At 36.3% G+C, this 72,089-nt stretch overlaps 3 protein-coding genes and 1 pseudogene across 4 annotated transcripts; 3 read left to right on the forward strand and 1 right to left on the reverse strand.

The window, feature by feature from the left end:
* Positions 1–9,145: 9,145 nt before the first annotated feature.
* LOC127086778 (cysteine-rich repeat secretory protein 38-like) lies at positions 9,146–10,051 on the forward strand (annotated as a pseudogene).
* Positions 10,052–36,343: 26,292 nt separating this feature from the next.
* LOC127086779 (uclacyanin 1) lies at positions 36,344–37,738 on the forward strand. Its single transcript, XM_051027588.1, has 2 exons — positions 36,344–36,859; positions 37,078–37,738. Exons 1-2 carry the CDS (start codon positions 36,694–36,696, stop codon positions 37,602–37,604), a joined length of 693 nt encoding a protein of 230 aa, XP_050883545.1. The 5' UTR covers positions 36,344–36,693; the 3' UTR covers positions 37,605–37,738.
* An 8,400-nt stretch (positions 37,739–46,138) lies between these two features.
* Positions 46,139–46,980, forward strand: LOC127086782 (uncharacterized). 2 transcript variants are annotated; one of them, XM_051027590.1, is made up of 2 exons: positions 46,139–46,438; positions 46,557–46,980. In XM_051027590.1, exons 1-2 carry the CDS (start codon positions 46,291–46,293, stop codon positions 46,802–46,804), a joined length of 396 nt encoding a protein of 131 aa, XP_050883547.1. In that variant the 5' UTR covers positions 46,139–46,290; the 3' UTR covers positions 46,805–46,980. The 2 variants fall into 2 exon arrangements, with proteins under 2 accessions (XP_050883547.1, XP_050883548.1); XM_051027591.1 differs by having other exon boundaries at positions 46,222–46,438; positions 46,560–46,980.
* A 22-nt stretch (positions 46,981–47,002) lies between these two features.
* Positions 47,003–48,914, reverse strand: LOC127086780 (transcription factor bHLH115). Its single transcript, XM_051027589.1, has 6 exons — positions 48,370–48,914; positions 48,185–48,250; positions 48,059–48,115; positions 47,899–47,973; positions 47,648–47,810; positions 47,003–47,542 (listed from the first exon to the last, which is right to left on the reverse strand). The coding sequence occupies exons 1-6, from the start codon at positions 48,597–48,599 to the stop codon at positions 47,294–47,296; spliced, it is 840 nt and encodes a 279-aa protein (XP_050883546.1). The 5' UTR covers positions 48,600–48,914; the 3' UTR covers positions 47,003–47,293.
* Between the last annotated feature and the right edge of the window lie 23,175 nt (positions 48,915–72,089).

A 72,089-nucleotide genomic window follows, 5' to 3' on the forward strand; every position in this document is an offset into this window, starting at 1 on the left:
TCTCAAATTTGTACCAATGTGCAGGGGCTAAAAAGGAGTAGAGATTTGGCAAAAGGTGAAGTTGACCTACGAGTTGGCAATGGAGCAAAGGTTGTTGCTTTAGCCGTAGGAACTTATGTATTGACTTTACCTAGTGGTTTAATAGTTCAGTTAGAGAACTATTATTATGTACCTGCAATTAGCAGGAATATTATTTTCGTTTCTTGTTTGGACAAGTTTGGTTTTTCATTTATAATAAAGAACAATTGTTGCTCAATTTATTTGAATGATATATTCTATGCTACTGCACAAATGAACAATGGACTATATTTCCTTGATCTTGAAATGCCTATTTATAACATTAATACTAAAAGGATGAAACCGAATGAGTTAAAGCCAACTTACCTTTGGCATTGTCGATTAGGCCACATAAATGAGAAACGCATTTCCAAACTCCATAAAGATGGACTCTTGGACTCTTTTGATTATGAATCATATGAGACATGCAGATCTTGTTTAATTGAAAAGATGACAAAGTCTCCATTCACAGGAAAAGGTGAAAGAGCTAATCATCTTTTGGCCCTCATACATACTGATGTATGTGGACCACTGAACATACCGGTCAGAGGAGGTTTTCAGTACTTCATCACATTTACTGATGATTTCAGTAGATATGGTTATATGTATTTAATGAAACACAAATTGGAGTCTTTTGAAAAATTCAAGGAATTCAAGAATGAAGTATAAAACCAACTAGGTAAGAATATTAAAACTATTCGATCAGATCGAGGTGGTGAGTATTTAAGCCTAGAGCTTGATGACCATCTGAAAGAGTGTAGGATCCTATCCTAACTTACTCCTCCTGGAACACCTCAATGGAATGGTGTATCTGAGAGAAGAAATTGAACTTTGTTAGACATGGTCCGATCCATGATGAGTCACACCGATCTTCCAAACTCCTTTTGGGGACATGCACTAGTGACAACAACTTACACACTTAACCGTGTTCCATCCAAAAAGGTTGAGAAGACACCATATGAGATATGGAGAGGTAAGAAACCACATATGTCTTACATGAAGATTTGGGGTTGCGAAGCTTATGTGAAACGACAAATTTCAACTAAGCTTTAGCCCAAATCTGACAAATGCTTATTTGTGGGGTATCCTAAAGAAACAATAGGGTATTACTTCTACAATCCTTCTGAGGGCAAAGTGTTTGTCGCTCGAACTTGAGTTTTCCTAGAAAAGGATTTTATTTCCAAAGGAATTAGTGGGAGGAAAGTAGAGCTTGAAGAAATTAAAGAATCACAAAGCATTGATACACCTATGAAGGAATTAGAGCAGGAAACACAAGTAGTTGTGGAACAACAACCTGCTCAAGTAGAACAAGACCAGCGTAGGTCAAGCTGGATACATCACTTACTTGAGAGATATGGATATCCCATAACTGACCAAGGTGATGTATTACTCATGGATCAAGATGAGCCTGTGACCTACCACGAGGCCATAACAGGTCCCGAGTATGAGAAGTAGATAAAAGCCATAAAATATGAAATGGATTCCATGTACACAAACCAAGTTTGGACCTTGGTAGAGCCTCTTGTAGGAGTTAACCCTATAGGATGCAAGTGGGTCTTCAAAAAGAATACTGACATGGATGGTAAGGTACATACCTATAAGGCAAGACTGGTTGCAAAAGAATATAAACAAATTCATGGGGTTGACTATGATGAAACCTTTTCACCAGTTGCAATGCTTAAATCTGTTCGGATTTTACTTGCTATCGCTGCATATCATGATTATGAAATATGGCAGATGGATGTCAAAACTACTTTCCTTAATGGGAATCTTCTTGAGGATGTGTACATGACACAGCCTAAAGAATTTGACATACCAGAAGAAGCCCAAAAGATATGTAAGTTACAAAGATCAATCTATGGATTGAAGCAAGCTTCTAGAAGTTGGAATCTTCATTTTGATGAAACAGTAAAACAATTTGGATTCATCAAGAACGAAGATGAGCCTTGTGTCTACAAGAAGCTTAGTGGGAGCATGATCATTTTCCTGGTATTATATGTAGATGACATATTACTCATTGGAAACGATGTCCCTACCCTACAACAAGTAAAACCTTGGTTGGGGAAATGCTTTTCTATGAAGGACCTAGGTGAAGCAGCCTATATATTAGGAATCAGAATCTATAGAGATAGATCACAAAAACTGCTTGGCCTAAGTCAGAGTACATACATAGACAAAGTGCTGAGACGCTTTAATATGCATGATTCCAAGAAAGGATTCATACCTATGCAACATGGCATGTGTCTATCAAAGACACAATTCCCTTCAAATAAGGAAAAAAGGGATCGCATGAATAAGATTCCATATGCATCTGCAATAGGATCTATCGTGTATGCCATATTATGTACTCGACCAGATATCTTGTATGCTTTAAGTGCAACGAGTAGGTCCCAATCTGATCCCGGTGATGCTCTTTGGGTAGCTGTCAAGAATTTCCTTAAGTATTTGAGAAGGACTAAGGACTCATTCTTGATATATGGAGGTCAGGAAGAGCTTGCTGTAATTGGATACATCGATGCTAGCTTCCAGACAAATTAGGATGACTTTAAATCGCAATCCGGTTATGTGTTTTGCTTAAACGGTGGTGCTGTGAGCTGGAAAAGTTCAAAGCAAGATACAGTTGTTGATTCTACAATCGAGGTTGAGTATATTGCTGCCTCAAGTGCAGCAAAGGAAACTGTTTGGATCAAAAAGTTCATTAGTGAACTTGGCATAATTCCTAGCATTGTGGATCCCATTGGTCTCCATTATGATAACAATGGTGCTATCGCACAAGCAAAGGAGCCTAGATCTCACCAACGATCCAAACACATACTTAGGCGCTATCACCTCTTTCGAGAGATAATAGATAGAGGAGATGTGAAAATATGCAGAGTACCTACACTTGACAATATTGCTGACCCACTGACAAATCCTCTTGCGCAGCAGAAGCATGATGGCCATACTAGATCTATGGGCATTAGGGGTATGCCTGATTGGCTCTAGTGCTAGTGGGAGATTGTTGGTGTAAGCCCTAGAGGCCAATACTTTTGGTACTTGTATTGAATTATTTATTAATAATAAAAGGCTTTTTCTTTATTATGGTTGTCTAATAAAGTCCCTAGAATAGCAAGTCTGTTTAATGTATCAAGTGAGACTTAATCATGAGATCACATTAAACATAATGACACTATTCTTAAAGTATCCTTAGTCGAGCCTTATTGTGAAGTGGGATGACATTAAAGCATTAAGACTATTATGTATATAGACTGATGATCACATCTCATGGATCATGGATAAGGAGTTATCAAGTCTTAAACATATGTATGAATATTAAGAGTAATATTTATACTGGATTGACCCGCTATGAGAATACTATATAGAATGTTATGCAAAGTGTCATAAGTTATTCTCATGGTGATAATGGTGTATACCACCCTTCGACTTGAAACCACTATGGACCCTAGATGTAGAGTCAAGTGCCTTATTGCTGATCAAACGTTGTCCATAACTGGATGACCATAAAGACATTTGATGGGTACTCCATGAAGCATGCTAAGGGACATGAGTAACCTAGATGGAATTTGCCCATCCTGCGTAACAGGATAAATTTCTATGAGTCCAATATTGAACTGGACAAGGATGACACGCTCTACGCCTTGTGTTCAATATAGACACAAGGGCAAAAGGGTAATTATACATATAAGTATTATCACAAAAGGATTTGTCAGATCACATGACATTTTCGTGTCTTGGATAGCAGTGATGTGTTTATAGATATCGCTCATTGTTTTTTATGTTAAATACAGGGTCACACACAAAAGGACAGATTGATGAGAGATAAAGTAACTAAGGAACACCGTAATCTCTTTTAATCTCTTAAGTGCACCATACCTTACGGTGTTCCTTAGTTACTCTATCTCTCATCAATCCGTTCTTTTGTGTGTGACCCTGTAGGTTTTTGCGGCATTGACAATTATATTAAATCACGTATTTGATATAACAAACAGTGAGCGGTATCTAACAACACATCACTGCTACCCAAGACACGAAAATGTCATGTGATCTGATAAATCCTTTTGTGATAATACTTATGTGTACAATTACCCTTTTGCCCTTATGTTTATATTGAACACAAGGCATATACCATGTCATCCTTGTCCAGTTCAATATTGGGCCCATAGACATTTATCCTGTTATGCAGGATGGGCAAATTCCATCTAGGTCACTCATGTCCCTTAGCATGCTTCGTGGAGTACCCATCAACTGTCTTTATGGTCATCCAGTTACGGACAATGTTTGATCAGCAATAAGGCACTCGACTCTACATCTAGGGTCCATAGTGGTTTGAGGTCGAATGGTGGTATACACCATTATCACCATGAGAATAACTTATGACACTTTGCATAACATTCTATATAATATTCTCATAGCGGGTCAATCCAGTATAAATATTACTCTTAATATTCATACATATGTTTAAGACTTGATAACTCCTTATCCATGATCCATGAGATGTGATCATCAGTCTATATACATAATAGTCTTAATGCTTTAATGTTATTCCACTTCACAATAAAGCTCGACTACGGATACTTTAAGAATAATGTCCTTATGTTTAATGTGATCTCATGATTAAGTTAGACTTGATACATTAAACGGACTAGCTATTCTAGGGACTTTATTATACAAACATAATAAAGAAAAGCCTTTTATTATTAATAAATAATTCGATACAAGTACCAAAAGTATTGGCCTCTAGGGCTTACACCAATAATCTCCCACTAGCACTAGAGCCAATCAGGCATACCCCTAATGCCCATAGATCTAGTATGGCCATCATGCTTCTGCTGCGCAAGAGGCTTTGTCAGTCGGTCAACAATATTGTCAAGTGTAGGTACTCTTCATATTTTCACATCTCCTTTATCTATTATCTCTCGAATGAGGTGATAACGCCTAAGTATGTGTTTGGATCATTGGTGAGATCTAGGCTCCTTAGCTTGTGCGATAGCACCATTGTTATCACAATAGAGACCAATGGGATCCACAATGCTAGGAACTATGCCAAGTTCACTAATGAACTTTTTGATCCAAACAACTTTCTTTGCTGCACTTGAGGCAACAATATACTCGGCCTCGGTTGTAGAATCAACAATTGTATCTTGCTTTGAACTTTTCCAGCTCACAACGCCACCATTTAAGCAAAACACATAACCAGATTGTGATCTAAAGTCATCCTTATCTGTCTGGAAGCTAGCATCGGTGTATCCAATTATAGCCATCTCTTCCTGGCCTCCATATATCAAGAATGAGTCCTTAGTCCGTCTCAAATACTTAAGGATATTCTTGACAGCTACCCAATGAGCATCATCAGGATCAGATTGGTACCTACTCGTTGCACTTAAAGCATACGAGACATCTGGTCGAATACATAACATGGCATACATGATAGGTCCTATTGTAGATGCATATGGAATCTTATTCATGTGATCCCTTTCTTCCTTAGTTGAAGGGGATTGTGTTTTTGATAGACACAGACCATGTTGCATAGGTATGAATCTTTTCTTGGAATCATGCATATTAAAGCGTCTCAGCACTTTGTCTATGTACGTACTCTGACTTAGGCCAAGCAGTTTTTGTGATCTATCTCTATAGATTCTGATTCCTAATATATAGGCTGCTTCACCTAGGTCCTTCATAGAAAAGCATTTCTCCAACCAAGACCTTACTTGTTGCAGGGTAGGGACATCGTTTCCAATGAGTAATATGTCATCTACATATAATACTAGGAAAACGATCATGCTCCCACTAACCTTCTTGTAGACACAAGGCTCATCTTCGTTCTTGATGAATCCATATTGTTTTACTGTTTCATCAAAACGAAGATTCCAACTTCTGGAAGCTTACTTTAATCCATAGATTTATCTTTGTAACTTACATATCTTTTGGGCTTCTTCTGGTATGTCAAATCCTTCAGGCTGTGTCAAGTACACATCATCAAGAAGATTCCCATTAAGGAAAGCAGTTTTGACATCCATCTGCCATATTTCATAATCATGATATGCAGCGATAGCAAGTAAAATCCGAACAGATTTAAGCATTGCAACTGGTGAAAAGGTTTCATCATAGTCAAACCCATGAATTTGTTTATATCCTTTTGCAACCAGTCTTGCCTTATAGGTATGTACCTTACCATCCATGTCAGTCTTCTTTTTGAAGACCCACTTGCATCCTATAGGGTTAACTCCTACAGGAGGCTCTACCAAGGTCCAAACTTGGTTTGTGTATATAGAATCCGTTTCAGATTTCATGACTTCTAGCCACTTCTCAGACTCGGGACCAGTTATGGCCTCTTGGTAGGTCACAGGCTCATCTTGATCCATGAGTAATACATCACTTTGATCAGTTATGAGATATCCATATCTCTCAGGTAGGTGACGTATCCTGCTTGACCTACGTTGGTCTTGTTCTACTTGAGCAGGTTGCTCTTCCACAATTACTTGTGTTTCCTGCTTTAATTCCTCCATAGGTGTATCAATGCTTTGTGATTCTTGAATTTCTTCAAGCTCTATTTTCCTCCCACTGATTCCTTTGGAAATAAAATCCTTTTCTAGGAAAACTCCAGTTCGAGCGACAAACACTTTGTCCTCAGAAGGATTGTAGAAGTAATACCCTCTTGTTTCTTTAGGATACCCCACAAATAAGCATTTGTCAGATTTGGGCTCAAGCTTAGTTGAAATTTGTCGTTTCACATAAACTTCGCAACCCCAAATCTTCATGTAAGAGATATGTGGTTTCTTACCACTCCATATCTCATATGGTGTCTTCTCAACCTTTTTGGATGGAACACCGTTAAGTGTGTAAGCTGTTGTCAATAGTGCATGTCCCCAAAAGGAGTTTGGAAGATCGGCGTGACTCATCATGGATCGGACCATGTCTAACAGGGTTCGATTTCTTCTCTTAGATACACCATTCCATTGGGGTGTTCCAGGAGGAGTAAGTTGGGATAGGATCCCACACTCTTTAAGATGGTCATCAAACTCTAGGCTTAAATACTCACCACCTCGATCTGATCGAAGAGTTTTAATATTCTTACCTAGTTGGTTTTGTACTTCATTCTCGAATTCCTTGAACTTTTCAAAGGACTATGATTTGTGTTTCATTAAATACACATAACCATATCTACTGAAATCATCAGTAAATATGATGAAGTACTGAAAACCTCCTCTGACCGGTATGTTCAGTGGTCCACATACATCAGTATGTATGAGGGCCAAAAGATCATTAGCTCTTTCACCTTTTCCTGTGAATGGAGACTTTGTCATCTTTCCAATTAAACAAGATCTGCATGTCTCATATGATTCATAATCAAAAGAGTCCAAGAGTCCATCTTTATGGAGTTTGGAAATGTGTTTCTCATTTATGTGGTCTAATCAACAATGCCAAAGGTAAGTTGGATTTAACTCATTAGGTTTCATCCTTTTAGTATTAATGTTATAAATAGGCATTTCAAGATCAAGGACATATAGTCCATTGTTCATTTGTGCAGTAGCATAGAATATATCATTCAAATAAATTGAGCAACAATTGTTCTTTATTATAAATGAAAAACCAAACTTGTCCAAACAAGAAACAGAAATAATATTCCTGCTAATTGCAGGTACATAATAACAGTTCTCTAACTGAATTATTAAACCACTAGGTAAAGTCAATACATAAGTTCATACGGCTAAAGCAGCAACCTTTGCTCCATTGCTAACTCGTAGGTCAACTTCACCTTTTGCCAAATCTCTACTCCTTTTTAGCCCCTGCACATTGGTACAAATGTGAGAACCGCATCCAGTATCTAATACCCATGATGCAGAAGTAGATAAATTAATTCCAAGGAAATTGGTAGATCTATTATTCCTTATGGACGAGTTGAGGAGTCGTTGAATGCTATGAGGGTATTTCCTTCACACGACTCCCTAACTTTAAAATGATTCTGAGATATATTAGGTCACATAAACTTCCATCATCAATGAAGATCCTTGACACCAAATGAATGACTATGGTAGCAGTTACGATCAGTGGAACTGTTGCATTAGGAGTTTCTTCCACCTTCTTGTGGTTGAAGCCCTCACATCGACCTATCCTTATGTCATTTCACGATCTGCATATTGCTTTATGATGAAGGTTCTTTCTCACTTGGCAGCTTATTTCAAACTGAATCGACAATGAAAATCGAAGAAGATCCGAAGTTGGAAACATCTAAAGTGTTATGAGAAGCGGGATTGAGAGTTGCTTTCTTCATCTTAACGTGATCGTTACAAAATTTGTGACTTGAATAAAATGGATCTGATAGTAGAAATTTGCATGAATCAGAAGTTGATTCCCACAGACGGTGCAACTATTCAATTTAGAACTAGAAATGATCGATGAATTGACGAGATTATGCTTTGTTGCATTGAGTATATGCTTCTGGTGCGGTGGAGATAGTACTGACCTATAAGATTAACACTGCAATATCCAAATCAATGAGAAAATGAGAAATAATATAAAAATAATAGTGAATTTGAATCATACTTTTTACTTTGCATGAGATCCCTTATATATATATATATATATATATATATATATATATATATATATATATTATATATATATATATATATATATATATATATATATATATATATATATATATATATATATATATATATATATATATATATATATATATATATATATATATATATATATATATATATATATATATATATGGATTAATTGAGATGTTCGAAATCTAAATAAAATGCCTGCTTTCTCTTATTCGGCTTTGGTCAATAAAAAAAAAATCTATAATACAAAAGTCTATACAATTATTATTTCGGTTAAATTCACATCATTGTGAATTTATTACTCGGCTAAACTTAAAGCCAAATCTAGAAGCAGGCGACATTATATAATGTTTTGAATCCGAATATGTCAAGCCGTAAGCCAAAGTTGACATGATTATGTCCAACTTGCAAATAATAGTCATAGAAATGTAAGCTTCACAAACTTCCCCTGAAAAGACAAGAAATGGCGCATTTTCTCTATAAATACTTTAACTCTCACTCTCCACACACCAAACCAAAAAAACCATATCTTCTGGTTTATCATCATGACTTCCCCAAACCCCTTTATAGTTAGTCTCTTCTCATTTATATTAGCATCTCTTATCCAAACATCATTTGAAGCCGATCCACTTTTTCATTTTTGTTCAAACTCGGGTAACTTCACGGTCAATAGTCCGTATGAATCAAATTTAAAAACACTCATCAACTCTCTTATCTACAAAACTCCTTCAACCGGTTTTGGTATTGGATCAGCAGGACTCGTCCAATACCAAAACCAACAAGTACATGGACTCGCTCTTTGTCGTGGCGATGTCTCGGCCTCTGAGTGTAAAACTTGTGTCATTGAGGCACCCAAAGAAATTCAAAATGTTGTCCATACAACAAAGGCGCCATCATATGGTACGACTATTGTTTCTTTAAATACTTGGACACGGATTTCATCGGTCAGATCGATAACACCAACGAATTCTACATGTGGAATGTGAATATCGTTGATGACCCTACCACGTTTAATAACAAGACTAAAGAGTTATTGAGCCAGCTTGCAGATAAAGCTTCTATCAATCCTAAACTGTATGCAACTGGAGAGGTAAAGCTTGAGAATTCAAAGAAACTTTATGGGTTAACTCAGTGCACTAGAGACCTTTCTAGTGTTGATTGCAAAAAGTGTCTTGATGATGCAATTAATCAACTTCCAAATTGTTGCGATGGAAAAGAAGGAGGTAGAGTTGTTGGTGGAAGCTGTAACTTTCGATATGAGATATATCCATTTGTCAAAGAGTAATTAATACTATAATCTTAGTGGTTGAACTTGGTAATAAAGTTGAATAAACCTTAAAGCACTACTATAATGCATGAATAAATAATCTGTGTTATTTACTTCCACAATGAAATATTAAAATTTTGATTGGTTACTCGTATTGAATGTTCACAATACAGGACCACTCAGGAACCCATGGGGTTGATTTTTTTGCCTCTTCTCTTATTATTGGGACTTGGTAACACTTATAATTATGAGTAATCAAAAAGACATGATCAAAGTAAATAACGTGGACAAAGAAAACGTCTATAATGAAAAGTAGATAAAGGAAAACAAGTAAATGAAATGTGAATAAAAGAAATGATTGAATCAATCTAACTGGCTGTATTGAAATGTTGCAGAAAATTTATAATAACAAAAATAAAGCTTAAACTAGAAACTAAACTAAACATGTAAGATTAAATGATTAATCATTCTTCTTTATTTCTTTATAAATAATTATTCCACTTCTAATTTAATTGCAAGTTGGTTGCATTTCAATTTCTTATGTATTTATTTCATTGTGCTATTTCTTTACTTGTCTTTTTGATAATTCTAAAAAGGGAGGAGTATACACTTAGAAGAATAGGGTATAGTTTTTTATGTGTTAAGAGGAGTTTAACAACTCAAAATATTTATCTATCTTTTTATATTTTAGCTCCTCTTTGAGAAATACATTGTCATGTTAAAAAAGAGGAGAATTTGGATCTATATGTTGTGAGAGTATAGTCGTCAGTTGATTTTGACGTTGAAAAATGATTGTAACTTCTAAAAAGCTTTTAGAGATGACAATTACATAAGTGGAATGGTTTTTTTTTGTTGATAGCTTTTTTCAAGAATTCTTTGTGGCAAGTGTCAAAAAAGGAGTTGATAGCAATTGTATAATAATTCTTGATGATGACATCAGATAGGAAGAAAATATCTCAAGTATCATCGGTCTTTTTTTTTGTTGATAGCTTTTTTCAAGAATTCTTTGTGGCAAGTGTCAAAAAAGGAGTTGATAGCAATTGTATAATAATTCTTGATGATGACATCAGATCAGGAAGAAAATATCTCAAGTATCATCGGTCTAATGATTCAAGTTAAATCTTAAAAGCTAATTAATTGTAGAATCAAGTAAAGGAATTTGAAGTCTGAAAGTGAGCGTGTGAAAGCTTGTCTGATCTTACGCTTAACGTCTTAGATTGATCAATTTCAATTGTAAAAGGAAAAGAGTGAGTCTTGAATTACTATGCTAATCACACACACACACATTAAAACGCTAACTGATTTTATTCAATTTCTTAAAACCTATCCAGACATGTATGAAATTGATTTGTAAGTGTTTCCAATGAATTAGAAAAGCTAACTCATTATCTAAATCGATTAAGGACTTTGCCCATTTGATTAAAGTAATGGGAAATACATTCTAATTGATTAGAAACGCCATTAATCTATTAAAACATTTAGTCGTTTTACGGTTTTCTTTTCTGAATTGAGATTGTCACTTTTTGAAGTGTTTTAATTGATTAAAAGATTATTCAATCGATTGAATAATTTATTTATCCCATGGATCATTTCCTTTATTGAGATAAAAAAATTATATAAATGAGGTTTATCCTCATTTTATTTTACACCAGACTTTTGAATAAAAATCTCTCTATTATTTTTCTACTCTTTGTTTTTGAAATTTCCTTTTCATTAGAATTTTTGTAGTGCTGGAAGAATGAAAATTCATTCCGAGAGAGTTATATTGTATTAATGTTGTTCTTAATTTGTTTTACTCAAGAGGGTGATTTGGTTGTATAATATCCTTTATAAGGGATTTCAAAGTTGCAAGTTACACTTTGAAATTCTTAAAGCTGAGTATGCTTCTCGGATTTTGATATGTCCTGTGTTGTAATGTTATTGGAACAATCATGAGTTGAAGCCGTTACAAAATGTTTAATAATTAGTTATATAGGACTAATGTCTAATAAACTCATTAAAACCACGTTCCTTCAATATCCAAGAGGGGGAATAGTTTGCAGATAAATAGGTCTTGAGACTAAAAAAAAATCATATGATCCATGAATAAAGAATGAGGTGAAAACCTTTGACCACCAATAATAATGATCATGAGTCATTTCTGATATATCTTCTGGACGGTACGATTGTGACCTCACTTGACTAATTTCAAAAAAATTCTCTAAATAATGTTTAATCTAGTGTCCAACATAGTGCTCCGATACAACTCTCCCGGACCACACAATCAAACATAAACAATCACCATTCCTAGTAGATTAATTCAAAATTTCACAATAACACCCGGGGTATAACCTTTCCTACCCCTACCCCGGGGCCGCAAAGTCTGCCACCAGCGAAAAAGACGATGATGATAGGAGCAATTGTTAATGACGAACGAAAGTCATCGCTGAATGGATCATCATTCACATTTGGAGAAGGACGACACCTTCCAAATGAGTCAATGACAAAAATATTGGGATCAAAGGTTATCGGGAGGAATACGACGCCAACATCCTTGAGTTTAAAACTCGGATGTTCTGAAACCGGCGCGCCTCCACACCTTTGGATCCGAAACGGCGTCGTTATAAAAACATCAAAGTCATGCGCTTTGGTGATCCTGATTCATCATCAGAAGAAAACATTGTGGATTTCTCTAATGCTGATGAAAACGAAGCAACACCAACACAGATGTTCTTGGTATCCTCAACACAGTCAAATCCTCCGTCAACAGGATCTCATCGCATCTGGAAATCGTAGTGGGAGTCTCAAAACAGATATCGGCTTTCTGAAAGTATCGTCGACCAAAATCTCCAACGGATCTCAAACCGGCTAGAGTAACACCACTGTCACCGCCGACAAAAGTGCGTCTGTATGGGGAAGCAAATGCAATAGCATCATGGAAATGACGGTACGCGTAAATTGAAGAAGAACAACACAGCTTAGGATTATAATGACAATCCAGAGAAGGGCCAGTCCCAATGGCTCTCTTCGCATTATTGACGGATTTGGCATACACAAGCAAAAACAATTGAGTTAAAGTACTAGCGGACATGACAAAGCTCAAAGCATGGACCTATCAAGCAAGATTTTCGTCAAGCAAGAGATAAGTGATTCGTATCCATTATGATTTTTTAAAATTAAAATGTCTATGATATTTGTCTGTGCGTGTTTGTAATCAATATCAATGCGAACAAGGCGAGTTGTTATGAATTCAACTCCTTTGGATATAGCAAGGTATGATCATGTGATGCTAAAACTGTACATTTCTTGTCCAGCTTATTGCATGGAGCCATATGGATGACTAATACTAACACAGTACGAAGTCATCATTTTGCTCTGATCGTCGATGATCCTGCACCCGAGTTTCCGGAGAGACCCCAATGATGTCGACCTAGAGATGATGAATTATGGTCCATGCATGCAGAGCGTATCAGGTTCTATTTGGCAAAGTTGATAAGACTTTCGACTAGGATGTCGGGGTAAGCACATCCAAATAGTAGTGTATCGGCAAGGTCCCTAGAGGTTGAATCGCGAGAAGTACGTGTGAACTTTTGTTTGTTATTATGACACGAAGCCTAAAGTCTATTTGACTTTACAGAGGTTTCGGAAAAGCCTAAAGGTTGGAAGATGACAAATCGCCCACAAAAACTTCACCGGAAGCCATTGTTGTAGAGCGAGAGGTCTACATTGATCTTTGTCGCTGCACTACAATCATAAGGCCGCTAATGATAAAGGTCATGTCCAGAAAGAGTGATCGCTCCGCCATTAAAAGATAAGTGGTCTTACACATTTTGCTAACTAGCTGTACTTAACTTCCATCTGATAATTGACATGGATGAATCCTTTTATATTGGTACTGTGGTGTTATTATCAGTGTGTCTCTAGTTTGAGGTTCTAACATTTTGCAAGTTATTGAATTATCATGAAATTATATATTAGATGTGTGTGATTCAAGTGAGTAGTTATTGGATAGTATGTAGTGTATGATATCTTTTTATTGTTGTCAATGTTGGTTACTTAGTGTGTTTACACTGTTACATGTGATGCATTAGATGATTTGGTTCAAAGTGGCAGTTCTTAAGCTAAATACTTATGATTCTGGTATAGTGATAGCTAAATACATAATAGATCTTGCTGACCCTTTGAATACGCTTCAGAATTGGAAGTTGGATTCACCTTATTCTAATTGGACTGGAATCAAATGCAACTCGGTCGGAACCGTGGAGAATCTCAATCATTCTCGCAAGAAGATCAGGGGATTAATTCCTTTGAACCTTGTTTCGCAAGAATCTCAGGGGATTAATTCCTTTGAACCTTGTTTCATTGGCTATAAAAGCCTTGTATCTTTCATTTGTAATCATCAGAACATAATTTCAATAAATTCTTTTAGTGTAATTGAGTTGTGAAATTTTCATGTGAGGAGAGGTTAATGAATTTATATATTTTATTTTCATTAAGTTTGTATGCTTCCGCGTAAATTTGTTCTTCCACAAATATGATAATATGGGGAAATTTTGTGTAGTTTCCTAACAACTGGTATCAGAGCCAGTTGGTTGATTTTTCTAATTTTTTCTAGTAAAGAAATTTTTAGAGACGATCCTGAGAAAATCAGATTTAAGTGGGAGTGATGGCTGCAGACGAAGGAAAAATGAAAATTGAAAAGTTCGATGGTGTGGACTTTAGCTTTTGGAAGATGCAGATTGAAGATTATCTATATCAGGAAAAGCTACATCAACATCTCATGGAAACGAAGCCAGATTCGATGAAGGAAGATGAGTGGAACCTTCTCGATAGGCAATCACTTGGCGTTATCCAATTGTCGTTATCTCGAAATGTTGCTTTTAACATTGCGAAGGAGAAGACAACCGCTAGTCTTTTGAAGGCTCTTTCAAGCATGTATGAAAAGCCTTCAGCATCAAATAAAGTTCATTTGATGAGACGGTTATTTATACTTCGGATGACAGAAGACACATCAATTGCACAACATATCAATGAACTCAATATTGTAACAACCCAATTGAGTTCAGTTGGAATTGAGTTTGACGATGAAGTACGAGCATTGATACTTTTGTCTTCCTTACCAGATAGTTGGAGTGCTACTGTCACGGCAGTGAGTAGCTCGTCAGGAAGTACAAAGATGAAATTTGATGATGTTCGTGATCTGGTTCTCAGTGAAGAGATCAGGCGAAGAGAGTTGGGTGAATCATCATCCTCTTCAGTATTACATACAGAGGAAAGAGGAAGAAATTCAACCAGGGGATATGGACGTGGTAAATCAAAGGACCGACGATCCAAATCCAGAAATCATCGTAGTTTCAATAATTCAAAGACTATCGAATGTTGGAATTGTGGAAAGAAAGGGCATTACAAAAATCAATGTAGACTCCCACCAAAGAATCAAGAGGTAAAGGATGAAGCAAATGTTGCTTCCACTTCAAGAGGAGAAGACGCGTTGATATGCTCTTTGGAGAATAAGGAAGAGTCTTGGGTGTTAGACTCTGGAGCATCCTTCCATGCCACTTCCCAGAAAGAATTCTTTAATAATTATGTCTCTGGAAACCTCGGTAAAGTTTACCTCGGTAATGAGCAATCATGTGAGATTGCAGGTAAAGGTGTAGTGAAGATTAAGTTAGGTGGGTCTGAATGGGAATTGAAAAATGTAAGACATATTCCCGATCTGACAAAGAACTTAATCTCAGTAGGCCAGTTGGCTAGTGAAGGCTACACAACAGTCTTTCATGGTGATCAATGGAAGATTTCAAAGGGTGCAATGACAGTTGCTCGCGGTAAAAAGAGTGGTACTCTTTACAAGACAACGAGAACTTATCACTTGATTGCGTTGCGAAAAATGAAAGTCCCAATCTATGACATCAAAGATTAGGCCATATGAGTGAGAAAGGGATGAAGATCATGCACTCAAACGAAAAACTACAAGGTCTTAGGTCAATAGAAATTGACATGTGTGAAGACTGTATACTTGGAAAACAAAAGCGAGTCAGCTTTTAGACAAATGGGAGAACCCCAAAGAAGGAAAGGCTTGAGCTTATTCACTCTTATGTTTGGGGTCCAACTACCGTCTCATCTATTGGCGGGAAGAAATACTTCGTGACTTTTATTGATGACCATTCCAGAAAGGTATGGATATACTTTCTGAAATATAAGTCTGACGTATTTGAGGTTCTCAAGGTGTGGAAAGCGATGGTAGAAAACGAGACCAGATTGAAGATAAAAAAGCTCCGAACTGACAATGGTGGTGAATATATAGACACAAAGTTCAAGAATCTATGTTATGAGCACGGAATAAGAATGGAGAGGACTGTGCCAGGAACGCCTTAACAGAATGGTGTAGCTGAGCGTATGAATCGAACTTTGACTGAAAGAGCCAAAAGCTTACGTGTGCAGTCAGGCTTACCGAAGCAGTTCTAGGCAGAGGAAGTCAACACATCAGCTTATTTAATCAACTGAGGTCCATCGGTACCATTGGAGCATAGAATACCAGAAGAGGTATGGAGAGAAAAAGAGGTAAAACTCTCACATCTTAGAGTTTTCGTATGTGTAGCATATGTGCACATTAATGATCATGGCAGGAATAAGCTTGATCCCAAATCAAAGAAATGCACTTTCCTCGGTTATGGTGAGGATGAGTTTGGCTATCGACTATGGGATGATGAAAACAAGAAAATGATTCGCAGTAGAGATGTGGTCTTTAATGAAAGAGTTATGTACAAAGATAGGCATAACACAAGCACCAATGAATCAAAATTAAATGACCCAGTTTATCCAGAGGTTGATGATATCCCAGAAAGTCCTATAATTGAAAATTCTCAATTAGAGGAATCAACTGAACAAAGCAGTGAGCAACAGTATGATGCATCAGAGACTTGTACTCCAACTTCTATATTGAGAAGGTCTTCTCGACCTCATGTTCCCAATAGGAGATACATGGACTACATGTTGCTAACTGATGGAGGTGAGCCTGAAGACTACACAGAAGCATGTCAGACCACAGATGCTAGTAAGTGGGAGCTTGCAATGAAAGATGAGATGAAGTCTTTAATCTCCAACCAGACATGGGAACTAGTTAAGTTACCTAGTGGAAAGAAGGAACTTCACAACAAATGGGTGTATCGAGTAAAAGAGGATCATGATGGTTCTAAGCGATACAAAGCTCGACTAGTTGTCAAAGGATTTCAGCAAAAAGAAGGAGTTGATTACACTGAAATATTTGCTCCAGTTGTGAAACTCAATACTATCAGGTCAGTTTTAAGTATTGTGGCCAGCAAAGAGCTCTACCTTGAGCAATTGGACGTGAAGACTTCATTTCTTCACGGAGACTAAGATGAGGAGAACTACATGCACCAACCTGAAGGTTTCTTAGAGGAAGGGAAACAGAATATGGTGTACAGATTAAAGAAGAGCTTGTATGGCCTGAAACAAGCTCCAAGACAGTGGTATATGAAGTTTGAAAGCTTTATGCACAAGGAAGGTTTCCAGAAGTGCAATATCGATCACTGTTGTTTCTTCAAGAGATATAAGTCCAATTACATCATTTTGCTACTCTATGTCGATGATATGTTAGTAGCAGGTCGAGATATGGATGAAATCAGAAACTTGAAGTTGCAGTTATCAAAGGAGTTTGACATGAAGGATTTGGGTCCAACAAAGAAGATTCTTGGAATGCAAATCATGAGAGATAAGCAAAGAGGAATTTTGCAGTTATCTCAAGCATAGTACAACAATCGTATTTTGCAAAGGTTCAACATGGGCAATGCCAAACCGGTTAGCACACCTTTGGCAAGTCATTTTCGCCTATCCAAGGACCAGTCTCCTCAGACGGAGGAAGAAATAGAATTCATGGATAAGATTCCATATGCTTCAGCCATAGGAAGTTTGATGTACGCAATGGTATGTACTAGGCCAGACATTGGCCATGCAGTGGGAGTTGTAAGCAGGTTTATGGCAAATCCAGGAAAAGCTCATTGGGAAGCAGTCAAGTGGATTTTGCGGTATCTACGAGGCACTAAAAAGAAATGTCTATACTTTGGCAAAGGAGAAATAAAAGTACAAGGATACGTTGATGCAGACTTTGTCGGTGATGTTGATCACCGAAGAAGTACGACTGGCTATATATTTACTGTTGGTACCGGAGCAGTTAGTTGGATATCGCGAATACAAAAGATTGTTGCTTTATCCACTACTGAGGCTGAGTATGTAGCAGTCACAGAAGCTAGTAAGGAATTAATATGGCTTCAAGGATTGTTAACAGAGTTGGGTTTCATGCAGGAGAAGAGTGTTTTGTATAGTGACAGTCAAAGTGCAATACATCTAGCAAAGAATTCTGCATTTCATTCAAGAACAAAACACATTGGTCTTCGTTATCACTTCATTAGATCTCTTCTTGAGGATGAGGTACTAACATTGAGCAAGATACAAGGAAGTGAGAATCCAACTGACATGTTAACAAAGGTGGTGACAATTGATAAACTGAAGTTGTGCTCTTCTTCAGTTGGCCTGCTAGAATAATAAATTGATAAACGTTGTTGTTTGACCAAGGTGTGAAGACTGATTAAAATCACTCTTCAAGTGGGAGATTGTTGGTCAAAATAAAAGAGAGATAAAGAGAGTATGAAGGAGAAACAAGAAAAATAATAGTAAAAAAGAAACAATAATGGTTATGAGAACTTTGGGGAGATGTTAAATAATAACCATTCATCTTTCTTATTTTATTGGCTATAAAAGCCTTGTATCTTTCATTTGTAATCATCAGAACATAATTTCAATAAATTCTTTTAGTGTAATTGAGTTGTAAACTTTCATGTGAGGAGAGGTTAATGATTTTATATTTTTTATTTTCATTAAGTTTGTGTGCTTCCGCGTTAATTTGTTCTTCCACAAATATGATAATATGGGGAAATTTTGTGTAGTTTCCTAACAACTGGTATCAGAGTTGTAACACCCCTTTTTCTACCCCAAAATATTTAACATATAATCAGAGTAAATAAGCACGCATATAAACAAAAGGGCGTCACATCGACGTTTTCAAAAAAACTAAAAGCTTTCAAAAACCAACATCATTCATCATCAATATACAATACACCTGGTCATTCCAAAATAACACCTTTCACTTATCATGAATATTCAAGAATATGCGTTCGCAGCGGAAAAGAATGAATATTCATGCATTTCATAAAATGATTCATGTCCCATACCATGATCATCTCTCAATAACTCAAGATAAAGTAAAATCATATCCAAATAAGACATGAGTTCAATACTACTAATCTACCCAGTGTTACATGACCAGAGCATTGACTCACTACCTAGTCTCTAAATCAAACCACGAAAGCTCTCCGGCTAAATCTCGAATGAGCTACCTTCCACTTACTTCAGCAATACTACTCTTGAGTATCTGCACGATGCCCATGTAAAGGCAACATTCAAACAGAAGGGTGAAAATTCAAATCATTATGAAGAAGTATAATAAGGCACAATGATTAAATCAACAATTAACGGAATTCATCACACCTTGTATAACCATGTCAATAATATTAACTAACATTTATTTCACATGTTTCAAACATCCATCAAAACCCAAGGAGTACAATATTAAAATCCAATACTATATTCTCAAATATACACATAACTACAATTATCACATAATCACATATTTTGCCAAGTTATGTACCCAAACCTCACCAAATTTAATTACCATATCTCATACACACCTCACAATCACACCAATGCATACATTCAATTATCACATAACTCTAATGTGACTCAATGCAAGACATGTGACTCTATGCATGTGGTACCGCAATGTGAACCCAACGTTTCACCGCTTTCCGATTCAATATCTAAAATCCAAGCCACGCTTCCGATCCGGACAAGATCAAAGCCACTACGCCTATTTCCAATTAAGGATCAACGTCTGTTACCATGTGAACTCACAGTTTCACCGCTTCCACTATGAAGCCGACCATGCCATGAATGAATGTACAAATACCAACACATATGCAATTAAGATCCTCTCTACCATCTTAACATTCCACATATCACCATAATTCAACTCTATGAATTATCCACCAATGGTACATATACACATTCATAACAATACATCATTCATAAATATAGGCTAATTATCAAATACACACACTTAGATTTCATTTCAAACTGAATACAGCCTTTAAAGTCTCAAATTTTCATTTTTCAACAGTGTTAACCGGTTAACGCTTTCAGGTAACCGGTTAACGCGAAACAGAATGCACTTCCTGGCAGATTTTCAACAGTGTTAACCGGTTAACGCTTTTGGTTAATCGGTTAACGCAAAACAGAACACAATTTCTAACAGATTTTCAACAGTGTTAATCGGTTAACGCTTTCGGTTAATCGGTTAACGCAAAACAGAATCAACTTCTGGGCAGGTTTTTAGCAAGTAACCGGTTAACGCTCTTAGGGTAACCGGTTAACACAAAAACAGAATGCAGAATTTTCTGCATTTTTCATCGTTGGAGGACTTTCGTACCTCCGATTTCGATTCCGTAAAAAGCCAAACGCTCAGAAAGTTATAACTCACACAATACTCTAAGTATATACAGTTAATTTATAGTTTTAACACAATTAAATCACCACAAATCAAGAATACTCATCAAAACCTAACAATTCCAAAAACCATGAAATTAGGGATTTCAACCTAAACATATTTCTACCCATTGACCCAATCATACTAACCCATAATAATAAGGATTCTCCCCTTACCTCTTCAATTTTCTGGAAACCTTAGCTTCTCTCTTGTTCTTCCCCTTTTCTCCTTACTTTTCCTCTTTTCTTTCTCTGTTGCCGTCAATGAGCAAATGAATCCTACTTCTCACTCTCCTCACCTCTTACTATTTATATTATTACATTTGGGCTTAAAGAATGATACCTCTAATTTAATTATTAGGCCCAATAAGACATAGTATTATAATATCTCTATTTAGTTCAAATAAATTAAACCAACACAACCTACACACTAAGTTAATTAATATAATTATTTAATTATATCTCATATCAACTAAATAATTGATTAACACACCAAATTAATTAATATAATCAATTATTATACTACCTAACAACCAATTAATTAATTAACACTCCAATTAAATAAAATAAAATATAATAATAATAATATAAGAAATAAATACTAAAATTGGGTTGTTACAACTCTCCCCCACTTAAAAGATTTTCGGCCTCGAAAATTTACCTCAAACGAACAACTTCGGATACGATTCCTCCATCTTATCCTCGAGTTCCCAAGTGATATTGGCATTGGCGACTCCGCCCCATATCACTTTCACCAAAGCAATCTCCTTACCACGAAGCTTCTTCACTTTTCGATCTTCAATTCGCATAGGTGATGTATCAACCGTCAAATTATCCCTCACTTGAACATCATCTAATGGAACAACATGCGATGGATCCGCAATGTACCTCCTCAATTGAGACACATGGAACACATCATGAAGATTAGAAAGTGACGGTGGCAATGCAATCCGATATGCCACTTCACCTACCCTCTCGGAAATCTGATAAGGACCAATGAAACGCAGTGTCAACTTACGCGACTTCAAAGCTCTACCAACACCCGTTATTGGCGTAACTCGAAGAAACACATGCTCATCTTTCTCAAACTCAAGAGCTTTCCTCCTCTTACCATGATAACTCTTTTGACGACTCTGAGAAGTCTTCATCTTCTCTTGAATCATCTTGATCTTATCCGTAGTCTCTTGAATCAACTCGGGTCCAACCACAACACTCTCTCCCGATTCGTACCAACACAAAGGAGTTCTACACCTTCTACCATAAAGAGCCTCAAAAGGTGCCATTCCAATACTCGAATGGAAATTGTTGTTATACGTAAACTCGATCAAAGGCAAGAAACTATCCTAATTTCCTCCTTGTTCCAAAACGCAAGACCTCAAAAGATCTTCAAGTGACTGAATAGTCCTCTCCGTTTGACCATCAGTTTGAGGATGATATGCCGAACTCAAACGCAACTTCGTGCCCAAACCACTTTGCAAACCTTCCCAAAATCTCGAATTGAACCTCGGATCTCTATCCGAAACAATGATCGACGGAATACCATGCAAACACACAATCCTTTCGATGTACAACTTAGCAAGTCTCTCCATCGAATAATCCATCCTCATCGGAATAAAATGAGCACATTTCGTCAACCTGTCCACAACTACCCAAATCGCCTCACAATTACTCAATGTCCTCGGCAAACCCGAAACAAAATCCATAGAGATACTATCCCACTTCCACTCGGGAATAGATAACGGTTGCATCAAACCAGACGGCTCTTGATGTTCAATCTTTGACTTTTGACAAGTCAAACATGAATACACAAATTCCGCTACATCCTTCTTCATACCTTGCCACCAAAACATCTTCCTCAAGTCTTGATACATTTTAGTAGCACCAGGATGAATACTCAGACCACTTCTATGCCCTTCCTCAAGAATCCTCTTTCTCAAATCCGCAACATCCGGAACACAAACTCGATCACGACACCTCATGATACCGTTCTCATCAATCCGAAAGTCACCACCTTTGTCTTGATTAATCAATGTCATAACATCGACTAATTTCAAATCTGACTTCTGACCTTCTCTAATCTCGTCAAGAATGCCACATGTAAGCTTCAACATACCAAGCTTAACACACGAAGACGTCGCTTCACAAACCAAACTCAAATCTCTAAATTGCTCCAACAATTCAAACTCTCGACTCATCAACATAGACATGTGCAATGACTTCCTACTCAATGCATCGGCTACAACATTCGCCTTTCCAGGATGATAATTCAAACCAAAATCATAATCTTTCAAGAATTCCAACCATCTCCTTTGCCTCATATTCAATTCTTTCTGATCGAACAAGTACTTCAAAGTCTTGTGATCACTAAACACATCAAATCGCGATCCAAACAAATAATGTCTCCAAAGTTTCAACACAAACACAACGGCGGCCAACTCTAAATCATGCGTCGGATAATTCCTCTCATGAACTTTAAGTTGCCTTGAAGCATAAGTTACCACTTCCCTTTTTTGCATCAAAACACCTCCTAAACCCAACAAAGAAGCATCACAATACACAACGAAAGGTTCTAACGGATCCGGTAAAATCAAAATAGGAGCCGTAGTCAATCTTCTCTTAAGCTCTTGAAAATTCGCTTCACACTGCGAAGTCCAAATGAAAGCTTGACCTTTCCTAGTCAACTGCGTCAATGGTAACGACAACTTAGAAAATCCTTCAATGAACTTCCTATAATAACCAGCCAAACCAAGGAAACTTCGAATCTCAGCAACAGACTTAGGAGCTTCCCATTGAGATACAACTTCAATCTTCGTAGGATCCACAGAAATACCACCACTCGAAATCACATGTCCAAGAAAACTTACTTCACTCAACCAAAATTCACATTTAGAGAGTTTAGCAAACAACTTTCTCTCTTTCAACACCGATAACACAACCTTCAAATGCTCGGCATGATCCTCTTCGCTCTTAGAATAAATCAATATATCATCGATGAACACAACAACAAACTTATCCAGGTAATCATGAAAAATTCTATTCATATACTCCATAAATACACCAGGTGCATTAGTCACACCAAAAGGCGTCACGGAGTACTCGTAGTGACCGTACCTTGTCCGAAAAGCAGTCTTTTGAATATCCTCAGCCTTTACACGAATCTGATGATACCCAGACCTTAAATCAATCTTGCTAAACACACAAGCTCCAACCAGCTGATCCATCAGATCGTCAATCCTCGGAAGTGGATACTTGTTCTTAATCGTCACTTTATTCAGTTGTCTATAATCAACACATAATCTCATAGAACCTTCTTTCTTCTTGACCACTAGGACGAATAAACCTCTTCTCAAGCAAGTCTTCAAGTTGACTCTTCAACTCTTTCAACTCAGAAGCAGACATTCTATAGGGAGCCATCGATACAGGACTAGTTCCATGAACTAAATCAATATCCAAAGTTGCCAACAACATAAACAACTCGGCACCACTTTGCACCGATTCATCAACTTGCTTAGCAGACACAAACCAATCTTCCTTAGCACCAACCTCAGGAAAAATAACCGTCTTCTCGAAACAGTCGATATACACCCAATTAAATTCTAACCAACACCATCCTCGAATCCGACCTCTCTTCGGGTTCAGGAAAAGCACAACATTCTCAAAACATGTTAACTAGCCACCAATGCACTCCTGCATGCTACAACATAATGTCCAAGCTCGATACAATTGGAACATCCAAGAGAAGCAGACGTTTCTCCCCCACTTATTTCATTCCTAACCTGCAAATGGAAAATAAAACAAGCATCGACAGTGTTCTCACACACATGTCGTATACTAGGGAATAAACATAATTAAACAACCTGGCCGGACGGGCCGACCTGCTCTGATACCACTAATGTAACACCCTTTTTTCTACCCCAAAATACTTAACATATAATCAGAGTAAATAAGCACGCATATAAACAAAAGGGCGTCACATCGACGTTTTCAAAAAAAACTAAAAGCTTTCAAAAACCAACATCATTCATCATCAATATACAATACACCTGGTCATTCTAAAATAACACCTTTCATTTATCATGAATATTCAAGAATATGCGTTCGCAGCGGAAAAGAATGAATATTCATGTATTTCATAAAATGATTCATGTCCCATACCATGATCATCTCTCAATAACTCAAGATAAAGTAAAATCATATCCAAATAAGACATGAGTTCAATACTACTAATCTACCCAGTGTTACATGACCAGAGTATTGACTCACTACCTAGTCTTTAAATCAAACCACGAAAGCTCTCCGGTTAAATCTCGAATGAGCTACCTTCCACTTACTTCAGCAATACTACTCTTGAGTATCTGCACGATGCCCATGTAAAGGCAACATTCACACAGAAGGGTGAGAATTCAAATCATTATGAAGAAGTATAATAAGGCACAATGATTAAATCAACAATTAACGGAATTCATCACACCTTTTATAACCATGTCAATAATATTAACTAACATTTATTTCACATGTTTCAAACATCCATCAAAACTCAAGGAGTACAATATTAAAATCCAATACTATATTCTCAAATATACACATAACTACAATTATCACATAATCACATATTTTGCCAAGTTATGTACCCAAACCTCACCAAATTCAATTACCATATCTCATACACACCTCACAATCACATCAATGCATACATTCAATTATCACATAACTCTAATGTGACTCAATGCAAGACATGTGACTCTATGCATGTGGTACTGCAATGTGAACCTAACGTTTCACCGCTTTCCGATTCAATATCTAGAATCCAAGCCATGCTTCCGATCCGGACAAGATCAAATCCACTACGCCTATTTCCAATTAAGGATCAACGTCTGTTACCATGTGAACCCACAGTTTCACCGCTTCCACTATGAAGCCGACCATGCCATGAATGAATGTACAAATACCAACACATATGCAATTAAGATCCTCTCTACCATCTTAACATTCCACATATCACCATAATTCAACTCTATGAATTATCCACCAATGATACATATACACATTCATAACAATATATCATTCACAAATATAGGCTAATTATCAAATACACACACTTAGATTTCATTTCAAACTGAATACAGCCTTTAAAGTCTCAATTTTTCATTTTTCAACAGTGTTAACCGGTTAACGCTTTCAGGTAACCGGTTAACGCGAAACAGAATGCACTTCCTGGCAGATTTTCAACAGTGTTAACCGGTTAACGCTTTTGGTTAATCGGTTAACGCAAAACAAAATGCAGAATTTTCTGCGTTTTTCATCATTGGAGGACTTTCGGACCTCCGATTTCGATTCCGTAAAAAGTCAAACGCTCAGAAAATTATAACTCACACAATACTCTACAGTTAATTTACAGTTTTAACACAATTAAATCACCACAAATCAAGAATACTCATCAAAACCTAACAATTCCAAAAACCATGAAATTAGGGATTTCAACCTAAACATATTTCTACCCATTGACCCAATCATACTAACCCATAATAATAAGGATTCTCCCCTTACCTCTTCAATTTTCTGGAAACCTTAGCTTCTCTCTTGTTCTTCCCCTCTTCTCCTTACTTTTCCTCTTTTCTTTCTCTGTTGCCGTCAATGAGCAAATGAATCCTACTTCTCACTCTCCTCACCTCTTACTATTTATATTATTATATTTGGGCTTAAAGAATGATACCTCTAATTTAATTATTAGGCCCAATAAGACATAGTATTATAATATCTCTATTTAGTTCAAATAAATTAAACCAACACAACTTACACACTAAGTTAATTAATATAATTATTTAATTATATCTCATATCAACTAAATAATTGATTAACACACTAAATTAATTAATATAATCAATTATTATACTACCTAACAACCAATTAATTAATTAACACTCCAATAAAATAAAATATAATATAATAATAATAATAATATAAGAAATAAATACTAAAATTGGGTTGTTACAAGAGTCAGTTGGTTGATTTTTCTAATTTTTTCTAGTAAATAAATTTTTAGAGACGATCCTGAGAAAATCCGATTTAAGTGGGAGTGATGGCTGCAGACGAAGGAAAAATGAAAATTGAAAAGTTCGATGGTGTGGGCTTTAGCTTTTGGAAGATGCAGATTGAAGATTATCTATATCAGAAAAAGCTACATCAACCTCTCATGGAAACGAAGCCAGATTCGATGAAGGAAGGTGAGTGGAACCTTCTCGATAGGCAAGCACTTGGCGTTATCCGATTGTCGTTATCTCGAAATGTTGTTTTTAACATTGCGAAGGAGAAGACAACCGCTGGTCTTTTGAAGGCTCTTTCAAGCATGTATGAAAAGCCTTCAGCATCAAATAAAGTTCATTTGATGAGACGGTTATTTACACTTCGGATGACAGAAGCCACATCAATTGCACAACATATCAATGAACTCAATATTGTAACAATCCAATTGAGTTCAGTTGGAATTGAGTTTGACGATGAAGTACGAGCATTGATACTTTTGTCTTCCTTACCAGATAGTTGGAGTGCTACTGTCACGGCAGTGAGTAGCTCGTCAGGAAGTACAAAGATGAAATTTGATGATGTTCGTGATCTGGTTCTCAGTGAAGAGATCAGGCAAAGAGAGTTGGGTGAATCATCATCCTCTTCAGTATTACGTACAGAGGAAAGAGGAAGAAATTCAACCAGGGGATATGGACGTGGTAAATCAAAGGACCGACGATCCAAATCCAGAAATCATCGTAGTTTCAATAATTCAAAGACTATCGAATGTTGGAATTGTGGAAAGAAATGGCATTACAAAAATCAATGTAGACTCCCACCAAAGAATCAAGAGGTAAAGGATGAAGCAAATGTTGCTTCCACTTCAAGAGGAGAAGACGCGTTGATATGCTCTTTGGAGAATAAGGAAGAGTCTTGGGTGTTAGACTCTAGAGCATCCTTCCATGCCACTTCCCAGAAAGAATTCTTTAATAATTATGTCTCTGGAAACCTCGGTAAAGTTTACCTCGGTAATGAGCAATCATGTGAGATTGCAGGTAAAGGTGTAGTGAAGATTAAGTTAGGTGGGTCTGAATGGGAATTGAAAAATGTAAGACATATTCCCGACCTGACAAAGAACTTAATCTCAGTAGGCCAGTTGGCTAGTGAAGGCTACACAACAGTCTTTCATGGTGATCAATGGAAGATTTTAAAGGGTGCAATGGCAGTTGCTCGCGGTAAAAAGAGTGGTACTCTTTACAAGACAACGGGAACTTGTCACTTGATTGCCGTTGCGAAAAATGAAAGTACCAATCTATGGCACCAAAGATTAGGCCATATGAGTGAGAAAGGGATGAAGATCATGCACTCAAACGGAAAACTACAAGGTCTTAGGTCAATAGAAATTGACATGTGTGAAGACTGTATACTTGGAAAACAAAAGCGAGTAAGCTTTCAGACAAATGGGAGAACCCCAAAGAAGGAAAGTCTTGAGCTTATTCACTCTGATGTTTGGGGTCCAACTACCGTCTCATCTATTGGCGGGAAGAAATACTTCGTGACTTTTATTGATGACCATTCCAGAAAGGTATGGGTATACTTTCTAAAATATAAGTTTGACGTATTTGACGCTTTCAAGGTGTGGAAAGTGATGGTAGAAAATGAGACCGGATTGAAGATCAAAAAGCTCCGAACTGACAATGGTGGTGAATATATAGACACCAAGTTCAAGAATCTATGTTATGAGCACGGAATCAGAATGGAAAGGACTGTGCCAGGAACGCCTCAACAAAATGGTGTAACTGAGCGTATGAATCGAACTTTGACTGAAAGAGCCAAAAGCTTACGTGTGCAGTCAGGCTTACCGAAGCAGTTCTGGGCAGAGGCAGTCAACACATCATCTTATTTAATCAACCGAGGTCCATCGGAACCATTGGAGCATAGAATAGCAGAAGAGGTATGGAGAGAAAAAGAGGTAAAACTCTCACATCTTAGAGTTTTCGGATGTGTAGCATATATGCACATTAGTGATCATGGCAGGAATAAGCTTGATCCCAAATCAAAGAAATTCATTTTCCTCGGTTATGGTGAGGATGAGTTTGGCTATCGACTATGGGATGATGAAAACAAGAAAATGATCCGCAGTAGAGATGTGGTCTTTAATGAAAGAGTTATGTACAAAGATAGGCATAACACAAGCACCAATGAATCAAAATTAAATGACCCAGTTTATGCATAGGTTGATGATATCTCAGAAAGTCCTATAATTGAAAATCTTCAATTAGAGGAATCAACTGAACAAAGCAGTGAGCAACAGTATGACGCATCAGAGACTTGTACTCCAACTTCTATATTGAGAAGGTCTTCTCGACCTCATGTTCCCAATAGGAGATACATGGACTACATGTTGCTAACTAGTTGAAAGATGAAAGTAAGTGGGAGCTTGCAATGAAAGATGAGATGAAGTCTTTAATCTCCAACCAGACATGGGAACTAGTTGAGTTACCTAGTGGAAAGAAGGCACTTCACAACAAATGGGTGTATCGAGTAAAAGAGGATCATGATGGTTCTAAGCGATACAAAGCTCGACTAGTTGTCAAAGGATTTCAGCAAAAAGAAGGAGTTGATTACACTGAAATCTTTGCTCCAGTTGTGAAACTCAATACTAACATGTCAGTTTTAAGTATTGTGGCCAGCAAAGAGCTCTACCTTGAGCAATTGGACGTGAAGACTATATTTCTTCACGGAGACTTAAATGAGGAGAACTACATGCACCAACGTGAAGGTTTCTTATAGGAAGGGAAACAGAATATGGTGTGCAGATTAAAGAAGAGCTTGTATGGCCTGAAACAAGCTCCAAGACATTGGTATATGAAGTTTGAAAACTTTATGCACAAGGAAGGTTTCCAGAAGTGCAATATTGATCACTGTTGTTTCTTCAAGAGATATAAGTCCAATTACATCATTTTGCTACTCTATGTCGATGATATGTTAGTAGCATGTCCAGATATGAATGAATTAGAAACTTGAAGTTGCAATTATCAAAGGAGTTTGACATGAAGGATTTGGGTCCAACAAAGAAGATTCTTGGAATGCAAATCATGAGAGATAAGCAAAGAGGAATTTTGCAGTTCTCTCAAGCAGAGTACAACAATCGTATTTTGCAAAGGTTCAACATGGGCAATGCCAAACCGGTTAGCACACCTTTGGCATGTCATTTTCGCCTTTCCAAGGACCAGTCTCCTCAGACGGAGGAAGAAATAGAATTCATGGATAAGATTCCATATGCTTCAGCCATAGGAAGTTTGATGTACGCAATGGTATGTACTAGGCCAGACATTGGCCATGCAGTGGGAGTTGTAAGCAGGTTTATGGCAAATCCAGGAAAAGCTCATTGGGAAGCAGTCAAGTGGATTTTGCGGTATCTACGAGGCACTAAAAAGAAATGTCTATACTTTGGCAAAGGAGAAATAAAAGTACAAGGATACGTTGATGCAGACTTTGCCGGTGAAGTTGATCACCGAAGAAGTACGATTGGCTATATATTTACTATTGGTACTGGAGCAGTTAGTTGGATATCGCGAATACAAAAGATTGTTACTTTATCCACTACTGAGGCTGAGTATGTAGCAGTCACAGAAGCTAGTAAGGAATTAATATGGCTTCAAGGATTGTTAACAGAGTTGGGTTTCATGCAGAAGAAGAGTGTTTTGTATAGTGACAGTCAAAGTGCAATACATCTAGCAAAGAATTATGCATTTCATTCAAGAACAAAACACATTGGTCTTTGTTATCACTTCATTAGATCTCTTCTTGAGGATGAGGTACTAACATTGAGGAAGATACAAGGAAGTGAGAATCCAACTGACATGTTAACAAAGGTGGTGACAATTGATAAACTGAAGTTGTGCTCTTCTTCAGTTGGCCTGCTAGAATAATAAATTGATAAACGTTGTTGTTTGACCAAGGTGTGAAGACTGATTAAAATCAATCTTCAAGTGGGAGATTGTTGGTCAAAATAAAAGAGAGATAAAGAGAGTATGAAGGAGAAATAAGAAAAATAATAGTAAAAAGAAACAATAATGGTTATGAGAACTTTGGGGAGATGTTAAATAATAATCATTCATCTTTCTTGTTTTATTGGCTATAAAAGCCTTGTATCTTTCATTTGTAATCATCAGAACATAATTTCAATAAATTCTTTTAGTGTAATTGAGTTGTGAAATTTTCATGTGAGGAGAGGTTAATGAATTTATATATTTTATTTTCATTAAGTTTGTGTGCTTTCGCGTTAATTTGTTCTTCCACAAATCTGATAATATGAGGAAATTTTGCGTAGTTTCCTAACATTTGGAAATGCTATCTTGTTAGAAATACTTGATCTTCCATGCAGTTTCTTAGCTTTGTCTCTTTTCCTTAATTCTCAAACTTTTAACTATTAGACAAAAAGGTTCTTCTCACATTTTCTATATATTTAATCTAATTTTTAAATTTAGTAATTACACCTTAATCCCAATTCCTTTCTAATTATCACCACTTTACTCCATCTTTCCATTAATTATAATTTCCATCCACATAATTTTTTTTTATCATTTTTAATTATTATTCTATTATTTTTATGACTTAAAGTTAACTAATAATTATAGTAAATTCCTACCACTCTCAAAAATTCTCCCAAAAATATTCATAATTATCAAATAGCCATATAACATACATTATCACCAAAATAAATAACTCAAAAGATTCTAAATCACTTAAAATAATTAAATAAAAGCAACGAAAATTCAATTAAATAAATTAATTGAATTTGGGGTGTTACACCTTAGACAAACCACATGTTAGCCCTCAATGGCATCCTTTGTTATCTTCAGGACACCCTACATTATAGTTTGCATCTTCATCCACCCCTTATTTTGAGAAACTTGTTTCTTACATTGATGTTGATCAGAGTGGATGTTTGAACACTCTTCATTCTACATCTGACTATTGGCTATTTCTTGGCGATAACCTATCTCCTGGTCTTTCAAGAGACAACCCACGTTGTCTCGTTCCCGTGGAGAGTCTAAATACAAAGATGTTGCTAATGTGATTTCTGAGTCTTGTTAGCATAATTATATTTGTAATTATTTACATTTATGTTTGTCATTATTCATAAGTTTTACTATCCTGTTATATATATATATATATATATATATATATATATATATATATATATATATATATATATATATATATATATATATATATATATATATATATATATATATATATATATATATATATATATATATACTCTTTGTTATATGAATAAAGGATAACACATTACAATTCACTACTATGGAAAATACCCATCACAATATTTGGAAAGGGATACCACCATGCTGGACCAACCGTTGTGAAGTAAGGTGTGATTGTATCTATGATGCTTTCCACCACGGTCATGCGACCGTGATTATAAGCTATATAGCGTGCGACATACCACAACGGTCAATTTAAACAACCATTGTGATATTCTTCAGAGCAAAACATTTTAACAACGGTTGGTATACACAACCGTTGTGATATATACAACTGAGTTTGTTATAAATTATGTGGAATGCTTAGTTTGCTGATGCTCACTAAACATATAACCTTTCAATCTGATCTAGAATATTACAATATAACAAATTAAGTTATATTACAAGAACAAGTTCACGTTCAATGCTTGACCAGAGTTCTTCAATTCCTTATCCGCATTTTACTCTTTAACCGTTAGAACTTTGTTTAATGATCTTAGTTCTTGAACCGCCCATTTATTTATCTTAGTTCATTTTGCAAAATGTTATTTACTTTGCAAACAAAATTAGAGGTGGATAAATGGGCGGTTGAAGATCTACAATCACTAAATAAAGTTCTAATAGTCAAAGAACAATATGCAGATAACAAACTAAAGATTTCTTGTCAAGAATTGAATGTGTACTTATTTTCTAATATAAATTTATCATATTATAATTTTCTAATGCAATCTGAAAAGTTATATATTCGGTAAGGGATTGGAAAAATACTCCGACCACATAATATATAATAAAATCATATTTTAAACAAGCATTAACAACAACCTTCATCAACAACAAACATTAACAACAACATTCATCAACAACAAACCATAAACAACATACACGTTACAACAAACATATCAACTCATAGAATATTTTAGAAACTTACATGTCCCATAATGACATCCACAATGAAATAAGGATGAAGTTGAAGTTAGAGCTGCAAACTTGTGTCTATTTTGAATGGATGTCATTCTGAATCTTTAACACAAGTTTGCAACGCTCACATTAGCTTTGTCCTCGTTATTGAAACAAGAATCACTACCAACATAATGAAACAAGTAGAAAGTTCAAACATGATGAAACAAGCTATTGAAACATAAACATTAATAGATAAATATATTTTGAAACATAAACTATAGTGAAGACGGACCTGTAAAGTAGTCATTTGCTAAGATTTGATAAAAGAAAGGAAACCTTCAAAGAAGACGAGTTGGCTAGATAACATTGGGGTTTCAATATGAGAAATAGGAATGACAGAGATGTTAGGGTTTAGTTTTGAGAGAGACGAGTAAAAGATATGTTAGGATTTTGTTTTGAGAGAGACGGATGTAATGAACTGAAAAGAGAGATAATTTCGCTTATATATAAAAAAAAGTAACATCTTTCACCACGGTTGACAATACGAATCGTGATGAAATGATTTCAACTTACACCACAGTTGATTATAAAAGCCATGGTGATATACAAGGTCAAGCACATTATGTCACGATAAATGGAAAATGATTGATGTTGGGATTCAAACCATTTCACCCTAGACACCTTTCACTATTGTTGGTACCTATGACTGTTGTGAAATGTCCTTTCGGAAATTAAAAAAAAATGCCCAAAAAAGAACTATTACAACGGTTAACAGGAAGACCGTTCTAAAATTGGTATTACGAAAGGTCTATTTTGTAGTAGTGATTCAATCTCTTTTAGAAATAAAAGGAATTATAATTGATCTATAATCTTTGAGGTAAGAACAATTGGCCAAACTGCGTTAACCAAGATCGATCGTGTTCATTTTCTTTTAAAGGTTTATGTTCTAACAACTGGTATCAAATGGCAATTAACCCTAATGAAAAATTCAAAGTGACAAGGTTTAATGGGACATGTAACTTTGGATTATGGGAAATCAGGGTTAAAGATTTATTGGTTCAACAAAATTTATAAAAGGTGTGTGAGACGAAAGCGTCCACATGAAGGATATCGATTAGGTAGAAATGAAGTAGAATGTCGCGAGATTATTCACTAATGTGTTTCAGACGAGGTGATGCATCATATCCTAAACTTAACGGTGTTGAAGGAGGTTTGGAACATATTAAAAAACAAGTATATGTCAAAGATGTTGATGAAAAAATTGCTCGCGAAACAGCGAATATTATGCCTAAAGATGTATGAAGGATCTGATTTGCAACAATACGTCAGTGTCTTCACTAACATAATCATCGATTTTGTAATACTTGAGGTGGAAATTGAAGACGAAGATAAAAAAAAATATCTTGTTATGCTCATTATTATATTTGTATGGTCACTTAATGACTACTCTAACACTTTTGTTTCATATATTGTGATTAAAATCAAATTTCTTTCTTAAAAGTGTTTCATTTATATTGTTGAGAGATATCATAGTCTACAATATTATAATTAGAATGGTGATTTGTTATATTGTCTGCAATCCAATTAACTTGGAATATTTAAACCTCACTACTTTGCTAATTTTATATAATTAAAAAATAGTGAAAGTATTACCTGTTTCTGGATAAAAAAAAGGAGATTTACAACTTAACAAAAACATTCACTTTTACTCTCTTCGTCCTAAAATATATGTTGTGTAACGAAAAATTGTTGTCTCAAAATATTTATCATTTTTAATTTTTAATGCACTTTTAATTGTACCATCTAATTAATATTTTTAATTTATTACTTTTTTACTTAATATTAATACAAATTTGAATACAGCAACAATTACTAAGGATAATTCAATAAAATCAATATTATCTCTCTTTTATTTATTGTATTTTCTTAATCATTATAAAAGTCTCAACTATAATATATTTTTTTTGAGTAATTATTAGTTGAATTACGCAAAGATTAAAATATATATGGATAATATATATATATATCAGTCTCGTTAATCCAACTTAATATATATATATATATATATATATATATATATATATATATATATATATATATAGATTCTAAATTGTGCTTCACAACTGTACAGGATTGCAATTTTAAAATCATGTCTCCTTTGAATTAAGAACCACATTAAATAATTTCGCTTATGTTTGTTTAAATATTTTTGTCATAAATAAAAATTTTAGAATCCTAAAATTCAATTTACTTATGATGTAATGAAAAAAATTTAATATTAAATATTTTTCAATATTATATTTAACATTTCAATAAAAATTCACAATGCAATAGTTGCATTACGCATCACAACAACCACAATGATTACAATTACAATATCTCTAATTACAACCGCATTCACTACTGTAAGAACAATTTAAAACCATAATATCTAATATATATAATTATGTGATTCATACTTTTTATATTTTATAATTATATATACATTTTAAAAATATACACAAAAAATGAAAGAACCTTGTATTTGAAACTATAATTTTAATTTCAAAATATCATAACTCTTTGTAAAATTTCTTATACAAAATATATATAAATATATATAGATTTCCTCATTGATTATCTACTATCCGTATAAGAAAATCAACCATCATTAAAACTAATTTAAGAGCTAATTTTGTGTCTATAATTGTAATTTTCAACTCACAGTCTATTCATTAATTATAACACATTTTGATTTAATTTAATGGATTCTTTCATTATATTTTTCTCTGACATAAATTTCGATATTAGATTTCTATCTATATTTTAAATTTTTATTGAATCTCAAAAATTGATTCTTCCCTTCAATTAAATTTTAGTATCTCCATAACCCATTTATAAATTTGACAAACATTTCATTTTCTCTCTCCCAAAGCATCCTCGTGTTTCTCACTTTCACTCCAACTTTCTTTTATTTTTATTTTTTTTTTCTTTCTTTTTTGATTTTGTAAATCTGCATAAACATACCGTGATTCTGAATCATTTCCTTCCCTTCATCTCAATTTTATTTTCAAAATTTTGTTAACAAACATCACACTCTCCTATGTTGATGCATGTCATTGTGGTCTCAGCTTCATGTATATTTGAATTTCTCTCACCACTTCGATTTTCAAATTCTTAAATGTTATAGATATTTAATTTATCATCTATTCTAGAACCATTGGCACTTAAATAATATCAAATATTTTATAATCCTGAATGTTCAGTGTGTAATTATTTCCCAATGATTTTAATTTAAGTTTTTGAATTTTTGGATAAGTTAAGAATTTGACAATAACTTTATACTGAATCTTAGATATTATATTATATTTATTTATTATTTATAATCATCAGTGTATATTATATTTATTTACTATTCAATCGTTATGTGATCCGAACTAACGCACTAATCAAAAGTTAAGAAAAAACTTTCTTGCTATGGGCAAGTGTTTGGAAGAATTTCACCGAATTCATAACTCAGCTAACAGTGTTTTTGCCAATTAAGTACTTACATGAATAAAATTGCTATCAATTTAAGTAAATAACAGCTTTCTTTCCTTATTTTTCTATATTAAATTTCTATTTAACAGCGTCAAAAGAGTTTAATATTCTAGCACCATGGGTTAGTTGCATACACGCATTAGATGTGCCCTGCACATCTCTCAAAATGTAAGACAAAGCCAAACTTTAGTTGTTGTGAATCGAACAACTATCACCTAAAAATTCTACATACACCTGTGAATCCGCCTCAACTAACCCAAATGCCTCTCACCCTTTCTCTTGCCCATAAAATTAAGTAAAGATAAGAATCAATTCCAAGAGTCAAAACAAACAAGAAAAAGTGCTTCCATTTCACCTTAAATATTCCTTCTTATTTACCAACTCCAACATTGCAACACTTAAACCAAAACCACATCAATATATAAACCTTTTTACACAAGTCAATTCTCAAATCAATCATATCTATCTTGGCATTTCATATTCATCATATTTAGAAAACATGGGTGCATTTCAAATCATTGTAAGAGTGTCTTTTATGGCTATGCTCATCAAATTGGCCATGGCTACTAATCACATTGTTGGAGGACCAAATGGTGGATGGGATACAAGCTCAGACCTTCAATCATGGGCATCTTCTAAACAATTTTCTATCGGAGACAATCTCGGTAAGTCATTAGACTATAGCACCGACACCTCTGATAAAATGCGTGTCAGTATCTGTATTCATATTTGAAATCAACACCGACATCCGTGATCACTAGATCAATTTTTAAAGATCTGTTTGGTTTGACTTCTTTAAATTTATCTACTAGCATAAGCACTGGTAATAAGAGCTTATAATATAAGCACTTTAATTAAGCTGTTTATCCAAATATAATTGCAGTGTTCCAGTATCAACAAAACCATGATGTGGTTGAAGTTACAAAAGCAGATTATGACTCATGCCAGCAAACAAATGCAATTCAATCTTACAATGATGGTGCCACAACCATTCCTCTCACATCACAAGGAAAAAGATACTTCATTTGTGGAACGATAGGACATTGCAGCCAAGGAATGAAGGTTGAAATAGACACACTTGCCACTCAAATTTCTCCTGTTTCTCCAGCAGTAGCATCTCCTCCAATAGCTGATTCTCCCATTATTTCGATCATTCCTTCTGCGGCTCCCAAAGAAACTACTACTTCTTCACCTGCAGAATCTCCTGAATCACCAAGTCCGTTGTTCGAAACACAAGTGGAAACTCCTATGTTATCTCCGGTTATTCCTTCCACTGAATTTCTAGCTCCTAACTCTCCTCTTCCACAACATTCACAGGATGCATCGGCTTCATCGACCGTGAAAGGAAATTTACAAGCCTTCATTTCAATGGTGTTGAGTTTTGCGGCAGTGTTTATGACCTTCTTCTAAGAATGAGAGAAATCTCACTCAACTCAACCATTTCTAGTGAGCCTATTTGTGTGAAAATTTGTTTTTGATGTTTTTCTTTGTTACTGTGGTGTGATTATATGGCTTCAAAAATCAGTTAAAATCAGTTTTATTTTCAATCATGAGTCATACATTTCAACCATCACATAAAGCATTTTCTTAATTTAATTTAAGATTGTATCGTATTGTAGCAGCACAAATTTATCATATCAAGAACTTTCCAAGAAAACTATGTCTGTGAATTTCAAAAACAAAAACAATAGAAACAAAGCAATAACTTGGACCAAAACATAATAGAGGCAAAGCACTCATACAATAACAGTAACAGTAATCTTATTTCCACAACAATTTGACACGTAGGATTCAATAATCAGGTCTTGCATGATTTTATGTAACTTGTCATCTTATCTGATGTCTTCTTCATGAGGGGGACGTGGGAAGGTCACGGTCACCCCTCAACTTTTTATTTTTTTTAATTCATATATATATATATATATATATATATATATATATATATATATATATATATATATATATATATATATATATATATATATATATTAAATTAATAAAACATCTTTATTTTAAATTAAAATTAATTTTTATTTTATTTTTTTCATTAAAAGTTAGGTTAAAATACAAATAAGGTAAAAAGTTCATACCTTTCTTTTCTTTCTCATATGAGTTTGCTACCGGCATCAGAATCGGAATAGATTAAAATGATCGGCATCTAACAAGTAAAAAACTTTATTCATTCTTCTTTTATAAAAAGTAACAAATTAAAATGATTGCTTGATTTGTATTTTTGAGATTTTTATGGTTCTTCTTTCTTGATGTGTTAAAATAATCTATATGAGGTTTATTAAGCCAATTCATAACACTGTAATTTACAAATATAATTATACACTGTAATAAAGTTTATTTAATCATTGTTGCTGCTAATTTCTAATAGTGAAGTTACCGGTATTTGAAAACGGATTAAAGTTGATTAATTAAGTTTATTAATTTTTTTCTCTTTTAATTTTTATGTTCTCTAAATTGATTTTTGGATCTGATATGATATTATAGGAAGAGTAAAGATGAATAATAGGAAAATTGATTCTTTTTTCAAAAGGAAAGCATGTGAAATTGAAAGAGAAGAGAGAGATGAAGAAATTATAATCCCGACATCCGAATCTGAAACAGTTCTTGAGAATCCAACAATTGAAGAGCATCATGGTTTTGAAAATTCTTTGGAACGCGATCCTGGAAAACGTCATCCGATTTGGCAATATCCACCAAATCAAGTGGATGCAATACGAAGAGCTTATCTAAAATGGGGTCCATATCAAATTCATTTAGAAAACTATCCTTTGTCCGATAACGAGGATCATCCGAGAAGGTTTCAACATACTTGGTTTACCATATTTCCATCATGGTTAGAATATTCACCATCTGAAGATGCCGCATATTGCTTACCATGTTACCTTTTTAGCAAAAAACTAAGTGGACGTCCTGGATCATTTGTCTTTATTTCTATGGGTTTTAGAAATTGGAAGAAAGTTAGGAATGGAAAACATTGTTCCTTTCTTAAACACATAGGGAAAGATCCTTGCTCACCACACAACAATGCAATGAAAGTTTGTCAAGACTTGTTGAATCAAGATGGTCATATTAGAAATGTTATTCAAGTGCAAAGTTCAAGTCAAAGAATGAATAATCGGTTACGACTCAAGATTTCAATTGACACTGTTCGTTGGTTAACACTAAAAGCTTGTGCTTTTAGGGGTCACGACGAAAGTAGAAAATCAAGAAATCAAGGTAACTTTCTTGAGTTATTGAAGCTTTTAGCATCCTACAATGATGAAGTTGCAAAAGTTGTGTTGGAAAATTCTCCACAAAATTGCAAGTATACTTCACATCAAATTCAAAAAGAGCTCTTGCAAATTCTTTCTAGTAGGGTGAAAAAGAGTATTCGTGAGGAAATTGATGATTCCAAATTTTGTATCGTTGTTGATGAAGCTCGTGATGAGTCAAAAAAGGAACAAATGGCTCTTGTATTAAGATTTGTTGATAAAGTTGGTTTAATACAAGAGAGATTTTTTGATGTGACACACGTTAAAGACACCACATCTTTAACTCTTAAGGAAGTAATATGTTATATACTTTCTCGACATAACCTTGATATTTCTAACATTCGTGGCCAAGGGTATGATGGTGCTAGCAATATGAGAGGAGAATGGAATGGTTTACAAGCCCTCTTTATGAAAGATTGTCCTTATGCATACTATGTTCATTATTTTGCTCATCGATTGCAACTTGCATTAGTTACATCATCAAGAGAAGTCAAACCTGTTCATAAATTTTTTGAGAAGCTGATCTTTGTTGTGAATGTTGTTTGTTCTTCTACAAAGCGTCATGATGAGTTACAAGCTTACCAATTAGAAGAAATTGCTTATTTGTTAGAGATTGATGAGATTGTAACTGGTAAAGGTGCAAATCAAGTTGGTACATTGAAACGAGTTGGAGATACTCGTTGGGGATCATATTACGATTCAATTTCTAGCTTGATAAACATGTATGAAGCAACTTGTTTAGTTTTTAAAAAAATTGCAAAAGATAGAGGGAGTTATGCTACACGTGGGGATGTAGATAGTTGTTACAATTACTTGAAGGCATTTGATTTTATATTTATTTTGCACTTGATGAAAGAAATCATGGGAATAACAAATATGCTTTGTCAAGCCTTACAAAAAAAATCAAGATGTAGTTAATGTTATGAACTTGGTTCGTTCAACAAAACATCTTATTCAAGGTTTGAGAGAAAATGGTTGGGATATATTGTTTACTAAAGTGGTATCTTTTTGTGAAAAGCATGGAATTGAGATTTCTGATCTTAATGATGTTCATTCAACAACAAGATTTGGACGCTCCCGTCTTGAAGAGAATCAAGTCACAATTCAACATTACTTTAAAGTTGAAATCTTTTTCACTACCATTGACAAACAGTTACAAGAGTTGAACAACAGATTCAGTGAGCAGACAATAAATTTGTTAACTCTTTCTTGTTCTTTATCTCCTAAGGATGGATATAAAGCTTTTAGCATTGATACTATTTGTTCTTTAGTTGAAAAATATTATCCTATGGATTTTAGTGATCAAGAGAAGAATAATTTGCAATTTCAACTCCAACATTTTCTATTTGTTGCTCGTCAAGCATCAAACTTGAATAATTTATCAACTATTCAAGAACTATGTTCATGTTTGGTTGCATCTGGACAGGCTGAAACTTACTTCTTGATTGATAGACTACTTCGTCTTATCATGACTCTTCCCGTTTCTACGGCCACAATTGAGAGGTCTTTTTCAGCAATGAAAATTATTAAGACTAAGTTGAGAAACAAGATGGATGATGGGTTTCTTGGAGATAGCATGACAATATATATTGAAAGGGAGATTAGTGCAAGCATTAGTTCGGAGTCAATTATTGACGATTTCAAGTCACTCGGAATGCGTAAAGCATTACTTTAAGGTAGTTTTAAGTCATGTAATTTAAATTTTTAGTAATTAATTTTGTATTTATTTTAACTTTAATGTTTTATTTAAAATACTATTTACATTTTATTTATAATCTTTATTTTACGTTAGCGGCCATCCCAAATTTTTTTATCTGGCTCCGCCACTGGTCTTCATCCCATTCCTTGAAATCATGAATTTTTAAGACTGTCATAGCACTATAGGAAATTCTTCTATACAGTGCATCAGAGGCAAAATTTTATTTCCCTGGTCAAGGGCCTTGCTATTCTTCCATAATCATGAACGAACCTCCTATAATAATTGGTAAGGCCTAAGATTCCCTTTAAGTTGGTGGCGTTATTGGGTGAAGGCCATAACATCATTGCTTCCAACTTCTTAGGATCCATAGATAATCCTCTAGCAAAAATAGCATGTCCCATATATTTCAATTTATATTGGCCAAATGAACACTTCTTGTTGTTAATATTCAATTCACTTTGTTGCATTAATGTCAATACATTTTGTATGTGTTATTTGTGTTCTTCCAGAGAAGGATTATATATTATAATATCATCGAAGGATGCCAAAATGTATTTCTAGAGTAAAAGCCTCAGTGCTTCATTTACTAATGATTGAAAAGAAGAAGGTGTGTTAGTAAGTCCGGACGGAAGTAGCATAAATTCATAGTGACTTTCATGTGTTTAGAAAACAATTTTTGCAATGTCCTCTTTCATCATTTTGATTTGGTGGTATCCTGATCTTAAATCCAGTTTTGAAAAGACGTTGCCCCTCCTATATTTTTCAACAACTCCTCAAGTATTGAGATGGAAAGTTTTTCGGAAACGATGGTTTTGTTCAATGCCTTGTAACCTACACAAAATCACCAACTACCATCTTTCTTTCTGACTAAGGTGACAGGACATGAATAAGGACTCGTAGATGATTAGATAATTTATGCTTCTAACATTTCAGCAACCAATTTTCAATTTTTTGTTTTATGATAGTGAGTATATATGTCTGGTTTGATATTTGTTATCTTGGCTCCTTCTTCGAGGTCAATGGTATGGTATTGACACCGATGAGGAGGAAATCCTTTCGAGGTTTCAAAGAAGGAGAGGAAATCATGTAACACATATTTTAATTGTGACGCAATTGAATCCTTCCAATATATCTTTATTTGAATGTGACGATATTCAATAAATTTTCCTTGTTACAAAGCTTTCGATATATAATTAAGTGAGGTGTCTTTCTTTGAAAGTTCCGAATCTCCTTTTAAAATGACATTTCTTCCCTTAATCTTGAGGTACAACGTTATTCGTTCAAAGTTGACTCTAATCTCTTAGGCTTGCTAACAATTCCACACATAAAACCACATTTACGCCTCTAAGGCCAAACAAGAAGAATTGTTGTTGTACTTGTACTTCTTATACTTTCAGGAGAACTTTTTTGCACACTCTCTGAAATTTGATATTGTGATCATCTCCAACTTCTACCATGTATCATGGAGTGTCTTCTACCTTTAATTTTAATTTTTCTACAATTCCTTAGAAATGATGTTATGGGTGGAGCCACAATCTATCAATACTATGGCTTTGTGATCATCAATAGTTCCCAAATCCTTTAAGGATCAGAAAGAATTAAATTCCACAATATTATTCATTAATAGTTTGGGTGTTTTTCCAATTTCTAGTTTGGGTTCCTCTTTGGATTTTCAACATTATCTTTGTTTGTTACTAACATTATCCAAAAGTTATTAATTTTTGCATATACGAGAGGTGCTCCATTTTTCTTCGCAAAGAAAAACTTCTCATTTCTTCCTCTTTTCTTGAAGTTCCCATTTGATTAATCATTGAAATCCTCTAAGTCAGTTGTTTTTTTTATAGTTTATTCATGGATATGCTACCGGCTAAAGAATTAGAAGGGTCGTTACTTTTTCCTCCACCTTTTTGAATAACACCATAAGTAAAAGTCTTCAAATAGGATGGAATTCAGTATGAGGTGTTGAATTTTCAATTTGAATTTGAAGTAGTATTCAATCCCACATTCCAAATCGCTTTGTTTTTCTGCTCAATCATTAATGTCTTCTTAACCATGATTGAAAAAATGGGTGGTTCGTAGAGTTTAGTTTCTTCCCTGATGTTTTCCTTCCATCCGTTCACAAAAATGTCCTTCAAATGTTCTTCATCAACATTTTTCATCATGCTTGCAAACTTTTGGAATTACTCAACATACTCATCCACGATTTCTTATTGTTTAAGTGTAAGGAGGGCAATAAAAGGATTGAGAGTGGCTGAAGTTTGGAAACTTTCAAGAATAGAAAGTTTGAAATCTCCCCATCCAATATCTGAATTGCAAGTCTCCCACCATTGGAACCAAGATAGCATTTCCATCAAGTACCATCATAATTGCCTGAATTTTCTCTTCTTTTAGGATATCTTTCATTTGAAAGAAGTGCTCTAATTTGTTTATTCAACTATAAGCATCGTATTCTCCATCATATATGGAGATTTCCATTTTTCTTCATTGTTTTGTTTTTCCTTCCCTAATGTGAATCTTGGTTGTCTATTCTCCATAGGCAGAATCTTTTAATGTACCATCTTTTGAGTGCATGGATAAATTTTCCATCATGGCTTCTGGGCGGGAAAAGTGTGCTTCAAGTTATTGTCGTTCTGCATCTCAATTTTTTCGGTATGTTATCAATATTTTCGAAATTCTCTTCGTTGTGTTAGGATTATTGGAAGTAAATCGAGTTGTCACCATATTTGAAAGCAAAGCACCTGGACGGTGCTCTGATACCAATTGGTAAGAACAAGATAAAATGGAACAGGATGAAATAAAATTTTATATAGATCATTTTTGGGATATATTGTAACACAAGTTTTTGAGAGCTTGTTTCTCCATAAATCATATTCTTCCCATTTTCCCTCAGTTGCTTTCCTAATCTGGTTTGCTTTTATTTATATTTCATCTAACATGCATTCTTAATTGACATAATTAATCAAAATGGTTGTGACTATCCCCAATTGTAATTTCTCCATAGTTAATATTTTTTTTCTCCAAGAGATGTGCCCTTTCTCAAACAGTTGCATCCTCCTAGGTCAAACTTTTTGGCCCTAATGGATGCGTCTCTGCACCAAGGGTCATGCCCCCTGATTTTCATCTCATGGCTCATCACCCCTTGGATGGGTCATGACTGTTAGGTGGTGTGCACCCTTTGGATGTTGGGCGCCCTGCTTGTGATAGCCCAAGGTGGTTGCGCCCCTTGCTCGCTGCTTGTAGATGTAAACCCTAGTGATTGGTGGTTACGCTTATCAATTTCTTTGTCTGGCTTCAACTTATTCTTCTCATTACGAAGCTCATTTTGCTGAGCGCTGAACTATAATTCTTTAGAACTATGTTTCTTATATAAAACTTGGATAAATACAATGCACACATCGGAAAACAATATAGGAAAGAAAAAGGCATCCATCGAAAAAAAGAATATATATATATAACAACAATATAGCCTTATCACACTAAGTGAGAACTTCTACATGGATCAACTTCCTCCATAATGTTTTATCCAAGACCATGCTTATATCCAAATTGTTAATCTCGAGATATTTTTTAATAACTTCTCTTATAGTTTTTTCTTGATCTTCCTTTACCTTTAACTGTTTGAGTCATCTCCATCTGATCTACTCTCATTACCATAAAATCTACAAGTCTTCTCTCTACATGCATAAATCACCTAAGTTTATTTTCCACCATCTTTTCTACTATACAGGTTACCCCAACACACTCTCTCTAATATTGTTATTTCTAATCTTACCATGTATAGTATTACCACGCATCCAACACAATATCTTCATCTCTTCTACACTAACTTTATTCTTGTGTTGACTCTTAATCGTCCAACATTTTGTCTCGTACAATGTTTTACCGCAATCCGATGAAAAATTCCCTTCAGCTTAAGTGGTACTTTTGTATCACATAAAATCATTGAAGCCTTTTTTCATCTTAGCCACCAAGCTTGAATTCGATGATTTATATTTCCTTCTATTTCTCCATAGTTTTATATGAGGGCCCAAGATATTTAAACCACGTAACTTGTGGAATGATATGGTCTCCATCTTTCACCTATAAATTAGAAACACTTCTTCTTCTTTTGTTGAACTTACATTCCATATACTGCATCTTACTTGTACTTAGGCAAAAGTCATTCATTTCTAAAGCTCGACTCAATAAACAGAAAAATGGATATTATCATATCCTAAATTTTTCCCTCATCTTTTCTTTTCATTAATTTATTTATATGAAATCATTTGTCAATTTTTTTTTTCAAAACGTGTCATTTTATTGAATTATCTTTACATACCATTCCATTTTTATCATCATCATAAAGTCAATCTTTATTTAAAATCCAAAAGTATTCTAATTACATTTCATGCATTTTTATTCACCATATGTCATGCATTTTCCATCCATTTTATTCATACCTCATGTGAGGTCAAAGAAAGAACAAAAGTAATCTTGCACTCAGGATATACAATGTGAAGAAGTCTAAAATAATTCTTACTTACACCATATTACGAAATACAATTTGGGAGTTCAAATGGCTTCTTCCTTAAATGTGAATGTTCATTACATTTGTTTATATAGCAATTCTATATTGCATTGTAGGCTATCATACACTATCAATTAACATATAATTGCTTGTGTAACAATTAACAACAAATAACTAACTTTCAACTACAAATGTAACTAACTAACAACTTCCAATCTCTTTGTTTTCATCTTGAATCCCTTGAATGTTTTGTTTAATCAATATTAGTAAATAACAACTTCCTCTCCTTATTTTTCTACATTATATTTCTACTTGACAGCATCAAAATAGTTTAATATTCTGGCACCAGCACTTAGTTGCATACATGAATTAGGTGTGCACCGCTAGGGAACTTGGAAATGCTCAAAATGATTGCTCTGCACATCTTTCAGATATTCAACAAGTCATAAAAAAACTTTTTATTCCCACCAGTCTTGTGCACCACATTATTATTCCTTCCAAATTCCTTTTATGCTTCTCTCAACATATATATAAACCTCTTCACTCAAGTCAATTCTCAAATCAATTATATCTATCTGATTATCTTTGATCATCTTTAGCATTCCATATTCATTATATTTAGAAAACATGGAAGTATTTCAAATCATTCTAAGAGTATTTTTTATGGCTATCCTCATCAAATTGGCCATGGCTACTAATCACATTGTTGGAGGACCAAATGGTGGATGGGATACAGGCTCAGCAGATCTTCAATTTTCAGTCGGAGACAATCTCGGTAAGTCACTACATCAATTTCTAAGCATTTGTTTGGTTTGACGTCTTTAAATTTATCTATTGGCATAAAGACTTGTAAAGCCGTGAAAGAGTCCACTAAATTTCTCCTGTCTCTCCAGCAGCAGCATCTCCTTCAATAGCAGATTCTCCAACTATTTCAATCATTCCCTCTGCAGCTCCTGAAGAAACTACTTTTGGTTCACCCGCAGATTCTCCGGAATCACCAAGTCTGTTTTTTGAAACACAAACGGAAACTCCTACGTTTTCTTCACAGTTTCCTTCCAGTGTAGCTGTACCTCCTGACTCTCTTCTAGCACAACATTCACAGGACGCATCGGATTCATGGTTCGAGAATGAAAATCTATAAGCCTTCATTTCAGTGTTTTTTATCGCCTTCTTCTAAGCAAGAGAATAATATCACTCAACTCAATCATTTCTAGTGAGCCTATTTCGTTTGAAAACTTGTTTTGATGTTTCCCTCTTTGTTACCATGGTGTGACTATCATTGCTTAAAAAATCAGTTAAAAATCACTTTTATTTTCATTCTAGTCATGCATTCCAACCATCACATAAACCATTTTCTTATATTAGTTTGAGATTGTATTGTTGCAGCACAAATTTATGATATCAAATCAACCAAATCCAAGCAAACTTTTAGTCTGTGAATTTAAAAAACAAACAGAAACAAAGAGCATAACTTGGGCAAAAACATAATACAAGCAAAGCACGCATACGATAACAGTAATGTTATTCCAACAACAATTTGATACACATAAATTCAATGATTTCGTGTATCAACTTGATGTTCGAATAACATTTATCTACAATAACGGAGTGGATGCTGTTGCTAACCACTTTAAGCAACGGGTGGTCGAAGGAGATGATCCTGTGATGTATCAATTGTAGCAGGTGACATAAACTGCCACATTGAAATTCCAGGATAACCAATGAAAGGCATCAGCTTGTGGCCAACAGTTTGCGCTTTAGCAGCCATGGCATTAGAGAGGAAGCTTGACTGCACACCTGTTAATTTCACTTGTTGCTCCAGCTTTTCTTTGTCTAGCTTCAGCTTATTCTTCTCGTCACGAAGCTCGTTCTTCTCAGCCTGCAAAACATAACTCTTCAGAACCATGTTTCCTATATAAAACTCTGATTAAGACGCTACCGCCCAGCACAACGTGGATTACAAGACTAAGATGAGAAAAATCACCTTAAGCTCTTTAACTTTTTCGCGTAATTCATCGTTCCTTCCCTTGAGCCTCTGTGTTTCGTTTCTTAATTGAGTCACCATTCGAACCGCATCGTTTAATAAAGTGACCTTGTCTGTTTTGGGGAGTGTATCAGGCTCTAAGACAGAACTCAATTCCAGAAACCTTTAAATCATGTCAAATTGAAAAAACATGAGATCTTAGTTTAGAAGCTTATACACTCAATCCGAAACTTGCAAAAATAATAACATACTTATCGTTGAGTTTATCCCTTCTCACTTTCTCACGACCTGCTTTGGAACCAGAAGCATATGATTCTGTCCTTAACCTGAAATTACAGTGGCATATTAACTGGTGAATTTCAATTTTCAACCATATATAATATCTTTTACAAAGACAAAAGAAGATGTTACCGCTTTGAACGGCCATTTTCGAGTAAAGTTGAATCTAACGAGTATTCCATTTCCAATCTGCAAATATAGAGTAATAATCAATCACTCATAGTATGTTCGATTCCAAAGGCACGAAAGAGATATTACCGCTTTGAAGGCTTCCAAGGGCCATTTTCGAAAACAGTAGAATCTAGTGAGTATTCCATTTCCAAGCTGCAAAAATATAAAGTAACCATATATGACTTAATCTATATAATCTAGAATTCAACACAGACTCAATATTATAAATATTGATTCAAAATCAACTTTCACAAATATTTCAGAAAAGTAACCTGATATTGGAGGAAGGAGGGTTGATGATGTGAGTCTGAGACTGAGACTGGGGCATCCAGTTGAAAGCAGCAGCAGCAGAAGAGTGATGATTCGAAGAAGCCATGAAATCAGCAGCAGCGGAAGAGTGATAATTAGAAGAAGTCATAAAATCAGCAGCAGCAAGAGAGATATCATAGCCATAATCATAGAGCCAACAAGAGGAACCATCACCAGTGGAATCCATGTCCATGTGAGCAAGGTATTGAGAGTGTGTAACTAACTGTGTACTACTGCTACTACTACCACTGTATTTTTATTAATATCAATGGATGGAGTCATGAAATAGCGTGAGAATATAATAATAACATTATTTTGGACAAAACTATATATATTCATTGATTTGTTTGTTCTACTTGGCCTTAGGGATTTATCATCGGTATTAAGAAGAGTAAAGAGAAAGTCATTGTTGTGAGTGTGATGTGAAATTTGTGACGGAAACTGTGATGTGCGCCATGGTTAACATTACGTTGAAACAGTGCAAGGTATCAAATTATACGTCATCGCTTTGCTTTCGTATAATTCCTTTCACGCATGTTTATTTACCCATTCATTTTTACGTCAATATTATCATTATTAATATAATCAAATATATTTTACACGATTAATTCTTATACCTAAACTCTTCCTTAGATATTATTGTTTTATTTGAACTTGTTTTTAACTGTAGTTTTTTACAGTTTTTTTGTTATTTACTTATATAGTTTCAAATTGTGTAAACTAAAAATACTATTTTTAAATTTCATATGTTAGTTATTATTATTATTATATTATTATTATTTTATTGTATATTTATAAGGGTAGTTCGATCTTTTCAAACTTTTAGTATTTATATTCGGGTGTAACTCTTACTCTTTGGTTTTGATTCATTCTATTAAAACCCCAATTCAAATGTTTTTCTTCTTTTCTATGTTTTTATATATTCATTATTGTTAACAAGGTATTAAAGAATTTGGTTTGATGTCGGAAACTACCGTAAAATAATACACATATTTTTAAGGTGTGGAACAACGATTTTTTTTTGGTGATCTCAATTAAAAGTTTATTGAATTTAAATGTGCATTTTGATTGGGTAGAGGATTGACTTGGAGAATTTTATTTTTATCCAATGACATGATGTATTGGCAATTGCTCATAGTGATATAAAAAGTGTTTTTTCTTTCATACATTCAAGAGATCTCTTCCCGTCAACAAATACGTGTATTATGACATAATTACAAGTGCATCAAGCTTCACTTTCATCTGACTCATTAATTAGGGTTTTTCAACAACATTCAATTTCATCTGAGAATTTTGATCAAGACATGATCTCAAGCCTTGAGACATGATTCAACACACTCAAGTACATCCTTAGAGCTCATCAATTATGTTCAATTGACTCGAGAGTTTGAATTCATTGAAGTTCAAGAAATTGCAATTCATCTGATACAAAACCAATGCACTAAAAGTCAAACATTTAACTTTTGAGATTTATGATCAAATATGAACTTCTCAAGTTAAATTTCATGAAGATATGTTTAATTGATGAATTTAATCAAGAAAAATCAAGATAATTGAGGTTACTTGCAAAAAGGGCAATCTTTAAGACATTGTAAATTTCACCAAGTATTCAAATTTCATGTTCAAGTGCATTACTTTCTCAAGACATAACTTCCAATTCAAGCAGAAATTTTCTTTGTTCCAAAGCATAAATGAAAGCTCTTTTTCTATACTTCAACTTTGTCCTACAGGGTTGATTCCCTAAAAATGCAAGGATTTTGAGTTATGAGGCCATAAAGTTGGTGTCTCAAGTTGAAACACTTAGAAAATTTTCAAGTTAGCTTTGATCCCTAAAAAGTAATAAACTTTACAATCAGTTTTCATCATGATCCACTTTGATTCAGAAAAAACACAACATGAAATTTGTAGAGAATGTTTGGGTCTTTTCAAAAAGTACAAGTACATTTTTCCCATGCATGAGCCATGAGTTTCGAAAATGGGAAGTTAGGGTTCCAAACTTGAATTTCAAGTCATGTTCATGATGAATATTTGGAGGAAAACCATTTAAAATGTGAAAATATCTTGATTGCAGATTCTTTTGTGTATAAATCTCTCCATAGTCAGATGTTTATATGAATCCTAAGCGCGTTACACAAGGAATTGAGGTTTTGTCCATTGCACTATACCATTTATGGATGAATTTGCAAAAGATCACATTACTACTTTGATAAAGCAAGCTTTATGCCAACAACTCACTCTTTCACCCTTGAAACCTATCTCTAAAGATCACAAACAATCTTAAGTGATCAGAAGTGTAGCGGGGTTTTCGTTACCTTTAGGTTTATTGACTAAACCAAAAGTCAACATACAATTCGAGTCGCCACCGCACTTTTATTTATCCAAAGGAAAGGCTAAAAAGCGAACAAAAACCATGTAAGAAGTTTTTTAAATCAAAAACTAATAAAAATATTAGAGATCTAGGTAAGGGGGTTGGTTATGAAATAGGAAGGTTATACGCACCCAAAACATCCTTAGTACTCTAAGGGAACCCTTTTTGCAAATATGTGTTGTAGGTTGGTATTTGTGAAAAGATTTATGCAAAAGATTGGAGGGATGAGAAGAGAATAGATTATATTTACAAATTTTATTGTTTGAATGGATGAACCCATTGCCTACGTATCATCACAAAGGAGGATCAAAACCTCGTAGTTCGTGGTAAAAATTTCAAAGATTGGTGAATTGATTTTAATCAAAAGCCATAAGGTCTTTTGTTATCAAAGGGAGAAAACTCAACCTAAACCAACAATCCACCATGCGAGGAAGGCTTCAACATGCTAGTGAGGGGGTGACCCTATAATAAGCATGGAAGACTTATAATCCAACACTAAGGATGAGGTGAGATTTACATCAACCACTATGATAAATCAAACCTATGACTAATGTTTTTGAAAAGAGTTTAACAAGTGGCCATTAATACCACAAAACAACTTGAAATGGGTTATATTTACAAGTTGAATTTATTTACAAAATGAGGTCAAAGTTGGATTGAAGTTTATTTACAATGAGTATTTATGAAAATGGTTTTGAAAAGTCAAAGGCCTAAGGCCTAGATTTCTAATTTGAAATAAAGTCAAAGTTTTGAAAATGATTTTTGGCTTGTTTAGAGGGGGGAGAGGAGAGAAGGGTTATTCCTAAAGCATACAAAGATAAGAGGGGAGAGATAACCCTTGGAGTTCCTTTTCTTGGAGTCATAGAGATGACTCAAGATGCTCATTTCCTTTGGATTTAGCACACAAAGCAAGTAATCAATAATTTGAATTCAAGCTCCTAGGATCTCCATTTGGCTTGGCTCTTAACTTGGCTACTCATGGCAATGGTCCTCTTTTCCCAATCTTAAGATGAGATTCCTATCACACAAAAGCACACATTAAAAAACTCACAACATAATAAAGGGAATGGACCAAGAGTAAGTTTGAGGAGAAGTCCTTTGAGGTCAACTTTGAATTTTAGCATTCTAAAGGCATGAGGCCTAGTTGCTCTTCAACACATTTTGCATTCTAAAGGCATGAGGCCTAGTTGCTCTTGAACTCCTTTAAGCATGGGTGAATCCTAATTCTAAGTCCTTTCTCCTTTTTTATTTTGGTTCACATCAAAACAAACCCAAAACAACACAAAATAGCAATATATTTATATACAATAATGTGCTCAAATGAGCAAAAGAAAAATGACATAAACATAAAATATGTGCTCAAGTGAGCAAAATGAAAATCAAGATGAATAATGAGCAAGAAATAAATGACATTAAAAGTAAATGACAAGAATTTAAAAGCTCAAATTAAACTTAGTAGTTAGTAGAGTTATGTTAACTTTTCATAAGACAATGTAGCGCTATGTTAAACAATCGTAAGTGGACTAATATAGTAGCCACACCTATCTGAGGCCGGTCAATAAGAATATAGAAAAAGAACACAAGTTAGAGGTCATGACTAGTAAGCCAAACTCCATAAACTTGCCATGCCAAACAAGAGGGGAAGGGTCTTGTATTGACTTTTGGTTATTTGCTTGACCAAGAAGTAACCTATCTTTGACACAAAATAAATCACTTGATCATGGATCAAGTTGAGTTTGGTTTTGATCAAAGAAGATTAAACTTCTATTTATCAAGACCAACCTCAAGACTTTAACTCATTGGCCATTGAGGGAAAGAAAAGGATGGAGATGAAAGGGAGGGGGTAAGAAGACATCAACCAATCCCAATTGATCAAGGGATAACTCATCCTTGATCAAACTCATTCATCTCTCTAGGTGATGATCCTTAAGGATTCTCAAACCACAAGATCCAATGAATTTGATCAAAGTTGAATCAATTCAACCTTGATCAACACCAAACAGAAGAGGAATGAATATAACAAGTCAAGAAGTCAATAATATTTTTTTGATAATTTTTGAATTAAAATAAAATATAAATAAAAAACAAACAAACAAAGTTGAACCTCAAATTCAATTCAAAACAACTTCAATAAGTCCAATTAAATTTTCATAAGTTCAACATAGTCAAACAAACTTTGACTAATTTTCTCACAAAACTTTAAAGCCAGAAAGCAATTAAAATCAATTAAAAACAACCAAAAATAGCATAATATGAATTAAAATCTCAAATAATCTCAAAACAAACAAGAAATTGTTGAGACTACTTTTCATTGACTTATCATGATTCATAGATGCTATGAAAATATTTTTGTATTTTTTTAAAGTCAGAAAGCATTTTAAAATGAATTAAAATCATTAAAAACCAAATAATTCATGAAAAATATCAAATGAGGTCACAAAAACAATTAAAAATCATAAGATGAAACTAGATTTTTCAAGAAAATTTTTTAAGTTGGTCTCATATTTTTCTGACCTCATATAAATCTTTTATGAATTATTGAAAATAGAATGAGTTAAAAGAAAATAAAGAGAAAATGAAATAAAGCGAAAAAAGATGAGCCACCGGATCCGTCTCATTAAATGACGTGGCGTGTTACACGGCCTGGATTTGAGGGTGCATGATGTACTCAAGTCAGCAGCGAAACACAATGAATTAAAAAAGTAATTAGAATGGATGCACGAGATTAGATCGTGAGGGAGAGATCCAATGGCTGTGATCAGTACACGTGGTGGTGGTGGTGGAAACCACCACCTTCTCCGATCAACCAAGCAGAATCCAGCCAGAAATTGCAGGAAAACGAATCTCATCAAAAATGAAAAACAAGGGCATGGAAATGAAGCTTATGTGATGTAGATCATCATTGTACCATTAGGTACTGTAACACCTCAAAATTTGCCCTCCTCTCTTGGGACTAGCTAATCATATTGCATTGCATTTTTAGGTCATTAGGCATTGCATTTTGCATATCATGTGGTTACATTATGCAAGTCATCCTCCTAAGTCTTGATCAAAAGAAAGGAGGTCATGTGCAAGCTAGGGTTTCATTGGACTGGTCATTAATCATCTGAGGATGTGGAGGTCCAAATTAGGGTTTTGTGGTTCTCAAGGAGATTGATCTTGGTCTTGTTTGAAGTGATACATCATCATCATGGTTTATCATCAGAAGATTCAAGTGTTGAAGCATATTCCTTGAGATTAGGGTTTTGACCACTGGTCAACCCTAATCAGTTGCATTGGGCCAATCAGGGCATGGCAAGGAGATGGGGTCTATGATGGATATGGGGATCATCATGTGATTGTATTGAGCTTATGGAGGCTAGGGTTTCACCCTTGAGCCATTTCATCAGAGATTGGGGCTCAGATTGATCAGTGCATTGCCAAATTCATCTATCAGTTGAAAAAGTCAACTGTGGTCAACTGTGCTTGATTTTATGGATTTGGAGGTGGGAGAGAGTTGGATACACTTCATTCATGTTGGAACAAGTGTTATTTGACATTTCAAAGCTCAAGAATGAAGAAAATAAAGTCAGAACAAAAATTGCCAAAAATAGAAAGTGACTTGTAATGGAAGTTTCCAAAAATGGAAAGTTTTTGACCACAAAATTACATGTCCAAGGAAGCTTCAAATGAAAATTTGTTCAACATGAAAGTTGTAGATCTTGGTCTCACCTTTCTAAAAAGTCCAAGAACTTGAAATTCCCATGTATGGTTGGCAAGTTATGGTCCATTCAATTTCAAAAAAGACCTATAATCAAAGGGGCATAACTTTCACATGGAGTGTCCAAATTGGATGATCTTTTTATGAGCAAACTCCATTTGACATGTACTTTCATGGTGCATAATCAAAATTCATCAAAAATGGTCAATGCAAAAGGTCAATTTTCAAGTGCACTAATTCAAATCCAAGGGCAAAATGGTCCAACTTGAGAAATACTTGGAATTTTGGAATGGGAGTTTTTGCAACACATCACAAATGCCAAATAGAAATGGTTTGAACTGTCATGAGTTGTCAAGGATCAATATTTGGCTAGGCTATTTTTGAACTTTCACTTAAAGTGCATTTTTGGTGTGAGATAGTGAAATTGAGAAATACAAGGCCTATGGACATGAAACCAATGCCAACACACTCCAAATGCAAAATAGAAGTTGTGTGAGCTGTTAATGCACTGTTACATTGCCAATTCACAAAGGTCATTTTTGGACTTTCACATAAAAGGCAATTATGCTAATCACTTCAAATTTGGTAATTGAGATTAAGAATTGGATTAGTGTGGAGTATAAATGGTTAAGCATAACAGAAAATGCCAATGATAATCACATTCTCCAAGATTCATAACAAACTTTCCCTCCAAAAGCGCATTTTCTCTCAAATTTCATCAAGCTTTTTTTCAAGATTTCTCCATCAATTCTCAATGAAATTGCAAGATTCTTGATGATTCATGCTCTACAAACCATAAGCTTGGACTGTTTCATCGAATTGGTGCAAGAAAGCTTCTGAATCTCCACTGTTCAAAGTGTGCTCATCAATGGCAAATTGAGATTTCTTTCACTTGGATCAACATTGAGCTTAGCTACGAGTTCCATTCACCTTCCTAAAGCTTCTTCTTCATCTGTTTTTGGTAATTGCGCGCAAAAGCTTCAAGAACAACCACTGCCATCACTTTAAGGTTAGTTTTCGAATCTCATGGTTTCTTGAATTGAGACATGCTTATTGTAGTTCGTGCAACGTAGAACAACATGATGCTCTTAGTTTTTGGAATGATTAACTATTGAATGAGATATATTGATTGGAAGTTTGATGTGTGTTTACATTTCCGCTCGATCCGTGAGATATAGTAGAAATTAGGAGATTTCGTTAGCATATCTTGAATGTACGTTGGAAGAGGAAGAGAACGGTATAAGATTTGCGCATTTTGGTTGAGGATTGATCGAAACCGAGTTTGGAGGTGATGAACACTTGAACACGCGGTGAAGGAGAAGAATTCTGGAAAATCCTGCTGTTTGATCCGTCAATTCGCAGGGCAATGTTCAAAAGCTGTTTCCCGCCGCGCTGAGCCACTCGCGAGCTGCCACCACATTACTAATACGCCGCGTTTTGCTTCCTGGAAGAGATATTTACGAATGTGCCACTGTAATTAAATAAATCATTTTAATTCATTCTAAATAATTATCACATAATTTAACAAACTTAAAAAAATCATAAAAAATTCATTTCTAGTCCAAAATTAGTGGGAGTTTTTTTGTTGGATTCATAATTTTGTCTAGAATTTTATAGGCATGATACCACAAGTTGTGCATGGAGAAATTTTGACTTGGCCTATTGATCTTTGACTTGTGTACATTTTTTGCATGTTTCACCATATCTATCATGAAATGCTCATACTTTTAAAGAAATGAATGAAACTTTTTGTGCTTATTCTGGACATGCTGGTGGTGATTTTCATGTAGAGTTTGTGAATTTTGGATACTTGGTTGATTAGATATGAATTTTTGGATTAAGGTGTGACAATTTGTGTCACACCAAGCTAAGTCAACTTTCTGATTTTATTTAAAATGCTTAGGGATGTTGGTTTGAGCTGAAATTTTGTGTGGATGATCATTGATATGTCAAGATAACATGTGATTTTTGCTGGGAGTTTTGGTTGCATTTTCAAATTGATTGATAATTTTCTTCTCTGTAGGCTCATTTTGTGAATTTGTGTGACACATGTTGGCATTTTGCTTGTGAAATTCTCATATGGTATTGGATGAAGATGAAATTTGATATGAGCATTCTAGAGACATTGTAGGACATCATGATTTTGATCCCATTCATTTCTTAATTGTTGTCACTGTTTTATGAATTATTGAAATGGATGCTTGCTTGGATGTCATGAATTGGCTTACATAATTGTGTCTGGACTTTTTGATTTTCATTGACCTACTTTCTTTTGTCCAATTGAGCTGAAAATTGACATGCTATACATTGAATGTGTCCTGTTTATGTGTGAATTTTTGTGGAATTAATTGAATTGTTTTGGTATGCCTTTGATTGAAGTCATTCTGTTTGGACTTTTGGTGTTGTATTTGACCTAGTTTGTGGTATATTGTGCATGAATTGATATTGGTGAATGATATGAGCATGAGACCAATTGCATTTGCTTTCTATTTGTTTGAATGTGATTTTGGATTGGTTTTGCTTGCTGTTTAGATTTTTTTTATCCCTTTGGACCCTAGGCTTGGCCTAGTGGTCTAGTTTCTCACATTTGGTGTGGATTTTCAGGTTGAAATGCAAAAAGGCTTAAAGGAAAAAGTGCAAGTTGATTAAATTGAATTTGTTTGATGTTATCCACTAACATGTCTTTGTTTTGTAGGGATTAAAGCTTGAGCTTGAGCTCATAGCTTGCACTTATGTGCATTAACTTGTGTTGTCTGTATAGATTGACTTTTGCTGTTTATTGTTGGTTTGTCTGAGTACTGATGATACTTGATTGATTTCAGGTACATTTAGTCGCTTACAGTTCTTTAAGAACTTGCTTGCTGCTGCTTGGTTTTTAAACCACTTGAGGTAGGACTTCTATTCTTCATGTAGTCTGGAAGACCTGGCCTGTTACTTGGCCAGGCAACTGTCTAAAGTCCTCCTTAAGAGGCGATGTTTGTGGTTGTTTACATTTGTGCCAAGCAGGTAAAGACCTCTATGAGGCAATTGGTGGATCAAAGGGATATGAAATCTATCCCCCACTATTCTGTTGAGTTGTCCTCTGCTCACACGGCACTGTGTTGATGCATTGGGACACAAACCCAAGATCTTGTGCTGTTGCACAATCGAGTCAGAGTCTTTGAGCGTAGAAGGGTCCCTCCATTCTGGACCCACGCTCCTTTGTCTGAAGCTCTCCCTGGTCAGGGATAAGAGCTGTGAAGTCTAATCTTCACTTACCTTTCATCTGCTTCACCTTAGCCTCGCAATGGCGAGGTTAAGAGCGAATAATACCCATGTACAGATGACTTGCTTCGGCAGTCAAACCCATTGTTTGAGCCTCACTTGATTGGCTATAGTGTGTGCTTTGTGAATATTTGTTTGCTCTGTTTGCTTGTATGCTTGTATGCTTGCTTTCTTCCTGGATAGGATTAGCTTGCAGTTGTGCAAGTAGGTAGAAACCTGAACATAGGGCAATGATGCATGATAACACTAGGCTCGAGTACAGCTCCCTGGTAGTGTGTCTCCCCTTGGTTTCTGGCTAGAATTTCTTTCCCTTTATGGGGAACTACATCGCCCTGATCCTCGTTCCAGACGAGGTATGTAGGCAGGAGACCGCGCGAGGTCTCTCCGGGCACTTTTTTTCTTTTTGTGTGTGTTTACTTGTTATCTTCTTGTGTGTCAGGATATGAACGTAAGCCCAGCGATTGGCTGTACGTATCCTGATTGTATTTGTTTGGTTCGGAAGCTGACGTAATTCCATCGAGTGGTTGTCGGGTTCCAGGTTTGCCTGTGGGTGTGTGTGTCTTGTTTGGCGTGCGTGAGCCGAACTACGGCAGCTCTGATTCTCGTTCCAGACGAGATACGTAGGCATAGGATGCGATGTCCTATCGAGCTCTCTTCCCCTTAACCCCACCTGTGTTGTCTTCGGTGCGTGTGTGTGTGGTGTTTTAGCAACCTTTTCTTTTCTTAGAGCGTGGATCCCGTCGGGTACGACGGACGTGAGGGGTGCTAATACCTTCCCCTTGCGTAACCGACTCCCTTACCCTTTCTCTTTGGTCGCGAGACCATTTCCTTTCCAGGTTTCTCTGAGCGTTTCCTTTCCCTATCTTGGGATAAATAACGCGCAGTGGCGGCTCTGTGTTGTTTTTTGTTTCAGCCCGCCGGTTGTTTTTCGCGGATGCGACAGCTGGCGACTCTGCTGGGGACTATACAGATGTTGACCTGTGCTGGTCCATCGTCCCTAAGCGAGTCCTTCCTAGCGTTCTAGGATAGTTTAGGTTGTTTGTTTTGCTTTATTTATTGCATTTATTATTCTAACAGTGTATATATTTGCATAAATATTTGCATGCATCATACTATCATGTTGCCGTCCTCTGTGCAAGTGGTTCCTCTGTTTGGAGTGGGTGTTCTGAGTGGGGCTAAAACCCAGGCCCGAGTATACACCTAGGATTAGTGTGGTCTCGCGTTCCTCATTTGCTTTATCAGCATATTGTTGCAACATGACATACCACAAGCCAGACGAGGTTCATTTGATAGTGCTTTCCTCTGTGGGGTACTCCATTTTGGTTGAGTTACTTCATCTGAACTATTGACTCTGGTGACCGATCATTTCCCGGATCTTTGGTTTAGACGATCTTAAGGGAGCTACAATGACACACCCGAAAGGGCAAACCCATTGAGTATCTCCGCCCGATTGTCAAGACTATTATCCGCCTTAGGGTGACCTGATTAGAATTTACCTGTGAGGGGAGGGTGATTCTTTTAGATGCATGTTCAAATGTATGATCAGATGGTGACTAATTGTTCCGTGGATCAGAGTCATATTTGTCAGTCGGATTTATGGTCATTTATTGCCGAGACGCCGGAATGCTGTCCGTGGTATTTATCAGTGGGGATCCGTTTATTTCAGGATTCCCCAGGCCGATTAAGAGATTCAGTGGGTATCTGCTCAGAGATTGTCAGGTGATGATGATGATGATGTATCTGTCTTCCGTTTATTTCGGAACCCTTGAGTTAGATTTGTGGTTACATTTTCGCCTTCAGATGGTTGCGATCAGTTCAGAGATCTGAGCTGTGGTTCAGGGCAACAGATGATCAGATGACTTGGAGGATGGCAATGCATTGCATTCATTCATCAGCATCATTACATTTTGCATTTACCTGCATCTAACACATGTTTATCCATATGCAGGGACATTTTTGATCGGGATCCTGGTTGAGAGACTTTCTGCTAGAGATGAGAACCGGTTTGAAGCATGATGTTGTCTACAGTTTCTTCAACCCAGAGATTGATGAGTTGAGAGATATGATTGCATTGATTACACCTGACCATGTGGGGATGTTCAGGGAGTCATACGGTAGTATCCTGAAGATGGTTTTCAGACTCACTGACAGTGACAGAAGCGCCATTCATACTCTTCTCCAGTTCTATGACCCGGGGCTGAGATGCTTTGTATTTCCGGACTATTTGTTGGGACCTCTGATGGAGGATTATGCTAGCATCCTGGGTGTTCAGATCCACGATCAGATTCCTTTTTGTGCTATTAGGAGAGAGCCTGACGTCCTTGGGATTTCCCGTGCTCTTTATTTGAGTCCGGAAATAGTCAAGGAGGGTTTGAAGGAGAAAGGAAAATTACCGGGTTTTCACTTGAGTTTCTTGGAAGCTAAGGCCAAGGAACACGCTGCTGTGGGTGATTGGAAGACGGTTTGTGCTTTGATTGCTGCGGGCATTTATGGGGTTATCCTGTTTCCTAATCAGAAGAGCTTTGTGGACCATAATGCCATCAGATTGTTCATGCAGAGAAACCCTATTCCTACTCTGATCGGAGATGTTTATTACTCGGTTCATAACAGGAATGAGAAGCGGCGTGGTGGTTTGATCCGGTGCTGTGCTCAGTTACTCTTCAGGTGGTTTATGGGGTATTTGCCTTCCAGAGGTGCTTTTGCTCATCTTGATCCTTCGGTCAAGTGGTCCTTTAGGTTGATGGGGTTGAGGGCTGATGACATAGCATGGACTCATAATGGTTTGGCTGGACGGAATTTTATATATAGCTGCGGGGATTTTCCCAATGTGCCTCTCATAGGAGTTCAGGGTTGCATTAATTACAACCCAACGCTTCTTAGGAGACAGATGGGATTTGCTATGGAGGTTCCTCCCCTTGAGTGTGAGACTCAGGAGTCCTTTTACTTCCCGATTGAGGGCAATCAGGCCAAGTTGATGCAGGTGTCTGGGTCATGGCGCAATATTCAGAGGAAAGGAAAGGTTCCATTTGGCAAAGTTAATTGTCGGTATTTTCCATTATTTGAGGATTGGTTGCGGAAGAGGATAGAGCTCACACTTCTACCATTTCCAGGAGGTGATCCTTGGTGTCCCGTGATTGAGGGTCCAAGTTCTTCTGTCAGTATGGAAGAATTTCTCGAGATGAAGAGAGCCAGAGATCAGCTGCTTGCAGAGAAAGCGGAGTTGGAGATAACTGTTGCTCGGGGTCAGATAGCCAACCAGGAGATCAGAGTGAAGATGGAAGATCAAGACAAGCGGCATGCCTTGGAAGCAAAGCGCTTTGAGATGGATACTGCCTACTATGGGAAGGTTAGTCAAGCCTTAGTGTCATCTACCAGAGAGCACGACATCACCAAAGAGAGATTGGCTAGAGCTTCAAAAGTCATTGAAGATGAGAAGAGGAGGCAAATCCTCGTGAGAGATCAGAGAGATGCTAGAGCCAGAGTCCTTGCTGCAGAATGGGAAGCAGAGAAAGCGAAGATCATCGCCGAGAGAGATCATTACATTGCTGAGAGGGATCATTACTTCAGGCAGATGAAGATTCACCAGAAAGAAGTGGGGAGATTACAGCAGGAGAATACAGAGCTCAGGTTCGCCGCAGAGTTCGCGAGGATGGAAGCTGAGATAGGGCCATCTGTGGGACCCTCATCCAGCTAGATCTTTCATTTGTTGTGGATTACCGTCAGGCTTGTTGACGGAATCTACTTGCTTGTATTTTTTCTTGATTCTGGAGGATTGTATTTGAATTTTATCTGGTTTGATGTATGACTATGGCACTTGTTTGTGCACTTTTGGTTATGTAATGGTGATTTTTCATTCAGTGATTGATCTTCAAGCTTTATTTGCTTTACCGTATGCACTCACACAAGCACACACATGGTTGGGGGGTATCATGCTAAGTCATATATCTCCGATCTGCACGATAAAAGTAAATGCTGTATATCGAAATATTAACGCCGGATTATTATTTGTCTCGATAATGCCAGGATCGGGAGACAAAGTGTCCTTCATATGGATAGACGTTGCATCCATGCATTGATCATAATAACTTGTGTTTTATTTTGCAGGTATCTGTTGCTAACGTGCTTGATTGTTTCAGGAATCATTGCTCGTGCTCGCAGAACTGTACCTTTGCACTCAACCCGACCTCACAGATACTACACCAGGCGCAATACTCCCAGGCTGATGGATCTTCCAAGTACAGATCTCCTCGAGCTGAAGGACAAAATGAACGAGCTGATCAACATCATGCAAGGCTTTACACAACACCTATACCGCACAGGGGAAACAGAATAATTACGACTCGACTCGACCGACTATGCTCTGATACCACTAATGTAACACCCTTCTAAAATACCCCAATAATTTAATTAAATATCAAAATATAACATCAGAGTAATTATGCCCATGAAGGGTGTCACACAATCTTCCACATTTTTCAACAATATACGGTCATGCTCTTTTATTAATTTCAAACTTAAACAATTGCATAAAACACAGCGGATATAATTTCATCAATCATGTAAAACATTACATGGAAAATGGTTCTCAACCAACAATAAAACATTCAAAACAAGTTAAGACAACCCATCCCGATGTTACATCTATCAGAGCACGACCCACTACGGAGACTACACTAGACTCCAATAATTAGCTTCTACTCAACTCATTTCTCGTTACCTGAAAAATAATTGTAAGGGTGAGTTCCTCAATCAATATAATAAGCATTATAAAACATTATGTAATGCTAAGTAATTTCAACACACTTCATCACCCTAATCCAAACATACATTCAGTAACAGCACCATCAATTCAACATAATACTCAACCCAACACAAAACACACGTATAATATTGGAATACATCCATTCATATTATACGCCATACATATATTATGCAATGAGACTCCATGCATGCGGTACCGACTATTTGTGAACATATAGTTCAACCTCACCGTCCAAATCCAGGCACGGCTACCAAGCTCACTAGTCCCACTCATTTGAGACATAGTGACTCACTCACTAATTCCTCACCATGGGAATTAGCTACCACCCCAAATGGGCCATGCTATGCACGCTAATCACCTAGCATGCAAACATCAATAACAATCAAAATGATTTACTCACTAATTCCTCACCATGGGAATTAGCTACCACCCCAAATGGGCCACCATATGCATGCTAATCACCTAGCAATGCAACAACAACAACAACTCAAGAATAGACATATGCTCACACTCTAAGCCATAAAACAGTCTATTCACAAATGCATACATAACTGATACATTCACAGCAGCATGCATACCATCACACATCATCAACACATTTTATCACAAAAGCATATCATATCATGCCGCATAATCAAACACAGTATTAGCACACTCTACTAATACCTATCCTACTCAAAACAACGGAAATTGATCCCCACTACGTCATACATCAGCTAAGTTACAGCACTCAGCCTAAACAACCAAAACTGCACAACAACTGTTCAGGGAAACCACAAGTCTGCCCATACGCGTATTGCCTATGCCCATACGCGTATTGCCCATTCCTGACCAAGTCCATACGCGTATTGCCCACACCCATACGCGTATGCTACGCGTATCACTTCTCCATACGCGTACCAACAGAGACAATTTCACGTTCAAAACTTCATCTTCCTCATCCATACGCGTATTGCCTAGTGCCATACGCGTACCAGCCATCTCATACGCGTATTGCCTAGTGCCATACGCGTATGACCAGAGCCAGATTTCCAGATCTGCTATGGCTTCTCTGTTACGAAACCTATCCGATCCAACCTTCCACAGTCCAAATTACACAAAATAATCGTCCATATCATCTACACGAATCATATCCTATTCGTCTTCACCAATTCTAACATTATCCCTTCTAATTCCTACGAATTCCTTTCAATTATCATCCAATTTCATTCATCCAATATTTCACAAATTCATCATGCATCAATCTAATCAGAGGTAAAACAATGGTTATCACTACCCAGTACATATTATCATATAATACCCTTTAACCGATGATAAACCCCCCTTACCTGAGTTAATCCGGCAATCTCTGAGCTCCAAGCTTTCCCTTCCTTCAACCTTCGTTCTTTTGCTTTTTGCCCTTTCTGCCTCTTTTCCCTTTTCACGTGAAATTAACCTTTTTACCAAAAATGGGACTTTTTATTATTCCAACTTATATACTCCAATAATAAAACCCAATAATATTATCCCAATAATAATATTAATAATCCAATAATTTTCTAATTATTTAATTAAATTAATAAATAAAATATTAACTTAATTTAAACAATTATCTTAATTTCATCGGGGTGTTACAACTCTCCCCCACTAAAAGAGTTTTCGTCCTCGAAAACATACCTCAAGCGAACAACTCTGGGTAAGACTCCTTCATCTGACTCTCAAGTTCCCAAGTCACATTGCCACCTGCTGGTCCTCCCCAAGCTACCTTCACCAAGGCGATCTCTTTACCCCGCAACTGCTTCAACTCTCGATCCTCGATCCTCATAGGTGATGTTTCAGCAGTCAGGTTATCTCTCACCTGTACATCATCTACTTGGACTACATGCGACGGATCATGAATGTACCTCCTCAACTGAGACACATGAAAAACCTCATGCAAATTCGCAAGCGACGGCGGTAACGCGATACGATAGGCTACCTCTCCTATCCTTTCTAAAATCTGATAGGGACCAATAAATCGAGGTGTCAACTTCTTCGACTTCAAAGCTCGACCAACTCCAGTTATCGGAGTAACACGAAGAAACACATGATCTCCCTCTTGGAACTCAAGTGACTTCCTCCTCTTATCATGATAACTCTTCTGACGACTCTGAGAAATTCTCATCTTCTCCTGAATCATCTTAATCTTTTCTGTAGTCTGTTGAACAATCTCCGGTCCAACCACAGCACTCTCACCGGACTCATACCAACATAACGGTGTCCGACATCTCCTACCATACAAAGCTTCAAACGGTGCCATACCAATGCTCGAATGAAAACTGTTGTTGTAGGTAAACTCAATCAAAGGCAAATAACAATCCCAAGCACCTCCCTTCTCCAAAACACAAGCTCTCAGAAGATCCTCTAATGACTGAATCGTCCTCTCAGTCTGACCATCAGTCTGCGGATGATATGCAGAACTCAATCTCAGCTTAGTTCCCAAAGCCTTCTGCAAACCTTCCCAAAACTTCGATGTAAATCTAGGATCTCTGTCCGAAACAATACTAGACGGAATACCATGCAAACTTACAATCTTCTCAATATACAACTCAGCTAATCTCTCCAACGGATAATCCATTCTCATCGGAATAAAATGAGCCGATTTCGTTAATCTATCAACAATCACCCAAATAGCCTCAAAATTCCTACTTGTCCTCGGTAATCCCGAAACAAAATCCATACTGATACTATCCCACTTCCACTCTGGAATAGCCAACGGTTGCATTAGCCCAGACGGCTTCTGATGCTCAATCTTTGACTTCTGACAAGTCAAACAGGAATAAACAAAACTCGCAATTTCTTTCTTCATTCCCGGCCACCAAAACAACTTTTTCAAATCATGATACATCTTTGTAGCTCCAGGATGAATACTCAAGCCACTACGATGTCCTTCCTCCAGAATACTCTTCTTAAGTTCGGTAACATCCGGAATACACACCCGATTACCAAATTTCAAAACACCATTCTCATCAACTCTGAATTCACCACCTTGGCCTTGATTCACTAAAGTCAACTTATCAACCAAAAGCATATCGGATTTCTGACCCTCTCTGATCTCATCCAAAATATTACTCGTTAACTTCAACATTCCCAATTTAACACTATTGTGAGTACTCTCACACACCAAACTCAAATCTCTAAACTGCTCAATTAAATCCAATTCTTTAACCATTAACATAGACATATGCAATGATTTCCGACTCAATGCATCAGCCACTACGTTTGCTTTACCCGGATGGTAATTCAAACCAAAGTCATAATCCTTCAGAAATTCTAACCATCTCCTCTGTCTCATATTCAGCTCTTTCTGATCAAACAAATACTTTAAACTTTTATGGTCACTGAAAACCTCAAATCTCGATCCGTACAAATAATGCCTCCATAATTTCAAAACAAATACCACAGCTGCCAACTCTAAATCATGTGTCGGATAGTTCCTCTCATGAACCCTCAGCTGTCTCGAAGCATAAGCTATAACCTGCTTATTCTGCATCAACACACCACCCAAACCCAACAATGAAGCATCACAGAAAACCTCAAATGGTTCCGACGAACTCGGTAATATCAGAATAGGAGCAGTAGTCAACCTTCTTTTTAACTCTTGGAAACCTTCTTCACATTTCGAATCCCAAACAAACGCTTGCCCCTTTCTAGTCAGCATCGTCAACGGTAACGCCAACTTAGAAAATCCCTCAATGAACTTCCTATAATAACCAGCCAAACCAAGAAAACTTCGAATCTCAGCAACAGACTTCGGAGCTTCCCACTTAGATACCGCTTCTATCTTAGAAGGATCAACAGCAACACCACCTCTTGAAATCACATGACCAAGAAAACTAACCTCTTCTAACCAAAATTCACACTTAGACAGTTTAGCAAATAACTTCTTTTCTCGGAGAACTTCTAAAACCACTCTCAAATGCTCCGCATGTTCTTCTTCAGATTTCGAATACACCAAAATGTCATCAATAAACACCACAACAAACTGATCTAGATACGGATGGAAAATCCTATTCATATACTCCATAAATACACCAGGCGCATTAGTCACACCAAAAGGCATCACAGAATACTCATAATGTCCATACCTTGTTCTGAAAGCAGTCTTCTGAATATCCTCAGTTTTCACACGTATCTGATGATACCCAGATCTCAAGTCTATCTTGCTGAACACACTCGCACCAACCAATTGATCCATCAAATCATCAATCCTCGGCAAAGGATACCGATTCTTGATCGTCACTTTATTCAGTTGCCTGTAGTCCACACACAACCTCATAGTACCTTCTTTCTTCTTAACCAATAACACTGGTGCACCCCACGGTGACACACTCGGACGAATAAATTTCTTATCCAACAGATCTTCCAGCTGACTCTTCAATTCAGCTAACTCAACAGCAGACATAAGATATGGAGCCATCGATATCGGTCTAGTACCAGGTACCAAATCAATCGAGAACTCAACTTCACGTTCTGGCGGCAATTCATTCACCTCTTCCGGAAACACATCAGGAAAATCACACACCACAGCTAGATCACCAATCACCAGTTTATCTTTAGCTTCCATAGTCGCTAACAGCATAAACAACTCTGCCCCATCTACTACTGCCTCATTCACCTGCCTTGCAGATAGGAACAAATTCTTTTCTCCCTCAATCTCAGGAAAAATCACAGTCTTATCAAAACAGTTGATATAGACTCGGTTAAACACCAACCAGTTCATACCTAGGATAACATCAACCTGTACTAGTGGAAGACACACAAGGTCCATCCCAAAGTCTCTACCAAAAATACTCAAAAGACAATTCAAACAAACTGAAGTAGTAGTCACTGAACCCTTTGCAGAAGTATCAATCACCATACTACCACGCATCTCAGATATCTCTAACTTAAGTTTCACAGCACAATCCAAGGATATAAAGGAATGAGTAGCACCTGTGTCAATAATAGCTACAAGAGGAAAGCCATTAATATAACACGTACCTCTGATCAAACGATCATCTGCAGAAGTCTCAGAACCTGATAAAGCAAAGACCTTGCCTCCTGACTGATTCTCTTTCTTCGGCTTAGGACATTGTGGACTGATATGACCCAACTCTCCACAGTTGAAACAAGTCACAGTCTTCAACCGGCAGTCTGCAGCCAAGTGACCCCCTTTTCCACACTTGAAACATTTCTTCTCATTACTGGTACACTCATGGATACGATGCCCAGCCTGACCACATCTATAACACTTAGCAGGAGCACTAGAGTCTCCCCCACAAGGCCTCTTCATCCCACTCTGTCTCTGAAAACCCTTGCCAGCTGCATACGGTTTTCCACGATCAATCTGATTCTTACCTTTCCTATCAACCCTTTGCTGATAGCTCTCTGCTCTGGCTTTGGAATCCTGTTCAAAAATCCTGCAACAGTCAACTAAGTCAGAAAACACTCTGATCCGCTGATATCCAATAGCCTGTTTGATCTCGGGACGCAGCCCGTTCTCAAACTTCACACACTTCGAAAATTCTCCAGCAGCCTCACTATAGGGAGTATAATACTTTGACAGCTCTGTGAACTTAGCAGCATACTCAGTAACAGACTTGTTACCCTGCTTCAATTCCAAGAACTCTATCTCTTTCTTTCCTCTAACATCCTCTGGAAAATACTTCCTCAGGAATCTCTCTCTGAACACAGCCCAAGTGATTTCAGCATTCCCAGCAGTTTCCAACTCAGTGCGGGTAGCAACCCACCAATCATCAGCTTCTTCTGACAGCATATGCGTACCGAACCTGACCTTCTGGTTATCGGCACACTCAGTCACTCGGAAGATCCTCTCAATCTCCTTCAACCACTTCTGAGCACCATCTGGATCGTATGCTCCCTTGAACATTGGAGGATTGTTCTTCTGGAACTCACTCAGTTGACGAGCAGTTCCCATTCCCACAACATTCGGATTTCCTCCAAGTACTCCAGCTAGCATACCCAGAGCCTCAGCAATCGCAGCATCATCTCTACCTCTTCCAGCCATCTCTATTCTGAAAACCCAAACAAACTAAAACAATGAGTACCGATAGGTTACACAACACCTATACCGCACAGGGGAAACAGAATAATTACGACTCGACTCGACCGACTATGCTCTGATACCACTAATGTAACACCCTTCTAAAATACCCCAATAATTTAATTAAATATCAAAATATAACATCAGAGTAATTATGCCCATGAAGGGTGTCACACAATCTTCCACATTTTTCAACAATATACGGTCATGCTCTTTTATTAATTTCAAACTTAAACAATTGCATAAAACACAGCGGATATAATTTCATCAATCATGTAAAACATTACATGGAAAATGGTTCTCAACCAACAATAAAACATTCAAAACAAGTTAAGACAACCCATCCCGATGTTACATCTATCAGAGCACGACCCACTACGGAGACTACACTAGACTCCAATAATTAGCTTCTACTCAACTCATTTCTCGTTACCTGAAAAATAATTGTAAGGGTGAGTTCCTCAATCAATATAATAAGCATTATAAAACATTATGTAATGCTAAGTAATTTCAACACACTTCATCACCCTAATCCAAACATACATTCAGTAACAGCACCATCAATTCAACATAATACTCAACCCAACACAAAACACACGTATAATATTGGAATACATCCATTCATATTATACGCCATACATATATTATGCAATGAGACTCCATGCATGCGGTACCGACTATTTGTGAACATATAGTTCAACCTCACCGTCCAAATCCAGGCACGGCTACCAAGCTCACTAGTCCCACTCATTTGAGACATAGTGACTCACTCACTAATTCCTCACCATGGGAATTAGCTACCACCCCAAATGGGCCATGCTATGCACGCTAATCACCTAGCATGCAAACATCAATAACAATCAAAATGATTTACTCACTAATTCCTCACCATGGGAATTAGCTACCACCCCAAATGGGCCACCATATGCATGCTAATCACCTAGCAATGCAACAACAACAACAACTCAAGAATAGACATATGCTCACACTCTAAGCCATAAAACAGTCTATTCACAAATGCATACATAACTGATACATTCACAGCAGCATGCATACCATCACACATCATCAACACATTTTATCACAAAAGCATATCATATCATGCCGCATAATCAAACACAGTATTAGCACACTCTACTAATACCTATCCTACTCAAAACAACGGAAATTGATCCCCACTACGTCATACATCAGCTAAGTTACAGCACTCAGCCTAAACAACCAAAACTGCACAACAACTGTTCAGGGAAACCACAAGTCTGCCCATACGCGTATTGCCTATGCCCATACGCGTATTGCCCATTCCTGACCAAGTCCATACGCGTATTGCCCACACCCATACGCGTATGCTACGCGTATCACTTCTCCATACGCGTACCAACAGAGACAATTTCACGTTCAAAACTTCATCTTCCTCATCCATACGCGTATTGCCTAGTGCCATACGCGTACCAGCCATCTCATACGCGTATTGCCTAGTGCCATACGCGTATGACCAGAGCCAGATTTCCAGATCTGCTATGGCTTCTCTGTTACGAAACCTATCCGATCCAACCTTCCACAGTCCAAATTACACAAAATAATCGTCCATATCATCTACACGAATCATATCCTATTCGTCTTCACCAATTCTAACATTATCCCTTCTAATTCCTACGAATTCCTTTCAATTATCATCCAATTTCATTCATCCAATATTTCACAAATTCATCATGCATCAATCTAATCAGAGGTAAAACAATGGTTATCACTACCCAGTACATATTATCATATAATACCCTTTAACCGATGATAAACCCCCCTTACCTGAGTTAATCCGGCAATCTCTGAGCTCCAAGCTTTCCCTTCCTTCAACCTTCGTTCTTTTGCTTTTTGCCCTTTCTGCCTCTTTTCCCTTTTCACGTGAAATTAACCTTTTTACCAAAAATGGGACTTTTTATTATTCCAACTTATATACTCCAATAATAAAACCCAATAATATTATCCCAATAATAATATTAATAATCCAATAATTTTCTAATTATTTAATTAAATTAATAAATAAAATATTAACTTAATTTAAACAATTATCTTAATTTCATCGGGGTGTTACAACTCTCCCCCACTAAAAGAGTTTTCGTCCTCGAAAACATACCTCAAGCGAACAACTCTGGGTAAGACTCCTTCATCTGACTCTCAAGTTCCCAAGTCACATTGCCACCTGCTGGTCCTCCCCAAGCTACCTTCACCAAGGCGATCTCTTTACCCCGCAACTGCTTCAACTCTCGATCCTCGATCCTCATAGGTGATGTTTCAGCAGTCAGGTTATCTCTCACCTGTACATCATCTACTTGGACTACATGCGACGGATCATGAATGTACCTCCTCAACTGAGACACATGAAAAACCTCATGCAAATTCGCAAGCGACGGCGGTAACGCGATACGATAGGCTACCTCTCCTATCCTTTCTAAAATCTGATAGGGACCAATAAATCGAGGTGTCAACTTCTTCGACTTCAAAGCTCGACCAACTCCAGTTATCGGAGTAACACGAAGAAACACATGATCTCCCTCTTGGAACTCAAGTGACTTCCTCCTCTTATCATGATAACTCTTCTGACGACTCTGAGAAATTCTCATCTTCTCCTGAATCATCTTAATCTTTTCTGTAGTCTGTTGAACAATCTCCGGTCCAACCACAGCACTCTCACCGGACTCATACCAACATAACGGTGTCCGACATCTCCTACCATACAAAGCTTCAAACGGTGCCATACCAATGCTCGAATGAAAACTGTTGTTGTAGGTAAACTCAATCAAAGGCAAATAACAATCCCAAGCACCTCCCTTCTCCAAAACACAAGCTCTCAGAAGATCCTCTAATGACTGAATCGTCCTCTCAGTCTGACCATCAGTCTGCGGATGATATGCAGAACTCAATCTCAGCTTAGTTCCCAAAGCCTTCTGCAAACCTTCCCAAAACTTCGATGTAAATCTAGGATCTCTGTCCGAAACAATACTAGACGGAATACCATGCAAACTTACAATCTTCTCAATATACAACTCAGCTAATCTCTCCAACGGATAATCCATTCTCATCGGAATAAAATGAGCCGATTTCGTTAATCTATCAACAATCACCCAAATAGCCTCAAAATTCCTACTTGTCCTCGGTAATCCCGAAACAAAATCCATACTGATACTATCCCACTTCCACTCTGGAATAGCCAACGGTTGCATTAGCCCAGACGGCTTCTGATGCTCAATCTTTGACTTCTGACAAGTCAAACAGGAATAAACAAAACTCGCAATTTCTTTCTTCATTCCCGGCCACCAAAACAACTTTTTCAAATCATGATACATCTTTGTAGCTCCAGGATGAATACTCAAGCCACTACGATGTCCTTCCTCCAGAATACTCTTCTTAAGTTCGGTAACATCCGGAATACACACCCGATTACCAAATTTCAAAACACCATTCTCATCAACTCTGAATTCACCACCTTGGCCTTGATTCACTAAAGTCAACTTATCAACCAAAAGC

This window comes from Lathyrus oleraceus, chromosome 5 (assembly GCF_024323335.1).
Source record: "Lathyrus oleraceus cultivar Zhongwan6 chromosome 5, CAAS_Psat_ZW6_1.0, whole genome shotgun sequence".
NCBI classification, from domain to species: Eukaryota; Viridiplantae; Streptophyta; class Magnoliopsida; order Fabales; family Fabaceae; genus Lathyrus; species Lathyrus oleraceus.

Bases quoted from the DNA above. Each gene is read 5' to 3' on its own strand.
- LOC127086779 (XM_051027588.1), top strand. From the start codon at position 36,694: ATGGGTGCATTTCAAATCATTGTAAGAGTGTCTTTTATGGCTATGCTC. The intron at 36,860-37,077 runs GTAAGTCATTAG...ATATAATTGCAG, and splicing joins TTCTATCGGAGACAATCTCG to TGTTCCAGTATCAACAAAAC.
- LOC127086782 (XM_051027590.1), top strand. From the start codon at position 46,291: ATGGAAGTATTTCAAATCATTCTAAGAGTATTTTTTATGGCTATCCTC. The intron at 46,439-46,556 runs GTAAGTCACTAC...CTGTCTCTCCAG, and splicing joins TTCAGTCGGAGACAATCTCG to CAGCAGCATCTCCTTCAATA.
- LOC127086780 (XM_051027589.1), bottom strand. From the start codon at position 48,599: ATGGACATGGATTCCACTGGTGATGGTTCCTCTTGTTGGCTCTATGAT. The intron at 48,251-48,369 runs GTTACTTTTCTG...ATATTTTTGCAG, and splicing joins CCTCCTTCCTCCAATATCAG to CTTGGAAATGGAATACTCAC. The intron at 47,811-47,898 runs GTATGTTATTAT...CATGATTTAAAG, and splicing joins AGGGATAAACTCAACGATAA to GTTTCTGGAATTGAGTTCTG.